The sequence below is a fragment of the Mastomys coucha genome, unplaced genomic scaffold (genome assembly GCF_008632895.1).
Source record: "Mastomys coucha isolate ucsf_1 unplaced genomic scaffold, UCSF_Mcou_1 pScaffold15, whole genome shotgun sequence".
In the NCBI taxonomy this organism is placed as follows: domain Eukaryota; kingdom Metazoa; phylum Chordata; class Mammalia; order Rodentia; family Muridae; genus Mastomys; species Mastomys coucha.
Window position 1 is genome coordinate 122,004,406 of NW_022196897.1, and position 54,846 is coordinate 122,059,251.

The 54,846-nt window shown below is 39.0% G+C and overlaps 1 protein-coding gene across 3 annotated transcripts; it reads left to right on the forward strand.

The window, feature by feature from the left end:
- The first annotated feature begins 8,211 nt into the window (after positions 1-8,211).
- On the forward strand, positions 8,212-37,758 carry Ankef1 (ankyrin repeat and EF-hand domain containing 1). 3 transcript variants are annotated; one of them, XR_004118888.1, is made up of 12 exons: positions 8,212-8,497; positions 9,805-9,980; positions 13,868-14,259; positions 19,618-19,831; positions 20,832-20,981; positions 21,944-22,067; positions 25,285-26,107; positions 27,733-27,959; positions 29,248-29,408; positions 30,277-30,414; positions 31,278-31,496; positions 37,529-37,758. XR_004118888.1 is itself a non-coding variant. In XM_031372038.1 (11 exons), exons 3-11 carry the CDS (start codon positions 13,914-13,916, stop codon positions 31,434-31,436), a joined length of 2,328 nt encoding a protein of 775 aa, XP_031227898.1. In that variant the 5' UTR covers positions 8,212-8,497; positions 9,805-9,980; positions 13,868-13,913; the 3' UTR covers positions 31,437-31,569. The 3 variants fall into 3 exon arrangements, 1 of the variants encoding a protein (XP_031227898.1); XR_004118887.1 differs by having other exon boundaries at positions 19,618-19,817; XM_031372038.1 differs by lacking the exon at positions 37,529-37,758 and having other exon boundaries at positions 19,618-19,817; positions 31,278-31,569.
- Positions 37,759-54,846: the final 17,088 nt, after the last annotated feature.

A 54,846-nucleotide genomic window follows, 5' to 3' on the forward strand; every position in this document is an offset into this window, starting at 1 on the left:
CTCAGAAATCCGCCTGCCTCTGCCTCCCAAGTGCTGGGATTAAAGGTGTGCGCCACCACCGCCCAGCACCTTCTGATAGTCCTGATAAAAGCAGCATGGCAGAAGAAACATGGTCTCAACTGTTAAAACTTTCCTGTTACAAATTTTCTGTTAATTTGCTGCTGCTGCTGCTGCTGCTGCTGCTGCTGCTGCTGCTGCTGCTGCTGCTGCTGATGATGATGATGATGATGATGATGATGATGATTATGATGATGATAAAGATGACAAGGACGACATTGATTCCTTCTATAATATCAGTACAAGCATTTCCAAGCTTTCATCCTGGACTAGAGATCAGCAGCTCTCCAGGAACCTTCTGGATTTCTGTTGGCAGCTTGAGATTAGTGGACTGAGAAACTACCAGCTGTTGAGACCCCCGCACCAAGAAAGAGACAGTCATCGCAGGATTCCTCCCACTGCTGAGACACTCAGCCTCAAGGACTGAATAAGTACTGGGCTTCTCAGCTCTCAGGTGTGATTGTGCAATTGTTATTGTTACATTCTTATTGACAGACATTAAATTTGTATAACATTTTGACTTACTAAACTTTTCTATGTTAATCACATTGGTTCTACTCCCCTAGAGAACCCTAACTAGTAGATCTCATGAAACCCAAACATTATCAGTATTAGCATGTGTGCTAGTTTGAAAGAAAATGGCTCCCATAGGTTCATAGGGAGTATGAATATGTGGGGTATTCACCTTGGTGTTCAGTCTTCCTTTCTGCTGCCTGTGGATCTGGATGTAGAACTCTCAGCTCCTTCTCCAGCACCATTTCTACTTGTATGCCACCATGCTCCCCACCAAAACAATAGTGCCATTGTCATGATGTCTCTTCATAGCAACAGAAACCCAGACTAAGACAGCATGGAACTTATCAACTAGTTCTGACTGATGGTCAGTGGTGGCATGTTAGTGGAATACTTGAATCATAATGCCTCTCTTACTGAAGTCAACAGTTAGTTCTACTGAAGTACTGGGCAGGCAGGGAGAGCCAGATTTTTAAATAATTACAGATGTGCAAATTTCGACATAATGCATGCTTTTCTAGATGTTATTCAACCTGACTCAATAGCACTTCTAGTCTAAGCTTATAAACCATAGATGTTTTGCTTATTCATATAAACTTTGTGGGCTCCTCTTATTCCATTGCTCCTTTGCTAGCCTGGCTTGCAGCTTCTACACATTAATTAATCTCAAAGATTCCCTTTGAAAATACAGAAATTTTTAGATTCCCATTTGCTTCTCTCTAAGAGGATAAAAGAATAAATAGAAAGAAGCTGCTGTTTCTTACTCATAGTGTCTGTTGGCTTAGAGCGTGCATGGAGTCTCTTGTCTTTGGAAATCTCTATGTGAGATGCACTCAGCATCTCTGGGGTCTGGAACACATTACATAGAGATGGTAACTGCTTCTCATCTGGAGTTAGGTTGCTCGTGTAGACCTTTGTTCTCCTGCTGTAGCCTAATTGTATGTAGGAAGAGCTCAAGAGCCAAACCGTAACAATCTCAGCCATCTCCACTCTCCTCTCCCCAATCACACCGCCTATTTATAATTTCTGCAGTTTGGAATAGGAGAGTGACCAATCAAGCATTTTATAACAAATCTTCATGGAGTCTCTCTGTGGTCAGCTGGACTGTGGCAAGGTCTTGAGAAAGTCAAACCTGACATCTCCAGCATCACTTGTAACTGTATACACTGATACCTTGTTGGAAATTGGGTGTTCTGCTCTACTCTGTTGACAGGCCTTGGCCTCCCAAATCCTCAGAAACAAAAATCTATATTTTAACTAAGATCTCCAAATAATTAATAAGCACTTCAAAGTGTTAATCTTGTCTGTTTTTGAGCTGTCAGTGCTCACAGAAACTAATTAAAATAAAAATTTAAAGAAATGATTAAAATTAAATGTACTCTCAGCTAAAAACCCAAGTCTGTTTCCTGAAAGAAAGCAGGATTAATTCACTTAATTGATAAAGTGCCAATCTAAATACATCTTGGTTATTTTCCAAAAACTTAAATAATGAAATAAAAATGTTTCAAATTTTAAGGAAGAAGCAATCCTTCACATATAAAATACAAAGGAAATGTCATCAAATGTTCAATAAGAGTACAATGCTCATTCACTGGGAGAAAATGGGTGGTGTTTGAGGGTAGCAGGAAACATTTATGGTGCTCAGGAAAAAAACCTACTACCCGGAATTCAAATCATAACTATGATACACATCAGGGTAAAATAAATATATTCGCAGATTGCAAGAATTCAGAGAATCTAACCCTCAAGTATCCTGCTGAGGCAAATTTTGGAGACACAACTTTCATCACAAGCAAATGATCCACATTGTTAATGGCCTAAAATGACAAGAAGAAGGTACAGTTAGACATGATGACATGAGCTTTTAATCTCAGTTAAGACTGAAGACTTAGCCCCTTTGGCTAAGTCATGAGGCTTGTTCAAAATCTGTAAGGTTTAGGCCAGCCTGGAAAACTTGACAATACTGGTTTGTTTGTTGTTTTAAAGAAAAGAAGTTTTCAGTTTAAATTGTTGAGTCACATAGCAAAAAGACCTAGCCAAGTCCCATACATGTCTATAATCAATTTTTCATCATACTCCTAGGAAGAGAGAATGTTGTCATCTGTTCTTCCAAAATCATCATCCAAACTTCATAGCTTACAAAAAGCAAAAGCCAGAACCATTTCCTGATTTCTGTGGACTCCTCTTCTCTGAAAGTTGGGCTGGATCTAGGTTTCTTCTGCTGAGATTAATGATGGTGACTTCCAGACTGCAGACATGGGACAGCCAGCAAGACTGCAGCTGAAGGATCTACTTCCTCACTACTCTCAGATCAAATATTTCAAGAGTTAGAAGCTATGGTGACTTTTGGGACCTCATCTCTGGTGTTCCACTATTCTATCCACTACAATATATTAGAAACAAGAAACAAGATGTGTTGAGTGAGAAAGCGAAGGTACTGGAGCTGCGTGTTTCTCAATGGAGAGTTAGAAGATAATATAAGCAATTTATACCATCCCAGTGTTATCACAATTGCCACAGGAGCACAAATTCCTACCTTTTCTCCCATTTACGTGGACAATCAGAATTGATGCTGGAACTCTACCCAAGAGCAGAAGATAGACTACATAGCAGGACAGGCCAAAGTCAGGTCTTGGGGGTGTCAAGAAACAGCAGCAGATAAAGTAAAAATCACTAACATGATTGAGCATTCTTATTTCAGAGGATTTACTATATTATGAACTGAACCAATTTTAAAATTGGTCAAGCATAGAGGAAAATGGAAGAATACAATAAAGTTGATTAAATATACTCATTTTACTTCTCAGATGATGTCCGTTTTTATTTCTTTTATGAATTATTTCTTAAAATCAGTAAATAGTCCCGCTATCTGATCATAATTTATTATGGTAGTTAAAATATGCTTGGCTCAGGGAGTGACCTCTTGGGAGATGTAGCTTCCTTGGAGTAGGTGTGGCCTTGTTAGAGGAAGTGTGTCACTGTGGGGATGGGATTTGAGGCCCTCCTCGTAACCACATGGGACACAGTCTTCTCCTGTTTGCCTTCAGAACAAGATGTAGAACTCTCAGCTCCTCCAGTGCCATGCCTGCCTGGATGCTGCCATGCATGATATGGACTGAACCGCTGAACCAGTAAGCCAGCCCCAATCTAATGTCTGTTATAAGAGTTGCCTTGGTCATGGTATCTCTTTACAACAATGGAAACCTTAACTAAAGACATGTATCAAATGTAAATTATTTCAAAATGATCAACAGTTTAATTAACTGAAAATTCAGCCACATACTTCATCTTGGCATCAAGGAGAACACCACAAGTAATATTACCTTTCCACATGAAGCAATTAAAAGACTACTTAATACTAAGTCCCGGAGACATGGATAAAACCCTGTTCAAGGAAAACATATAGCTTTTAGAGTCTATATTAATAAAATGTGTCAGGGATAAAACAGTTTCTAGCCCCCAAATTTCTTTTTTTAAAAAGCATGTAAAATGAATGATTCTATTAAGAGATATAAGATAGCTGAATTCAATGAAATTAAAAAAATAACAAAATACATTAGAGAAGATATATAATAAAAGTTCCTTCTTTATAAACATCTATAATAGAGCAGAACAGACTTTGTGGTTCTGATTAAAGAGAAAAGCTTCACTTATAATTAAGAAGGTAGAAGACTCAACCACACCATCTAAGAAGCTCCAGAACTATGAAAAAACCTGTATCAGTCACATGCCAGTCAATTTGAAAACTTAGACAAACTGTTATGAATTACTGGCAATGATCTTTTTCATACATAAAAATCTCAAGTAGATGCATGAACTGGACATGGTGATTAAAAGCATATCATTAGAAATGCAGGCCAAATTATTCTCTAGTTAAGATATTCTGTCTGTCTTTTAAGACATAAGTAATCTCACTTGATCTATTTTAAAATGCAAAAAAGAGAAAAGTCTTAGGAATAAATGAGACTATTCAGAAGAATCGAGACTCAAACTGTGAAAATGTGCTCAGCACGAGCTTCAGAGATATTTATTCCCCATGAGATCCTAGAATAGCTTTTCTCTAAGCTGGAGAAAGAGTAGGTACTTATCTGAATATAATTATCCACAAATTGTTCATATTCTAAAGGAATCATTCTCCAACACTCATTCAAGACATGGCTCAGAACTGCTCCGATTTAAGTCAAGGTAAGCTGCCAATGGAAGTGTTAAAAAGTGCTTTATGTTGCTGACCGATTTATTTCTCACTTCAAAATTGTTGGACCTGTTTTTATTTATCATTTGAAAAGATGCAAAGTATCTGTTGTTGTTACGTGATTTTTTTATACAACAAGCAGAGTTTTAAATCCCTATTCCTTCCCCATAATACAATGGCACATCTTCTGATAGGGGAATGTTAAAGCAAGGATGGGTTTTAGAAGAGACAAATAATTTTGTAAAGAATTGTGAAAAAGAAGACAGTAACTGTAAAAAACCTTTGACAGCTTTATCTTGATCCTATGTCAAAATACTTAAAACTCAGAAATTTTAGAAACTTTAGAAAATTTATTTCTAATTAACTATGCATCACCCACTGGCATGACTTATGAGTTACCAATAATCTTCTAATTTGAATTAAGTAGCAGGGTATGCATCAACTACTTAAGGGTTGCCTTCCAGACCAGCAAACAAATATTCAAACCTTCTAGTAACAAAAGCAGTTCACTCATGGAGATTTAATGACAAGTTTTATAAACACATGAGAAATAATTCAATAAAATCACTTTTATTAATCAAATGCATGGGGATATGTTGGGAATCAATAATAGCTGCTTATTTTCAATCAGGTTGGATATTTTTAATTTGAGGATAAAATATTACTTAACCTCAGATAAAGATAAAACAAATTAGGTTAATGGACAACTTCGTCAGGCTCTGGTTGGTACTCACATTCTATGTTGGTAGAAGCTAAGTGGTACATTCTGTCAGCTTCCAGTCAGTAGTTCCGATGTCATCACTATCCTGTTCCCCTTCCATCTTCTAAATGTGATTTCTCCAAAATGTACCAGATTTACAACTTCCTGGATCTCAGAATTAAACCTGGCTACCACTGGTATCAGCTGTGTCACCAAGATAAGGAGAACCAGTTATCATCTTGCTATTGTGTGCAGTCTATGACCTAGGAATTTCCCTGATAACAACACACCCTTGCGAAATTCTTGAACTTATTTTTTTTAATGTTATGCACAAACAGGATCCTAGAAGCTTTGCTTTGATGTCAAATATTGAAAATACCTTGACTATCCATCCATAGCAGTACTGACTTAAACAGAGCACAAGATAGGAATACAGTAAGAGAGCATGCAACTGTTAAAGCACCAAGTGTGTGTGTGTGTGTGTCTGTCTGTCTGTCTGTGTGTGTGTGTGTGTGTGTCTGTCTGTGTGTGTGTGTCTGTCTGTCTGTGTGTGTGTGTGCCTGTGTGCGTGTGTGTGTGTGTCTGTCTGTGTGTGTATGTGTGCGTGTGTGTGTGTGCGCGTGTGTGTGTGTCTCTCTGTGTGTGTATGTGTGTGTGTGTGTGTGTCTGTCGTGTATGTGTGCGTGTGTGTGTGTCTGTCGTGTATGTGTGCGTGTGTGTGTGTCTGTCTGTCTGTGTGTGTATGTGTGTGTGACTGTGTGCGTGTGTGTGTGTGTCTGTCTGTATGTGTGTGTGTGCGTGCCTGTGTGTGTATGTGTGTGTGTGTGTGTGTTTGAGTGTGTAGTGGTGGTGGTATTGTTGTTGTTGTTAGGACAAGAGTCTTATTAAGTTCAGGCTAGCCTCAAACTTACTGTAAGACCTAGACTCCTGCCTAAAGCCCTCAAGAGTGTCGAAATCCTAGACATAAGTTGCCACAATCAACTAATTTCTCCATTTTAATAAAATTTATAAATGTGATTTTTATCATAAATGCCCATTATTTAGGGAACCATTCACAGGAAGAAACACAATTCTGGATGCTAGTGAACATTAAATGCAAAATTCAGACAGAGGACAGGAACAGAGGGCCCAGTATCAGGAAGAAATACGGGGTTCTGTGGCAAAACCCGGCCTTTATCTTACTTCCTTTCTCTCTTTCTCTCCCCCTAGCGCATGTCCTTCGTCTCAGATTTTTTTCCAGATTTCTTTTTCTTCAGTCACATGCACGTTATGATCTTCACACTACCATACAATCTATATATCCTCTAGTATTTTTGTGTGAAGTAGTCCTTAAAATATTTTAAAACAACATCTTTGTGTTGTTGAGTATCAGGAAGCTTTTAATTAGAAAATTTTCCAAGTTATTTATTTCTAATCATGAATGTTTGAGCTGGCATTATGCATGAATGGCTAAGAGTACCTGCTGTTCTTACAGAGGACCTGTGGGTGGGGTTTGGTGCCAAGCACCCATAAGGCAATTCATAGTCTTTTGTAATTCCTGTCCCAGGGGATGCTTCGCCCTCTTCTAACCTCCGTGAGCAGTTCCTGCACTTGGTGACTTCAATGTCTGCTGGAAAACCCTCATACAGGTTTTCCATTTACATAAGCAAAATTTCAAATTTTGCTTTCAGACAGATAGGGGGGATGACTCTTAAATAAAGTTATTTCCATATTTATTTTCACTTATTTAATAAATAATTTTAGGAATGAATACTCAAAAAATCATTTTTGTTCGTATAATTTACTGCATTTTTCACTTTCACTTAAGTTTACTCAGTAAACTATTGTGTATTTGATTATTACTATTTGCCATATGCAGCGTTACCTCTTTCTATTTAGGTTTCTTTTTTTTTTTTTAGATATTTTCTTTATTTACATGTCATATGATTTCTCCTTTCCCAGTTTCCCCTCCAACAAACAAACAAACAAACAAATAAAAACAACAAGAACAAACCCCTTTTCCCTCCCCCCTCCCCATGCTTGCCACCCCACCCTCTCCCACTTATTGGCCCTGGCATTCCCCTACAATGGGGCATAGAACCTTCACAGGGCCAAGGGCCTCTCCTCCCATTGCTGATTGACTTGGCAATCCTCTACTAAATACATGCTGCCAGAACAATTAGTCCCACCATGTAGAGTTCTTGGATGGTGGTTGAATCCCTGGGAACTCTGAGGGTACTAGTTAGTTCATGTGGTCATTAGCCCAGAAGTTCAGAATACAGGAAGATCTACCCCCAAACCACAAGAAACTCAAGAAGAATGAAGACCAAAATGTGGATATTTCATTCCTTCTTAAAAGGGGAATACCCACAGAACTTGTTGCAGAGACTAACTATGGAGCAGAGACTGAAGGAAGGACAAGCCAGCCTAATATAGCTATCTCCTGAGAGGCTCTGACAGTACCTGACTAATACAGATATAGAGGCTCACAACCATCAATTGAACTGAGTACAGGGTCCCCAATGAAGGAGTTAGAGAAAGGACCAAAGGAGCTGAAGGGTTTGCAGCCCCTTAGGCCGAAAAACAATATGATCTATTTAGGTTTTGATTGAGGGTAGAAGGTGGCTGGCAAACCAAATGAAAAGACTAAGTTGTGCCACTCCCTGCACTCTGTTTAGGTGCATCCTGGTTGGAGCTAAGCCTCCACTGCCGCCTGGCGATGGGCGGGGCCTACAGAAGCTCCGCCCAGGCGAGCACTTCCGCGCGGTTGCCCTGGCAGCAGGCTGTGCGTGGGTGAAGCTCACAGTGGGCCCAGCTGGGCTGGCCGCTCTTCACCTCCTATGGTCACCCTGCTGCACGCTGGCAGACGCACACACACCCTTCACTGCTGCCCGCGCGCACGCAGTCTGACCTGCTCTGCCAGAAGGGTGATTCACTTGGGGCTAAGGCTAGGGACAGTCCCAGGCGACAGAGATCAGAAGCAAGGAGGCCCTCACAAGACCAGGGAAGCAAGTGCTCAGAGAGATCTGGCTCCTGATCCCCTCTAGGACTAAAAGGTAAAATTGGTGGCCCTACCCCCTTCCGTGAAATGACATCTGTACTTGCCCTTCTCCTCTCTAGATTTTTTTCAGAAAACAAAAACAAAACCTGAAGGCCCAGTAGAAAAGCCCACAGGTGTTAAATGTTGCCTGTGGGTGGGCTGAAACTAAATGCAGAGGTGATGATTGTTTTTAGCCAGCCTGTCCTGAAGGACTTGTCTAAATATTTTGCAAGAATTCGTTTGTTTCTTTTGATCCACCCTGACAAGGTGGAGAACTCTGTGTATCCTCATTTCAGAGAAGTCGTCACCGGACAGACTCTTAGAGTTAACCTGTCAAAGTATGTAGCCAGTGGGTGAAAATGACGCAAAGGAGGAACATCACAGTAGATTCCCCTCTGCTACACTCCTCTGTCAAGAGTAGCTTCATCCATTTCTCTAATGGACCACCCACACCTTGTGGAGAATTTGAAGACATAAAAATGTGCCTGGAGCCGGGCAGTGGTGGCTCATGCCTTTAATCCCAGCACTTGGGAGGCAGAAGCAGGCAGATTTCTGAGTTCGAGGCCAGCCTGGTCTACAGAGTGAGTTCCAGAACAGCCAGGGCTATACAGAGAAACCCTGTCTCGAAAAACAAAAAAACAAAAAACAAACAAACAAACAAACAAAAAATGTGCCTGGAAAGTCACCTGAATACACAAGAGAAAGGAAGAAGGGAAGGGTGGGATATAATTGAAGAATATTCAGATTCCACATAAAACAGTCAAGACAAGATCCTGTAATTATATCCCACTGTCTTTCAACTCATGCTAAACAGACTGGGGGCTGCTGAACCATCCTTAGAGCTGGATTGATTAAGTCATGATTGCCAGTTTTGTTGTTGTTGTTGGATGCTTTTATTTTAATAAATAGAATCAATGTCAAAGTGCCTGACAGTGAGGTCTCTGTCCTCACAAATTGATTTTGGTTCGTGTGAAGTGTTTATAAATATCTTGTGCTATTCCATACATGTGTGTATATATGTGGAGAATGACACTGCACCTGAAATGACTGTCGGCAGCCATGCTGCAAAGGCAGCTGGGTGACACTTAGGCAGACCCAAGCTTGAAAACTACATTGTGTGGTTTCCTAGTCTACCACATGCTAGAGATAGACTAAAAGGGAAGAGACAGGCTACAGCAAGGAAGTAGGGCATTAATTTCTCATCTTTGTAATGGCTGATATCTCAGTAGCAAAAGGTGAAGAAGAGGCCAGAAGATAGGACAGAGGGAAGGCTTGGCATTATGGATTCAATATCAGTCCTTGCTCTTCTTGACTCCATTTCAGCTTCCCTATAACTGCTTAAGACCTCATAACCCACCACAGACTTGGATCTGACATCTCTCCTGACATCTCAAAAACTGGATGGATATTGTCTTGTCTATCATCTCAGCATGCCAAAGGGCTGTCTACTGTGCCTGACCAATGTGGAGCCCACGATGAGCAGCCCATTTAAGATACAGGTATCTAGTCGTTCAAACCAGAGACCTGGGGATTTTCTTTTATGCTTCCTCTTCAGTTCTTTTAACTTTTAAGTACTGAGAAAAGTACTCATTAAATGCCTCATATAATTCAGGTTTTAGAGTGTGAAGAAATAGCAGTATTATAAATCTTATATGATAACCATATTCTAGTTGGAAAGATACACAAAGCACAAATTAAATACCTATTTATCCTATCCTCCCTCTTTCTCTCTCCCTCTCCCTCTCTCTCTTCTCTCTCTCTCTCTTTCTCCCTCTCTCCTTTATCTCTCTCTCTCTCTCCTCCCTCTCTCTCTCTCTCTCTCTCTCTCTCTCTCTCTCTCTCTCTCTCTCTCTCTCTGAGTCAGGGTTTCTCTGTACAGCACTGGCTATCCTGGGACCTGTGTAGACTAGGCTGTACATTTTATATGTGCTCACTTCATTATATAGACAAAATGTGAAAAGGACTGAAAATACATAATAGATTCAAGTTCTGGAAATGTATATTAGAATCTGTCTATACTTTACTTTGGATTGGATAAAAAGCCAAGGTTAATTAATAGACAAAGGTTTGGGAAGATGTGAAATCAAGCAAGTACAGCCTTATTGGTAGCCCCTGGGTAACATTTTAACATTTTAAAATAGTTTACCCTAAAATGTTAGGGGTCAAAAGCATGTGTGATTCAATCTGATCTACATTTTGGAAGGATTTCTTTCTTGTCAAAATACTGGGATAAATAGGGCTGTTGAAGTAGTGATGGACAAGAAAGAAGCCTGGCAGTAATTTGTCCAAGGGCTGTAGTGCACAATGATGTCAAGATATACAATATGAGCAGAGGCATCATGGGATTTGCTTATGTGTTTTGAGTGTGGGTTTCTATGAAGAAAAACAAAAAAAGAATAAAATGTAACTCAGGTTAGGTTTAACTTGAGTAAGTGGATGGTTGCTGCTCCCCTTATCAGAAATTAGAAGAAATGGAGATCAGGGGAATATCATCTATTCTGCAATGGTCATGTTACTTTTAAAAATTAATTTATTCCTTGGGAAATTTTGTATGTACACAGAATATATTTTGTCTATATCCACTTTCTATCTTCCCACTTCAGTTACTCTTGGATATTCCCTAGCATGCCCCCCTTCAAGTCATCTTTATTATTTAACCTTTTTAGTGTTCCACCTTGTCCAATAAGTGCAGCTAGTATATGCAGGAGAATGAGACCATCTGCTGAAGCATAGACAACCTATCAATGGTCACAAAGTGAAAGAGAAATGCTCCTCTCCCAGCACCTATCAGCTGCCCCTTTGCTATTACATACACTAGATACAGATGGATAATAGGTTTTTTTGTTTTTTGTTTTGTTTTGTTTTGTTTTCACTCTGGGGAGAGCTCATGGGAGCTGTGAAAAGCTGAGAGTGAAGAAATCAGAAGCTTAAACTAAGGATGAAGGTCAGGGCTTAGCACTAGTCACAGAGTTCCCAAGGATAAAAAAGAGTCCTTTGACCTATGGCGACATTCCACCAGTGAGAAGCCAAGTATAAAAAGGAGCACCAGCAAAGAATATAGCCGAGTTGGCAGTGGTGTAAGAAGAAACAGGCAGAGACACTCCACCTGCCTGTGGTACATGAAGAAGGAACAGGGCATCAGTGGTCCACTTCATTGCCCTAGAACATTGTGGGTGAAGGAACCAGCTTGTGGGGGAGGGTGGGAAGAATGTGCATACTTGCTGATTTTGTAGTAAAATAGAATATCTCCATTGCAGATGCTAACTGGAAAATGGAATATAGGGGCTGTTGTGGAAGCAGTAAGACATATGGCCAGTGGCCTGCTGCCAGGTTAAGACATACAGGGGGAGGATAGATAGATTTTTCTCCTGCAACCTTCAATATAAAGTGGGGGTGCAGTGAGACCCAGGGTACATACAGCACATGCCACCTGGACTGGCTGGTTTTGTGTGTCAACTTGACACAGGCTGGAGTTACCACAGAGAAGGGAGCTTTGGTTGGGGAAATGCTTCCATGAGATCCAGCTGTGGGGCATTTTCTCAATTAGTTATCAAGGGATTAGGGTCCCTTGTGGATGGTGCCATCCCTGGGCTGGAAGTCTTGGGTTCTACAAAAGAGCAGGCTGAGCAAGCCAGGGGAAGCAAGCCAGTAAGGAACATCCCTCCATGGCCTCTGCATCAGCTCCTGCTTCCTGACCTGCTTGAGTTCCAGTCCTGACTTCCTCTGGTGATGAACAGCAATGTGGAAGTAAGCTGAATAAACCCTTTCCTCCTCAACTTGCTTCATGGTCATGATGTTTGTGCAGGAATAGAAACACTGACTAAGACACCACCAATTGTCTTCATTTGAGTGTATGCTTTCTTCAACAGCCCCAGCAACATGGTACACTGCTTGGTAGCTTCAGCAGTGACGGCCTTTCCACATAGCTCTGATACAGCCTTCAGGACACTGACTGGCTAGCACATCCTAAGGTTATACAGTTGAGCAATTCAGTGCACCTGAAGACAGATGGTTCATTGTAGTGGGCCTTGTTTTGTTTACAGACTTAAGTTCTGTTCTAGGGGCAGAAAGAAAGCCCCATTCAAACTTTTTAGAGTTGTTTCCTCATCTGCTAATGAGAGGGTTTTTTTTTTTGTCCAGGAAAAAATACAAGCAAACTGAACATATTTATAAGCAGGACCTACTAGTTATCCAAATGATTATCTTTCTATAAAATTTTAAGTAAATTATATATTAGAGTACCCAATTTAGCATTGATACTATTTATGAAAATTGTTGTCTCTCCTTGACATAGCTACCTTAACCTCACTTTAGATGATGTAAGAGTCATCCCTCCTGCAGGGATCCTTGCAAGAGTCACCTGGTAGCAAAATGATCTGGGTGAGGTAAAATGAAACTCAGGTCACCACGGCTGAGCTAATGCTGGATCAAAAAGTATGGAGTCGGACACTAGGGCAGTTTATTTTAGATGTATTTAAATCCAGCACAATTTTGGAAACAAAAATTTCCTGGTAACAACAATTACCCCAATCCCATGTGCACAAGACAACTTAAGGTGTGACTACATCAAAACCCTTTGGCAAAGTACATATGACCTCTACTATGAAAATGGGTTCTATAGTTTAAGGGCTTATGATCTGTTGAGGTCTCTGACTGAGATAGCACAGAGGTCAGCAGGCTGTAAAGTACATGTGACATCTCCCCTAAGGATGAGTCCTGTTGACTAAGAAACAAAGCCAAAGGTAAGCTCTAGGGAGAGAAGAGTCTGGGATAAGAATTCTGGAGATCTAGGTAAGGTCTGGCCCTGTCGATGGCAAGGATCACTAGACCACTAGCCACATTCACTCCCAGCCTTCTGGATGGAAAGTGGGTATTTATTTCCTCATTTGAGAAAACTGGCATGATTAAAATTCCTTGTCTGTGAGCACTCATGCCTTCTCCAGCCTCCCACCATTGGTGCCACACACAGCCCAGTTTTCATGTTCTTAAGGACATGACTAAGTGATGTATATGCTTCAAAATAGGCTAAATACTGGCGTGGGCCACAGATGAGAACCAATATCCTTTGGTTGGCAATTCAGTTGTAAATGCTAAGGCAACTCAGAGAGGTTAAGTGTGACAATAGGAGAATGGACAAATAAACTAGAAAAATTGAAATATCTTAAATGTTACATCAATGGAATGTTTTTAAGTTATATATAATATTTTTCTGGAATCAGTTGCACTATAATATATATATATATACATATATGTATGCATATATTAAAATCTCTTTTTTGACCTTTAAAATGTTAAACTTAATATTTTAAATTATTTATTAATTGTAACTTAAATAAAAATAACAGTAGCAATTAACCTTTTCTTGCTTTCCCTTTTTACTCTATAGTTTTTGTCTTAGTCCAGAAGCCCTGTTAAGGAAGGAAGCGTCAAACATGGCTTTGGCAGACAAGAGACTTGAGAACTTACAGATCTACAGAGTTCTCCAGTGCGTTCGCAACAAAGACAAGAAGCAGATAGAGAAGCTGACCAAACTTGGATACCCTGAGCTAATTAACTTCACCGAACCCATTGATGGACTGAGTGCTCTCCACTTGGCCTCAGTTTCCAATGACACTGACATGGTTAGCTTTCTCCTCCAACTCGGGGCTCATCCTGATGTGCAAGACCGCATGGGCTGTACTCCAACCATGAGAGCTGCCGAGCTGGGCCATGAGTTGTCAATGGAGATTTTAGCCAAGGCCAAAGCTGATATGACAATAGTTGATAATGAAGGAAAAGGTAAAATCCCCGCACTCTGCCTCATTCGGCCAAGAGACATTCTGGCTCATTGTAGCCGGAAAGCCAGAAGGGAAGTTTTTGTTTATTTGTTTGTTTCCCAGCTTTCGAAGTAAATTAAGATCTTAAGTAAAAGATTTCAATTCCCATTGCTACACACACACACACACACACACACACACACACATATATACATATAATATATATATATATACATATATATATATGTATATATATATATATATATGGCCTCCTCATCATCTAAAACAGTTTAGGAATATCATAGGGAAACAAGTTTTGAAAGCCCGCTCATAAAAACACCTAGATTAATCTGCATTTGATGACTTCCTTCTTTCTCTCCTCTTCCCCCTCCTGCTGCTGCTGCTTTTAGTTTTTAATTTTTGAGACTGAGTCTCAGCTCAGTTTAGTCTTGAATTCTCTTGCAAGAAGCTTCCAGATCCCAGATAATGAGATTCCAGGTATGACCTCTGTCTGGCTTGGTAGATTCTTTCAAGTGAGGTCAGCTTTCAACTTTACACATGCAGACACTGTTATAATCATTTATGGTAAACTGTTTACAAAAAAAGCATTCCTTACATTTTAGAACACGGTAGTGTTAGACTTAGGGCTCTAGCTGAATTTTGTCTTGTCTGGTTCCAAGGTTAGTTTAAAAGCCTGAGAAAACTAAGGTAGATTTGCTAAAACTCCAACTTTTATAAGGTAAATTCTAATACATTTGAAAATATTGCTTGAGATATTACACATATTTGGCTTTTGAGAATTTTTGCACATATAATTCTGCTGACAAGCTATCAATCCCAAAATCGTGGTCTGGGGATTTTTGTCTGCATGAGTTCCATGTCAGAGTTGAGGCAGCCTCATGAAATAACAAAAGAATTACAAACAGGCTCAGTAAAAAGTGGTAGATGGAGTCAGTTGTCCCAGAGGATAGACACAACTGCAAAGTCACTGACATACACTGATGAAGTAAATCTCATTTTACGTCGTTAATATTTTCTGTCAGTAGGAAAACCCATTTTGTAACTCACTACCAACTTGCTATTTGATATAGAGCTTGCACTTGAACCACATAATAAATAAACCTAAGAAGCATTTAGAGGTCAAATACAGTTTAAAATTTAAGTATTGACAATGCAGCTTTTGAGCTTCATAGAATAGATGGGCATAGAGGCCCATGCCTGTAATCCCAACACCTGAAATGCAGAGGCAAAAAGATCATATCGGTTTGAGGCCAGCCTGGTCTAAATAGTGAACTTCAGTTCCGCCAGGGCTACAGAGTGAGAACAACCCACCATAAAGTTTCATAGAGTGCCATGAGGTGTCTTCCGTGAACTATGGAATCACTGAATCCATTAGCCAGCCATTGAATAAAGCAAAATGAGACATTCTCCTTTGTTCCTGCTGGGAGAAAGTCAAAATATTTTTAAATGCTTATTTGGCCATGAAGCAGTTTTTCCACATGGCATCAAATATACTTTAAGTTGTGTAGAATAAATTTTGAAAAACACTGTAATGAAGTTTATTTTCTTAAACTGAATGTTTATCTTCTTAAATTGGAACCAAGATAGGTCAAACAATATATCCAAAGGAAACATAAAAATCAAAAAATGTAAAGTTTTTTTTTAAAAAAATCAAAGAAAAATAAGAACAAGTTCAAGTAAATATTTGTATCAAATGCAACAGCCATATGAGTAATATTTATGCCAAATCACATTATTATTAAGCTAATAAAGGCCTGAGAAAAATGAAAATATGGGAAAAACAATGTAAGTCGCATGGGGAGAAACAAAATATGAAGTAAAATAAATGCAATGTGTTTTTCACACATAGCCCTGAAAGTTGACTCATTATTAACACAGGCCCCTGTCTTTTCCCTTGGAGGGAGCTCAATTTGGCTTGCACAGCCTCAGCTGGGGGCCAGCATTTTGCTTTTCCGGGATACTCTCTGACATTGACATCCTGTTTCCTGCCTGCCTGCCTGCTATTTCTACAAGACAAGAGAACATGGAATATCTAAATGGGTCATTAAAAGGATCTGACATATGCTATAGGCTTTGAGCTATAAGTTACAAAAGCCCTCATTACAAAATATGCACTTTATAAGCACCTTAGGGCTTTTGGAATAAATGTAGTCTGGTATTCCATTCAGAGTTTGATTTGGTGTGGTTCTCTGTTATGTTGTTTTGGTCAGCTCTAACTTCATTTTTAAATTTGATTCTTGGGATTATAATGCATTTACAGTATTTCTCCTCTTACGCTCCTCTCCCAAAACCCTCCCCTATATGCTTTTCCTACTCTGCTTCACATTCATGGCTTCTTTCTTCCTCAGGTGTTATTTCATGCATATATGTGTATGTATATGCATATGCATATGTATATATGCATATACATACATATATATATATATATATATATATATATATATATCCATTTGGATTCATATAATGTTACTTGCATGAGTGTTTTTAGGACTGACCATGTGGCATGGGACAGCCAATCAGTGTGCTTTTCCCTGGGGAGGGTCTCCTCTCCTGCCCTCAGCTGTCTCCAGTTGCCAGTAGTTTGTGTAAGGTTAAAGCCTGTGGACTTTGCCCCATCCTTTTTGGCATGTCCATTGGTGTCATCTTTGCTCAGCTTATGTTTGGACAGTCATGGAGAGACTTTATGGGCGTAGCTGTTGATATTACTAAGAGACTTAATTTCACAGCAAACTGCCTGACCCTCTGGCTCTTAGCAATTACCTCCTATATATAACCCTTTGATTTTCTGTTTTTAACTATGTCTTTGACTGACTCTCCATCAGGATATTCATTCTTCCCTCTCTCCTCAGCTCCCTTCTCACCCCCTCTCCCTCCACTCCTTCCTTCTTAATTCTCCTGTAGTTTGGGGATAAACCCAGATCCTTGAGTAGCTAGATAAGCTCTTTATCTTTAGCCCCATCTTTGTATTTTTAAATTTCTGAGTAAACCTATTTTAGTTGTGTCTTCTTATATGAAAGATACTTAGGGTTTTATTTCTTATATAACTTCATTTCTAATAGCCGCAATTTATGTGTCTCAGTGACCATAAATTAGGCCTCAAAACTGTAATTTTATTTTATATTATGAAATTATAACTTCCCAGCAATTTCACAGAACTGTTGTGAAATATATCTAATATGGAGATAGACACAAAAGTATCTCTCTTTGTGTTCCATGTGTTATTTATTTTATATTTTAGGTTTTTTTATTTTTCTAAAACTAAGTCTTTTAGTTTCCTCAAAGGCTAACGTGATAGCTTCCTATATCCTTGAGCCTGCTTTGTTGTCAGCATCTTCAGCTGTTTCCTCTGATTCTATTGTGAAAATCATGTTGATACAAGAACTTCCCACCACTCGGTTCTGTTGCCAGTTAGAATCACTAAGCTCTTGAGTGCATCCTTTTGTCCTCTTAATTAATATTGTTGTTTACTTTGTCTTTAAGTATGATTTCCAGCAGAAGATGGAAAAATACCATATGCTTATGTTATCTACTCTTCCCCTCTCCCTTCCAAATTTTTGTTACATAATTTCTACCTTATAATGAAATTATCTGTACCTAGAATTCCTCCAGCAATTTATCTTTGGTTCTGTGGTTGAAATTGCAGTGATTCGCATGCTGTGTTGACCTATTGTTAGACTCATATTTTATATGAAGTATTTTAGTCTGCTCAGTGGACTTCTCTTTCTAATTCCTGATGTGCTTAGTCTGCCATGTGTGTGTGTGCGTGTGCATGTGTGTGTGTGTGTGTGTGTGTGTGTGTGTTGACTTTGCATATGGTCAGCAGCTTGACTTGGTATAATTTTTTTCTGTTTTTTTTCACTGTGATATTATAAAGTTATAAAGTCACTTTTTAAAAGATCTTCTTGCTTGTAATATTGCCATGGATAGTCGTGGGAATAACTTGACTTTTCACATTAGAAAGGAATTGGGTTTTGGCGCATAAGACACCTTCTTCACCTGCTTTATCTACTATTGATTGTTCTTAAGCAAGTTTTCCTAAAGTGCAGGGTTCCCTTTTGATCTTTAGATTCAGTTTTTTCATTCACAAAATAGTCATTGTAGCTCTATGATTTTTCTGTTGTGTTTTCTCTTTTCTTATTAAACTATGTGTGGACTCATCTTTGTTTGGCTTTGAGTCATCTCTTATGATTTTGTAAGTTTCTGCCTTTGACCACAGTTGGGGCAGGCTCTGCTTTTCCTCTGGCTGGTTCCAATTTGACTTTCAATCTTTAATGTCTTCTCTTAGGTCCTGCTGGCTCAATCCCAGCATTTCTTTTTGTCTGTCTTCAGTCCCTTTTGGTATTTGTCTTAGATTTTCATTTGTGAATGAGTTATATTTATTCTTTGCTAATATAAAAAACAAGCCAAGCCAATCACTTTTTATTAATGTGGTCTTTTACCTGAATTTTTTTTTACTTGCCTTTTATGATCCATCTCCCTGTCTTTCTGGTGGTGTGTTTTTCATAGGTGACAGGTTTCTTTGGGGCTGTAGTTTATTTTTGAATGAGGCCACCTTGGGGCACAAGCTCTTTACAAAGTCAGTTTGGAGTTTAACTCTTATTTATCTACAACTTGCTTAGCATCACTTTGTTAAGGTTGTAACAGTATCTGGTATATAGTACATGTTTAGCACAGAGTATGTTGGTGTGTAGAGTATACTCTATGTCTGGGTATGCATATTTAGCATTTACCTCTTTGGGATGGAACAAAGTGATTTAGCAAAATGGCAGAACAGGGTTGGTTTTTCTTCTTACTGCTGTGAAATAGAGAGCCTACTCCCTATAAATGGGTTCAAATGGAACTCAGGATACCCGAGGCACTTTCAGGCACACACAGACCTAAAGACTTGAAAAGTCACATGGAGAATGAACCATAAGTTACCAAATCCCAGGGCCAACAAGGACTCCATATCAGAGCTCCAGTTCTCCCCTAGCACAAATCTTGTAAGATTTAGCATTAGCTGTTTTCTAACTCTGCCAACGACGTCTTATGCTCTTTTAAGTTCTCCATTCTTTTTCTTGTTAGATTCAAATATATGTAGATTTTTCTTTTTGAGATTTTAATCTAATTTAATTTAATTATGATGTTTCTTCCTTCCCCTTTCTTCCCTCACACCCTCCCATATTCTATTCCCCACTCTTTCATATTCATGACCTCTTTTTCATTAGTTATTAATATATGCATGTATACATTTATATATATCTATATATTCCTAAATATAGCCTCTTGTGTCTATATAATGTTACTTGTATGCATGTTTTCAGGGCTGGCCATTTGTTATTGGACAAGGAATTCTCATGGCAGAACTATTTTTCTGCAGGTGTTTTGTTTTACTGCATCTTGCCCACTAAGCGGCACTATCGATGTTCAATGATTGCCTTGGATCATGGTGCAGATGTCAACAATGTCACCTATGAAGGGAAGCCAGTGTTCCTCAAAGCTTGCGAGGAAGCACATGATGTGAAGGATATGTGCCTGACATTTTTGGAGAAAGGAGCCAATCCTAATGCTATCAACACAGTATGACTATCCCTGTGATTAATATTTCCTTATTCTACTATATTATACAGTCAAGTAGTAGTAGTAGTAGTAGTAGTAGTAGTAGTAGTAGTAGTAGTAGTAGTAGTAGTTGTTGTTGTTGTTGTTGTTGTTGCTGTTGTTGTTTTGCATTTTCTCATAATAAAATTGTGGTTCAACATGGTAGCACATGCCTTTAGTTCCAGTACTTAAGAGGCAGAAGCAGGCAGATCTCTGGGACCAGCCTGGTCTACACATACTAGGCCTTCCACACAAGTAAAACCCTGTCTCAAAAGGAAACAAATATGGAAAAAGGCATGCATGTTGGAGGCAGGGGTGGGGGACATATTAAATCTGTCCTGGTAGCTCGTAAGTTGTTCATCTCTACCCAAAGTGCTGAAGATGATACACTTTCATTCACATCAGTGCCATTCTATACTTTATTTGCTAATTGTGTTTGATAATCAGTCCTTGTTACCCATAGTGTCAATATGTCACCATAGCAAGTAGAAATGGGATCACTGCCATCTAACAAAATATACCTCCGTAGAACGAAAATTCTATTTCCACTCATCTATATACTGATATATATATTGATTTCTTTTCAGCTGGTTAATATAGGGTTCTCAGTTTTTGTAATTACCATTTCTAGACATTCAGAAATAGATTTTTTTTTTCTCATTAGAAAACAAATTCTGGCTACTTTTAGCCTGCTGCTCCTTTCCCTCCCTCTCTCTTTCATTTTATACTCTGCTTTCTCCATGGCTGTCTGCTTTGTTTGCATGACATTCCTATAGGAGAAAGCAGAGCAGCCTAGACTCCGACTTTAAAATTCTATTTCAGTCGGTCACAAACAGTGTGGGCCGAGTGCCTCCTCTTTTTAAAGAGAAAGAACAGAAGTGCAGGCCTTTAAACTCCATAGCACACAGCTAAGATCCAGTGAACTCAGTCCACATTTGTGTTGACTGTGGTTCATGCATAAACGTGTAAACAGCATTTGATCCATCTTGCTTGCAGTCCACAGGGCGCACGGCTTTGATGGAATCGTCAAGGGAAGGGGTGCTGGAAATAGTCCGAGGCATACTGGAGAGAGGAGGCGAAGTGAACGCCTTTGACAACGACAGACACCACGCCGCTCACTTTGCTGCCAAAGGAGGCTTTTTTGATGTAATAATTGCTCTTTGCTTTAAGTTTGACTGGTAAAGCCTTCTTTTTCTTTCTTTGTTTCTTTTTCTCATGCAAGTTAAACTAAGGCAAGTATTTTTCTAAGTTACCTACGATGTTTTTGATCTTCCCAAATATAAAACTTTTTATCTCTGACCATATATCCTGGCTCTTTACCGGTTTTATATATTTACTGAATTTTCTATATATTTGCTAACTTATTAACTGACTATGACCAATAATATTTTTCTGTGTAGTTGACTGAGACACTTAAAAATCTTGCTATCAAGGACTATGCTATGTAATGCCTCTGATAGCTCCTGAAATCTTCAGTCTCCTGTAATCTGCTCATGAGGAGGACAGGGCCACTACATTCTTGTCTCCCTGTTGTGAACCTAATTATACCCCTTAACCTTAAAGTCTAAGCATTCTGACACTTTAACAACATAGCTCACAGATACTATGGCGCTGCAGGAACTGTGCAAGAATCAACACTCTCTTAGGTTGTAAAATTGTGCATCTCACCTAAAGATTCTTTACTCAATTTTCTGTGCTTTGACACACAGCCTTTGTTTGTGTCATGGTGTCTTTCCAGTATGATAAAGATATATCTAACAGAATCTGGGATGAGTAAAGAAATTGCTTCTCTGATTGTATTTGCCATGATCTGATCTGTCTGAAGTTACCTGTCACCAAGTGACAATGCCTGGCTGTTTCTGTCATCTGTATCAAGGCTGATTGTTGGAACCTTTGGTGATGATGACAACCTTCTGTACCTCAGGAGTACATGACCTTTGAGTACTTTAAATGTGGGCCAAGAAGACTAAAGACTTGGACTTAAAAAACTTCATTTCAGTTTGAAATTTCAACAACCACAGGTGGAAGTAGACAGAACAGAGAGCACAGGTCTAGCTATCAATCTTACAGTAAATGAGCATTCCTATTTTTCTCTTTTTATTTTGCAGATTCTGAAGCTCCTCTTTGCCTACAATGGAGACATGGGGTTGATTGGCATGGATGGGAACACACCACTGCACTTTGCTGCTATGGGTGGTTTTGCAGATTGCTGTAAATATATAGCCCAGCGAGGTAAGATTGTCTGGTAGTTTTCTGTGTAACATGTTTGTGCTTTACCCATGCCATAAATCATTAGAAAACTCAGGCTTGTCACTTATCATCTACTTAGTTTTTAGTTACCAATCCACTCCCAATATAGGATGAAACTTGAATTGTTTTCATACAATTGCCCATTGAATTACAAATCTAGTAATATGAGGAATTAAAACCTAAATCAAAAGGGATTTGATTTTCATGTGCTAACTATTAAAATGCTTATAATTGATTAATAGTCTTATTTTAAGAGTCCCAACATCAATCTCAAGGAAGACAAATATTTAAAATAATTTTATCTTATCTTAAATTTTAATTATTTTTAAAATGCATGTCAAATTTTAAAAAAGAAACATTTCTGAATGATTTATAGTTATAAGGGAAATACTATATGGGAAATAAAATAAAATGAAAAGACTTATGAAAAACTTGAAATGTAAACAAACACATATTGTGTAGGTCTTCTCAAAGCTAAGGAATATAAGTTATTTATGCATAAGTGCAGGCTATAGTGAAATACTAACTAGCTAAATTGAACAACATAGAAGCACCCTTTGTCAGTTACCCACTAATTGAGTGTACATCCAAAGTCTAATTCCTGTAGAGATGAATTAGTGCTTTGTTGAATTTTATGTTTTTTCTAGTTCATGAAAAATAGAAAAAAAATCCATACAACTGTATTGTAAAAAATGTGGTTTTATTCCCTGCCCTCCACAGATAAACTTTAAAGTCATCAGTATATATGATTGACAGGCCCATATCACTAATAGTATAATTGACCTGGTTTTACTTTTATGAGCTCAGAGTTCCCCCAATAATAAACTGTTTTAATAAATAACCGAACTGTCATATGCAACTTTCCCCAGCAAACTGTGTAGTCTTATTTCTAAATCTGTCACTCTCAACATTTTATTCTGACATTTCACTTTTAACAATGTAGATTTCTAAACATTAGTAATCTTTTAAGACTGAGTCAATAATCATCTTTAATATGTTGAATGATTTCTTGCTTGGACAAATGTCACCCTACATGAATTCCACTGATAATGTATCCTAGGATAAAATTCAGGGATGCAGCCCTGAGAGGCAAAGGCCGACACTTGTATTATACACAAAGGCCTGACCTGGTAATACAGGAACAGTCCATCTTCCTGGATGGTTCCTGTCTTAGTCAGGGTTTCTATTCCTGCACAAACATCATGACCAAGAAGCAAGTTGGGGAGGAAAGGGTTTAGCCAAGAGGTGTAGACCATGATGGGTGCATTGAGCTTGGCCAGGGTCAACTGATGGTAGAAAGCCCTAGGCAGTTTGAGTTAGTAGTCTGTAGTGGTGTTTTTGTTTTTTTTTTTTTTTTGCTTACTATTAGTACTTGGTGTGGGTTCATGTTTCTAAGAGACAAGTATTCAAAGAATACTAGCTGACTGATGTTATTCAGCTTACTTCTATATTGCTGTTTATCACTAAGGAAGTCAGGACTGGAACTCAAGCAGGTCAGGAAGCAGGAGCTGATGCAGAAGCCATGGAGGGATGTTCCTTACTGTCTTGCTTCTCCTGGCTTGCTCAACCTTCTCTCTTATAGAATCCAAGACTTCCAGCCCAGGGATGGCACCACCCACAAGGGGCAATTGAGAAAATGCCCCACAGGTGGATCTCATGGAGGCACTTCCCCAACTGAAACTCCCTTCTCTGAGATAACTCCAGCCTGTGTCAAGTTGACACGCAAAACCAACCAGTACAGTTCCTAAGATGTTTTCCTAAAACAAATATTGGAACATTCTCTGAGATCTGTAGAGTGTTTAGAAGTATCAGACAAGATCGGAGGGAGTACCAGTCTTTTAACCACCAGAAGGTTTTCTTACCAAACCTTCTGAAGCAGGTTTAAACATCTCTTAGCTTTCTGTTGGGGGATGGACATGAAGGAACTGCCTTGAGAGATTCCGTGGGTTTAGAATCCCAAACAAAGCACAATTGCCATGGGAAGGCAGTAGCATACCTGTGGCATTACCAGGTCATTGATTCCTCCTGGGACTGTCCCTCATCTCCTTCCAAGTAAGTGACTGTTCTTAAAACCGTCCAGTGTAAAACTTGCAAAGGTTCCATTGTCACAAACCCTTCTGAGGTTCTCTGTTACCATGAAGATTATTAACCTTAGTATAAATAAAAAATTGTACAGAATTTTCATCTCCCATTGAGGGGAAGAGGGCTGCTTGTATTTCTAGGTGTCTTTTCTCTTCTCCCAAACACATAGAAGAAGAAGCATGCCTTGCACCCCCAGGTCTGACAAAACATCATTGGCAAAACATATATCTTCTTTTTTCTTCTTCTAAGAAATAAAGATTCAAATTCCCACGGTCCTACCTGTCTGCTTCTAGTATGTCATGCTGGCAAAACAGCCACCCAGCCCTCATCTCAAGTGAAAACCAGAAAGAATGCTCTAATAGACTTATCTATATAATGTATTTTTAATATCTCATGATACATTATAGCTTTCTTGGTAACAATAAACATTCCTTGATATAATTAGAAATGTGCAGACTTTTAAATTTTTTATCTTTAAGTAAGGAGTTAAAATAATGAATTTAATACTTATCTTGTAGTTTATCTTGTATACAAACATAAGCCTGGAATGTTTAGCTTCCACTAAACAAATTAGTTTTTTACCTGCTAAGGTTCTTCCCATGATCTTAACACAAAACAGCAAATTAGAATAAGTTATCTTCAACTAATGGAGAAAACATGAAATATTGTTTCAGCGTGTAAAAGCGTTGAATTATAAAAGAAGTAAGTTTGCTGCTATAGTCTGAACTGATTGAGGCCTATGCAAGCTGTTTGGATCCAGAAACTTATTACTCAATTCTAGGGTACCCTCCATCTTTTTCCCTCTTAGCACCATCTCCCCAGCCAATATTCCACTGTTATTTGTTTCAAACATCTTCATTTTATCTAAGTTGTCTATCTACATGGATACCTATGAGCAGATATATACTGTAAACTTGTGACTTCAAATTCACTCAAGTGAAGCACTCGGGAAAATAAGTTGCTGAATGTTTTGGTAATTACAAATGGCAAGGGTGTTCTTTACACATCAGTTTTAAACTTCTGACTACACGAAATGAAGAAATTAGTTGGAAGTGTTGTTTTGTGGGGCTAAAGCAGATAACTAGCTTATTCTTAACAATGATGCTTCTTTATTTAGGATGCGACCTGAAATGGAAAAATTTGGAACATAAAACACCCCGAGCCGTGGCAAAAGATGGAGGCTTCAAAGCAGCTAGCAAGGAAATACGTCGAGCAGAGCGGACTGCAGCTAAACTCGCTAAGCCAGGAGTAAAAAATCCTAACCCACTCTGGGCCCTCAGGCTGCATGACTGGTCCATAGAACACGAGGCTTCCCTTCGGGAAGCCTTTAACTTTGTAGACAGGGGCGATGGCGTAGTCAGCAAAGATGACTTTGTGGTGGCCCTGGAGGAGAGGCAAGAGTATGCCACCTCAGAGCAGTTGCTTTCCATTGCTCAAATGCACGAAAAAAGCCGAGGAGGCGGGGTCAACATTAATGAGTTCTTTAAGGGAACTAAATACTTAAGCAAATCTTACGTCTTGGGGTCTTTCGGGCCTAAGAAAAAGAAGAAGGGGTTGGGCAAAAAGCCAAGGAAAGGCAAGTTTGTTTTGCCTCTCCCCATCTGCACCATCCCGGAGAATGCCTTTCCACGGCGGACAGATGGGGGCCCGCCCTACTACATGGTTGAGACCTACCAGAATGTCACCGACAGCCACAGGTTCAACCGGGACCACCCTCCTGAGCACCCGATCCAGGACGATTCTGAGTGGTACATCGATGTTCCGAAGAGGGTTTTCGCAAATATTAATTTTATCGCCAAAGCAGGAGACCTGGCCTCTCTGAAAAAAGCCTTCGAAGCAGGAATACCTGTGGATATGAAGGACAGCACTTACAAGACTCCCCTCATGACAGCGTGTGCCACCGGCAACATTGATGTGGTCAAGTTTCTTATCGATAAGGGGTATGCTGTCAGGTTTCATAGTTTGGGTTTCAGGTTTCAGGTTTGGTGTTTGTTGATCTCTTTGCAGTGGGGAACCCAAAGGATCTGAAAAGTGGATGCAGGCAAAGGAGGGATCATGGGTGCACAGAGACAGTAGCCCACCAAGATGATCACAAAGTGACGGCAAAGGGTTTTAATCTGGGGTGGTGGCATCTTCTAGTTGCTATCTCTTGCTTCTTAAGCTAGGGATTGGGCAACTTGGCATTGCCTTGGGGTCATACCTAGATGTTAAGATGGTGTGGAGTCACATTTTAATTTGCCTCCTCTTTTATGGAGGACGAGGCAAATACAAGCAGAAGGACTGCCACAGTGACAGAAAATAACCCTACCTTTCCATTTCCTAAAGTCCATCTCCAGAGAGGCGAGCATCTTCTTCTATAAAGATCTTTAAAGCATTGTCTTTGCATTTATTTCTTAAAACTAAAACAACTGCTGGGTTTAATTGCTATTTCTGCCACAGTTATGTGACAGGAAGCAAGTTTAGAACACTTCTATGCCTTGGTTTCCCCAAGTGTGCAATAGGCTCTAATAGGACCCAGCTCCAAATTCATTGATGATTAAACAACTTAAAATATGCAATGTACAATTGTTGCAAATACTTGAGGAAGGCATTTGGTATTGTTACAATATTTTATGGCATTTACATTATATATATGCATATATATTTGTATTATATATATTTGTATTGCATAGATACATATATTTGTAATGTATATATAAACTGAAAAATAACTTGAGTAGTGAAGTTCTAATAAGAACTAAAATTTTATATTTTAAAATAATGAACATTCAAATTTCAGAACATGCAGAGAAAATAGACACAAAGTAAAATAATGTACGTTTTATCTTTTTGCCCAGCTTTTATCTTTATTGAAATAGATTTAGAATTTTATTTGCTTTTTAACCTTTCAAAAATAACGGAACTCCCAGCACCTACCTTGCTCTTCAAGCTCAACATAATACATAAACAATACACATTATATTATATTATGTCAATACACATTATATTGACATAATATGTGTGTGCATTTCCAAGCGGGAAGCTTCTTTAGGGGAACACACAGTTCACTGAAGATTTTTGTAAGGCAGAGATCAGGCAATGAGAGAAGTAAAAAACCTAATGCATTACACTGAGGGCCAGGGAATGCAGACAGCAGAGTATGAGCTAAATAAAGGAACGGGGCTGAAGGGACAGAGCTCTAGTTATGAGCTAATTGTGGCAATGCAGTCTCTACCAACTGCAGCTCCTACTGCATACATATATATGCACATATATGCACAACAATATAGAAACTATATATTGTTAGTATAGATTGTGCATATACTATATATTGTTTATATATTGTACATATTTATTGCTTAGCTTGGAAAATTTTATACATACACACACACACACAATGCAAACCAAAAAGTATTGGGGAGTATATGAAATTCTAAGTACATTTACACAGTTTATTCTCCTCAGAGCTCTTCTGGTTGATAATTTAATGAGGTTAAAATTGCATGGAATTCTTTTCTTTGACTCTTTAGGTTCCAATGTTTAGAACAACCAGAATTTAATTTATTGTATTTGTGTTATTATATAGGGCAAATGTTAATGCAACAGATAATTTCTTGTGGACCCCACTTCATTTTGCATGCCATGCTGGCCAGCAAGACATTGTTGAGCTTCTTGTTAAATCTGGAGCTGCAATAGATGCAACATCAATCAACAACTCCACTCCGTTAAGCAGAGCCATCGAAAGCTGTAGGCTGGACACTGTAAAATACCTACTTGATATGGGTGCCAAATTTCAGATTGAAAACAGAAAAGGTACGCATTCATATTACTCATGGTTGGGGCAAGAAAGGGGGACTGATTTTAAATTCCAAATCCTGTTGATTTTGCTCTTGTAGAGACATGGTTTCCCTGGTACTGACAGAAACACAAGCCTTCATTACAGGGTGAGGAAGTAGCTCTTCAACCGCTTAAAAAACCGGTTTAAAGGATCAGCTCTTTATGTTTGTTATCTTTAGGGCTGATATTTTTGTAAAGTAAAGTTAAACAAAATTTCTGGGGTAATAAAATGGAAGGAGTTAGCATTCTGTCTAAACTCCACCCTATAGTTACCTGGCAACAGCTAGGAATGCTCCTCCCCACAGTTACCTGGCAACAGCCAGGTATGCTCCTCCCCACAGTACCTGGCAACAGCCAGGTAGGCCTGACCCATTATAAAAGGGACTGCTTGCCCCCTCTTCTCTCTCTTGCCTCTCTCTCTTGCTCTCTTGCTCCTTTTAGCCCTCTTTCTGCCCATCTCTCCCCATTCCCTTTCCCCCTCTCTTCATGTAGTAATGGCAGGCCTTTACTTCTCTCCTCTCTCCCTCTCTCTGCCTTTCTCTGCCTCTACTACCTTCTTAACTCCCCTCCCCATGCTCTGAATAAATTCTATTCTGCTTTAGGCTCTGGGCAACAGCATTCTTTGAGTTGTCCCTGAATGACAGGTAGCATTATCGTTAGTTGTGTGGTATTGGTGATTTAGAATTGCCTGCTGATGTTGGAGGTAAAATAATAATACCTGTCTAAGAGCATTAGCTTCCCAGGCCATCTGGTGGGGTTTACCTCCTTGCAACATAGAAGAAGGGATAAGAAAACAAAAATCATCAGCTAGGCGGTGGTGGCTCACACCTTTAATCCCAGCACTTGGGAGGCAGAGGCAGGCAGATTTCTGAGTTCGAGGCCAGCCTGGTCTACAGAGTGAGTTCCAGGACAGCCAGGGCTACACAGAGAAACCCTGTCTTGAAAAACCAAAAAGAAACAAAGAAAAAAAAAATCATCTCACACACACACACACACACGTAGGGTGGCGGCAAGGGGGGTGACGACAACCAGTTTAATATTTATCACTCACACTTTAAGATACATGGTCAAAAGATTTAAGAAAGAAGTTGTGTTAGTAAATGGCTCTTGACATCTGGGTCTTGGTGCTAAGATTCAATCTGGAGAATATCTATCATGTTCTGTGAATTCGCACTTCCATATACTAACATGCTGATTTTTTTTCTACATAGTCTATCATTAAGTTGGTTTATTGTGACTTTCAATTAATGCTTGTTTGGAACAGGACATGCTGCCATGGATATTGCAAAGGCATATGCTGATTATAGAATAATTGATATGATAAAAGAAAAGCTAGATAATCTGCCTAAACCAACAGAAACTCAAAAAATGAAAGGCAAACTTCCTAAACTGAAGACAGAAGCCACGGATGTTAAGAAAGAAGAGGTAAAAGAAAAAAAGGAGCTACCAAGTAATAGCAAGACATCCTTCAACTCTTGGGGCACCAGTGGCATTATGTTATGCCTTTGCACAAGGGAAAGTAACATGCTATGGCAATAATTATAAAGGCATATCTAGCAAGAAAATTACTATTACTGAAGACTCTATACAGTATTCATTGTAATCAGAATTCACATGAAATTCAAATGATTCAATCAAATGATTAGGATATTGAAACAAAAACTGATGTTGAATTTGTATCTACATGGTCCTAAATTTTATAGGTTTGGTAAGATGACCCAAACATAGCCGGGAAAAGACAGTGAAGAAGAAATTGGTATTAGTAAGGAGGTCCTAAGTGCATTTCCAAGCTGGAGCTTCTTTAGGGGAGCACAGGGTTCACTGGAGATCCTTGTAAGGTAGAGATCAGGCAATGAGAATAAAGAAATAAAAGACCTAATGCCATCACATTGGGGGCTAGGGAATATAGAGAGTAGAGAATGAGCTGGCTAAAGGAACTAGGCAGAAGGGACGGAGCTCTGATTGTAGACTAATTGTGGCAGTGGGGTCCCCACCAACTCCTACTAAACACACCATTATCATTTTAGTAGGGGTCCATCCTGTGAATGACCATAGATCAGGGATGGGTACCTTGAAAACTCATGCTGCCTATCCCTGATAGGACTAATTAAGTGAAGTCCAATAATGTAAGCTAATTATCTCACCATGCCTAGAGCTATAGTATTTATAATATTCTGCCTTATCTCAAATTGTATCAATTTCCTTCTTTCCTAACTTCAAAGTAAAATATAGACAAAATGGTAGTAGTTAATGCTTGATTTTAGCAATTTATACTTTAAAAATGTTTTTCCAGGAAACACTGTCATCCATTTACACTGTGCCAGCAGTAACAGAGGAGAAGAAAGTACACAGGGATAGTGTGGTTTACCTCAATTCCCTGATTACCAGTGGCTTCACTAAGAAAGTTGATATCACATTTATTCCCAAAAGGGTAAGTATTTTGAGGAAAGCCTCTATAATACAATGGAGAGCATAATGTCATTTTTTCACATGCTGACTCCACAGGTCATCTGAACAAATGCCAGCATCCATCTCCAGTCAGCTCCGTGGTAGTCCCTTGGCCAGGTTCTGCCACATTCACTTTAGTGAGACCAAATGTTAACTCCCAAAGTCTGGCTCCATTGGTTATTATATCTACACTAGTATTTACATTTCCTTAAGGGACTGGAGTCATCTTTAGTCAATGGCATTCCTTAGAGCCATTCAGTTATCATATTCTATAGACACTTGGTATTGTAACTTCTCAGACTCTATTCCTTACCAAAACATCTTGGAAGCTACATACTATCAAGGCTGAGCAAACTCGCTAGTCTCCTAGAATAATTGCCCTTAAATAGGTGGAAACATCTGTGGGGAAAAGAGTTATCTTTCCAGTACCCATCCAGTCATGCTGAATAAGTAGCACTCTCTGTTACAAAAATAACTTGACTTCTACATTAGACTTCCCAATTCCTTTGATCTTGTGTGTTGATATCATGGAACCAAGGAGCAGTTGGCCCTGAGATGACTAGAAAAGGAACTGAAGAGCATTTCTGACCTCTGTTCCTAGAAAAGTCTCACCAGAAATGGTGATGTTCACATAGTCACTATGGACATAAGATACAGTAATACAGTAGAGTGCACTTCTGATGTATACTTGGTAGTTCAGTTGAACCTCCGGGAAGTCTTAGGGTGGAGCTGTTACTCATGGATAAAGTGCTCATCTAGCATGTGCTTAGTTAAAAAGAAATGTGTGAGAGTGAAAATTGCTGGCCACTGTGATAACATCTGCCCAACTTTGGCTGCTTATTTAAGATTTGGAGTCCTGAAGCCACAACAGCAGAGCTGATCAGGAAGAGGGAACTTCGGAGGGAGAGGTTCACATATGAGGTGGACTTTGAGGACTTCATGATGCCTTTCCAAAAGAACATCACAGAGAAAGCTCAGGCGATGGAGGCAATGCTCAAGAACTAGGTCACTGCAGTCGCCACCCGGGAGAAGTGCTCTGTGGTCCAGAGTCAGAGTTTGGAGAAAGTATGTATTTCCATCAAAGCCAAAGCAATTAAGCCATTAAGAAATTGTTATTAAGTCCAGTTCTTGCTGTAACCACTGTAAATATCCTGAGTTGTATCATTTAGCTCCTTTTCATGTTGCAATGAATGGCAGGTTATCCATGTAAATTCCCAATCTTCATTAAGTGTGAAGTAGGTCACATGGCAGTTATGAATATTGTCAAAAATTTATCAGATGTGCTCCATTATGTTCATTAAAAATAATTGTAGTGCATATGCAAGGCCCTTGGATCAATCCCCAGAACACATTTTAGAAAGAAAACTAACAATAATGATTTTGAATGTAGACATATTAAAAAACACTTTAAAAAATTAGTATAGATAGAACATGCCTATAATCTCAGTACTATGGAGGCAGAGGATTGCAAACCGAAGGCTATTCTGGCCTGTATAACAAGATCATATCTCAAAAAGGAAAAAAAAATGTTCTGAGAGCATAGTCCAGTGATAGATTATTCACCTAGCATATATATGGCCATGGGTTGCTTTATAGTGCAAAGTAGAAATAATAATAACAATAATAGTAATAATCTTAGAAAGAATTGATGGAAACACAAATTAATATGAGGAAAGGGAGATGTCATATAACCCCTATATGTGAGAATTTGTTTCTCAAACCACAGTGTAAAAGTGCCTCAAACACCTTGGGCCAAGTAAACTTTGGACACTATACATGCCACCATTTTCCTCTACTTGGATATTGTAGAGCTCTTATGTCTTGAATAGCAGTTCTGTCCCCTGGAAGCAACTCTCAAGTAGTGACTAAACAAAGTTAGACTTTCTCACCTTCTGGTTGGATGACTGAACCATAGAGCCCTCAAGTCATAAGTCATAGGATAGAGTTAAGTTCTATAAGGTCTCTCTGTCTCCCTGTCTTTCTCTCTCTGTCTCTCTCTCTTTCTCTCCATAAATATAGACACACACATGCAAATCTCCTCCCAAATATTATACCTCTCTGTGTTTCTAGGTGGAGGTAGCCTTTTAAGGGTCTAAACTGACACTCAAAGCCATGGGGATGACCTGAGTTATGATCCTAAAACTTCTATCAAAAGCTTTGAAGATAAATTCCCACATCTTCTGCTTACTACAAAATAAAAATTTCTCTACTTGGAAGAAATTGCAACTAAGGGTCCATCCAAATGGTCTTCATAAAATAGCTGATGATTTGAGCAAAATTTCCAGATACTTGAAAACTATACAAGAATGACTAGAGATATGATAGCCCCTTAATATATTGGGAGAAATGAAATCAAAGAATAAAGATGAATTTAAGAAATCCTGCATCAAGAACTGATAAAAGAATTATGGGAAAAGGAGCTTAGCATGAAACCTTCTAACTTCCCAGGGGGATTTAAACTTAATGCCTAATTCCTTTTCAGAAAAAAAGGCATCTTTAAAATGCTGCTATTTAAGAATACAAGGAAGTTGTTTGCTAATATCCCTTGTTTTTTGTCATATTATTTTCCCAAGAAGAGATTCAAACACTGTGTTTGAGGCAACAATACCAAGAATGTGGTATGCACATTCTTCAGTACCACGTTAACCAGAAGTCAGAATGTGTGAAGTTTGTGTTACACATTGTACTGTGTCTTGTGTCTTGGGGAGTATCTTTGAAAGCATCTAAAGTTTATGATTTTTACTCCCTATAATTAATATCCATGGCTGATTCCTTATGGGATAAGTGCTAGTAATGATATGATATTTGATGTTGTGTTTCCATTTCTTATATGTATGACTTTTCCTCTGATGGTCAAGGCTTTCTCTTCTCCCTTAATCTTGGTAATTTAAGCACTATGCACTCATGTATTCATTTCTTACTTGAAAGGCTGTAACTGTGGGGACAGCTCCAAACTCTGATTACTTATCTACCATAAGTATCTTGAGCTTTTACAGCAGGGAAAACACAAGCAAATTTACTCCAGATCCCTTTTCCAGCGAAGGTTTACAGTACCAAGTACGATGAAGAGACCACTTGCCCCTGTGTCCAGAAACATTAGCACAGGCTTCCTCTCTTCTGTCTGTCTTCTTGAAATCCCAGTTTCTAAACAAGTTGGCTTGTGTCTCCCAAGTGCCCTGTCTTCTTCATCATTTTTGTTTTTTGTTTTTAATTGCTTTTAAATATTTCAATTTACATTATCTTAGATGTACACATTTGTGATGTATGACATGATGTAGATGTATTAATACATCTCAAACTTTATTGGACTGGAGAAATGGCTTAGTGGTTAAGAAAGCTTGTTACTCTTAACAGAGATCTTGAGTTCCATTTCCAGTGTCCTTCTCAGGCTCACAGTCTGACAGCTGTGTGACAGGCTTAGTGTCTCACAGCTGTGGGTAACTCCTGTTCCGGAAATCCACTGCCCTCTTCTGGCCAGCAGAGGCACTGCACACACAGGCTGTACTTAGCATTCATGTATGTGAAACACTCATATACAGGAATCATTTAACTTAAAAAAAATCTTAAATTCTAATGCCACTTACCACCATGGGGCAACAAGAATATGGGAATATAAATAAATTTTATTTTTCTGCTATTAATCTGCCTTTCTTTAGTGTTATTCACAAACTCAGTGCTGAACCTAAAGGAGAATGTTCTCTCCTCTATATCATCCTTTAACATCATTTGCTTAGCTTGATTCTCAAATTGTCCCTTTCTCTGCCAGAAGAAACCATTGAAATTCAACTGCTAATAACAAAGATGTCTCCTGATGTATCTACAGGATTCTATATTTCTTGAATGTGTGGGGAAATGCTTATTCATTCAGAAACAAGAGAACTGAATGCACTTTATCAGATCTTTATTTCAATCTCAGTCATGTGTAGAAGCTTAACCCTTTGTAAACATAAACTGAGAAGATATCGCTCCTAATTAGCACTCTTTCCCCACACATAAAATGTTTGTTTTCTTTCTAATGGCTTAATTCATTTGAAATGGATCTCTGTGTTAAAGATAATCAAGTGGAGTTTAACACTAAGACGAAACAGAGCAAAAGTCCGAGTTCCTCCAATACTCTAAGAAAGCAAGCATTGGTGGTGCTGCCCTGGTGGTTCTGGACAGCAGCAGCAGCAGCAGCAGGAGCTGGGAGCTGGGTCTCATATTCAAAAACTAGAATAGAGAAGTCTAGGTGTGCACAACAGTTATTCTATAGAGGGAGCTTTACTGGCATAAAAGTCTGTCAGTGTTACATGAAAAGATAACTGCACATACTATGCAGCATCTCAGACTTGTAATTATGCATGTGTCAATGGAAATTTTCTAGGTTTTTCTGGGTTTGTGGGGCTTGGGATATAAATTGTATTTTAGTTTCTATTTTATTTTGGCATAACTTCACTGAAAGTGAAGTACTTTGAAATAAACACATTTTTTTTTTTAATTTTAAAAGACAAAAAGTTGATACACAGAGGTCTAGAATACCAAAGTGCCTAGAGTTTTTCCTAGACAGGTACTCTGAGTTAAGAACTGAAGAGCTGGTAACCTGAGAAGGGAGCATCCCTGAGATAGAGTGAGACACAGTGAAAGGGGTCAAGCAGGGGAACTCCAGGGCATGGGAAAGGGTGGTTAGAACATCAGCAAATGATCTGGGTATCTGGGTTTCTGAATCACCATTAACCCCTTCCAGCTAATGGGTGAAGAAATATTGTTCAGTACCAGGGGTAATTCCATGAAGGTCATGGTAGCTATCTTCTAGAAAGCATGGAGAAACTGCAGATGGGTGCATGGCACAGTGGAAGGTGCTTATTTGATTTTACACCATGCAGATATGGGTAAAAGCATGAACTTTATTCCCAGACTCAGATTTGAATCTTTAGTACCATTTCCTAACTATGTCTATTTACCAAGTACCAGTGGCCACGCAGTCTGTGTTTCATCATTTGTAAAGAAAGAATAATAGTTGTGTGATCTTAGATGTAAGCTTCACAGGAACCAGCCAGATGTGTTAGCTACCCTCAGGGCAACCAGCCTTATGCCCACGAGCATTGCTGGTTGCCAGTTGTGGTTCATTGTGAACTATCAAGCAGAAAGGAAAACCAAAGTAGGCAAAAGGGGGAGGAGCAGACCTAGACCTAGAAAGGAAAACAGTGAAAGCTTGCTGACACACCCTCAACTCTAGTGAGTTAAAACGTTAAATTCTTAGTTTAAGTGACTAAAACATGCACTTATTTATATAGCTTATTTTCTAGTAATCAGACATGGGCAAATCATACTTGTTTTAATATATCAGTACTAATTCTAGTAGTGACAATTTCAGTAGATAATGGCCCCAAGGTTTTACTTTGTAAAATTTTGTCTTCTGAAGTTGATTTATTCTTAGCATCTAAATACATTTGTAGATTAAACTGGTTCATAGAAACAGAGGCTAAGTCAAGATCTCTAGTTCAAGTAATTTGTAGACAGAAAGTTTTCAGATGAAACTGGCCAGAGAAAGGGACAAGATGAAGCAGGAGAAAGAATTAAGGATGTGAGATCAAGATGAAATTTGCTCTGGTCTGTGGCATGTGACACTTTGGAGGATGGATTATGCCAACAGAGGATGTCTTACCCAGTAAAGAGACTGGACTGTTACCTCTAGCATCAGACACTAGCTAGCTCCTGGTCTGGAGAGAAACCTCACAACCATCATCAACTGGCTGGGTGATGAGGGACTCCTATCAGGCAAGATGTCACTCTTCATCATCACTTTTATCCGGGAATAAAGGCCTAATCAATCAGCTAAGACACACCAACATGCATGTCTGTGAGATCATTTCCTGAGACCTCTAGGTCATCAGAGACCCAAATGGTTTAGTTCATTGGCAGATTTAAATTTGAATAGATTATTGGGAGGTGATTGGAAGATAGTTACTGAGAGTGTGTCCCTAAATGTTTTATCTGTTCCTGACATATTCCCATTTCTGATTCTCTCTGATTCTATTTGCAATGTGATAAAGATAGTCTTGTGCCACATGTTCTGCCATAACTGCAGTTTCACCCTTACGGTGAGCCCTGGACCATGGAGCCAAGGGAGATTTGTAATCTTAGTACACAAGAATAATACTCTAGAGAGAGAGGCAGCTTTTGAGCCTCCACTCTCATCAGCTGAGCACAAGATGGGCTAGCTAACACAAGGGGCTACTAGCTCACAAAGGGAACCTGGATAAGATACTAGCAACAGCTTCTACAAATGTGTGCTTTGTATTGAAAATTTTTAGGACAGAGGTCTAGAAGTTAATTCTTTAAGGTCATTTTGCATATCGTGCTTTCCCTTTCAAATGAATTTGATTTCACAAACTTGTCTTATACACCACTAAGAATAAAACTGAAGAATGAACGAGAAGAGCAATGCAAACTCATCTGGCAGCTACTTAGAAGAACACAATTCAAAATCCCATCACTAGTTTCTGTGTCTTCAAACTTTAGTATTTATTAGACATTGGAAAGTAAAAACATCAGAGACAGAAAAATGATTTCTTCCCCATGTTCTGGGATAAGATTACATCTACTAGGTACAAATGAATTGGCCCCAGTAAAGTTAGTTTAGCAACTTATATTAAATTTTCAATTTAAGAAATTCAATGTGGAGCTACAAATGACACCCAAGAGAACCACTGAACTCACATCTTGTATTGAAGGAGGAAGCTAACATACATTCTGCACAGAGACACTAATTTTAAGAAGCCAACTGGACTTTATTGTTGTTTTTTTTTTCCATTTCCATGGACTATATGTTTTTTGTAGCTTTCTGTTTAACTTTTGGATCCTAGGGGAAATTTACAAGTGAAGGTAAATGGGACATGTGTGCAGATCAAAGAAGCTCATGATAACATCCTCAGATCCTTCAGTAGTGATTACTGCATCTAGCTATGTCTGGGTAACAAGGAAGAACTAAATATTCTGTTTGCATTCTGGAAGTCAGTGGAGATTTCTTTTATCCCAAGTAAACCATTAGTGTGTGTGATGCCTGCGTATTTATTCAGGATTACTAATGCTGATATGTTTCCCTTTTGTCTTCATAGGTAAGACTTTGAAGAGGAACTGATACACAAATCTGATCCCCCTAGATTATAGTGATTTACCTGATGATTTGAAAAACTCCCCTGGTTCTCTAAAACTGAAGGAGTATTATGGTCTTTTGTTCCTGAGGCTTCAGTATCAAGCTTCTGCCTAAGGAAGTAAAAAAATACAACTTTCCTCATAGGACTTAATGTAATCAACATATAAAATAAAATGAGCAATATACAAAGTATTCTGGATAAGTCTGAATGGATCCCCAGCCAAAGCAATACTGCACAGCTAAAGAAAGAGTCATCCAGAAGGACGATTTATCAGCAATAAGACATCAATGGATAGCCAGGCAGACTATACATCCCTAGATAATGTCCCAGGTAGGAACCTCTATATATCTTCCATATACATCATTCTACACTTCTAAACCTTCTATACTGTCAAAGGCTAGTAGTGTTGTCATAATGTTGAGTCAGCCAGCAACCCTAACTCTGCACACCTTTAACTTTATTCATTCACTCAGCATATGCTTATCTAGTGCTGGTAATGGACTCCCTAAGCATTTTCCTTGCTCTTTACAAGGAGTAACTGATCCAGGTTGTACTTCCCAGGTTTCTGCACCATCTGGTTTCCAGATGGATTCAGAGAAGGGAGATTCTGTGTGAGACAGAAGGTAGAGAGAGGTATGGAGAAGTCAGGGTAATTCTCTCTCCCTCATTGCCTTTTCAGTACCATCCCAGGCAATAGCTGTGTCTATCTCAGTCTCACTGCTCAGCTTCTACCTAAAAGTCATGCCACATTTCCACCAGGTAATCCATCCCTTGTGTTCCATTAGTATTCCCATTCTCCCTGTCCTAGCTCCTAGGGATAATACCAATGGCCTTTGTTCTTAGAATCTGGGCTACTTGATGATGCCAATCTCTCCCATAGCCTCTTCTGCATAACCACACGTCCTTGGACATACTCTCCTTTCCAAAGAACCCAGAGGTCTCCCTTTCCTTGATGGGATCGTTATTTACTAAGCATCAAACACTGGTGAGTCAAGAGGCAATGGATTGCAAAACCAGACTTGGCAAGTACCCCAATAATTGAAGATTATAATGCTTAAAATATTCTGCAATGTATTTCTATAAGGTTTAATATAGATGAAACATTTGATACAGTGAATGTGGTGGTTTGAATAGGTATGACCCCATAGACTCATTTGTTTACCTGGCCCATAGGGATGGCACTATTAGGAGGTGTGGCCTTGTTGGTGGAAGTGTTCCACTGTGGGGGTGGACTTTGAGGTCTCCTATGATCAACCTATGCCCAGTGAGGCACATAGTCTCCATCTGGGGCCTGCAGATCAAGATGTAGAACTCTTGGCTCCTCCAGCATGGTCTGCCTGTACATTAGCATGCTTCCTGCCACGGTGACATTAGACTAAACCTCTTAAACTGTAAGCCAGCCCCAATTAAACGTTTCTCTTTATAAGAGTTGAGGTGGTCATGCTGTCTCTTTGCACCCAAACTAAAACACTAGGACAGAGAACAACCAACCATAAAACAGTATAAGATTTCTACTCACAGCCCTCTTTGATCTCTCTTTAGTCATTAGGTATGATATACATGTAGTCAAATTATATACAAATAGGAGAGCTATGAGCTCAGGCATGTATTTATTGGAGCATATTTTACAATCACTGGCCATGAAGTTAAGGGCATACGTTATATTTTTTTCATTACCATAATGAAATACTGGTGTCAGGCTGACTTTATAAAGAGGATTATTTGGTTTATAGTTTCTCATGCTCACAGTCTAAACAGCATAGTACAAGCTGGGTGAAGAACATCCTTGGTTCTCTTGCCTCATGGAAGATGCCAAAAGCAGAAGCATGTGGAAGTGAAGGTCACATTGCCAGGCAGAAATACAGAGAGAAACTTGGTGGGGGCCAAGCTTGGGCTAGTATAATAATATTTTCATGAGAACTAACTAGGGTATCTGTAGTGGGTGATTTTTGTGTCAACTTGACACAAGATAGAGTTATCACAGAGAAAGGAGCCTCCGTTGAAATGCCTCCATGAAATCCTCCATGAAAGCTGTAGGACATTTTCTTAATTAGTTCTCATCCCATTAACGGCAGTAGTCCTGGGTTCTATAAGGCAGGCTGAGGAAGTCAGGGAAAGCAAACCAGTAAGCAGCACCCTCCATGGCCTCTGCATCTGCTTCTACCTCCAGGTTCCAGCCCTGCTTGTGTTCCTAACCTGACTTCCTCCAATGATGAACTATGATCTGGAAGTGTAAGCTGAATAAACCCTTTCCTCCCCAACTTGCCTTTTTGGTTATGATAATTTGTCACAGCAATAGTAACTCTTAAGGCAGTATCCATAAGAAACCTCTAAACCCCTTGTAAGAACACTCCAAATGGCCTCACTAGGTTCCACATCTATAGGCTTCCATCCTGGAACATGTTCAGTTTAGTAGCCTGGAAAAGCAAGCAGGAGCTGTCAACCCACACACCTCTAGACAATTTAGAAAAGCTAAGGCTGGAGCATTCCAGGATTTTTTCAGATTTAAATAGAATATTGTCAAATCCTAGGATTTCAGACATGCTAGGAGCAAACCATAGGTTTCTCCAGTAGAGACTAGACTTTTCCATGACTCATACTACCTGTGAACTGACAGTACATAAGGCAAAAGCAGGGAATCTAAATAGTGAAATGTCTTATGAGCTGAGTTCTGAAGGATGAGGACTCACCAGGGCCCTCCTAGAAGAGGAAATGGGATAGAAGTGGTGAAGTGGATAGAAGTGGCAAAGCCATTCCAGAAAGAGGAATAGAGGGAAATATAAGTAAAAACTGTACCAGGAAAGAGACAAAGCCAGATTCTAGGAACCAATTCAGGGAGTGACTCATTTCCACTTCATTGTTGAGTCCTCCCTCTGCCTAGACTCTTCCTTATGATAGTAGCACCACAATTTTTTTTGGCACTTCCAACTCTAATTCATTCATAGGTCATCTTCATAAAACGATTGGTAATCTCACTTCAATATGAAGTTGGTAAAAGTCAATGATTCAAGGAGAAGATTGAGCAAGTATGGATCCTAAACATCTTTGGGAATGGTGTTTCATACCTAGGCTCTGGTACAGTGCTCATATAGCACAGCTTCTGTATTGTCTCTGTTCTTCCTTTATGTGAGCTCTAGCCTCACCAACAAGGTACCAAAAATGACCACCAAGACTTCCCTTCCAGAATTCTGAATGAAAATGTGCTCACCTACAGTAAAGCCAGTGTTTTGGGACTCTGGATATCAATCACTGTGGCCTGAGAATGCAGCATGATTGCTAGTCAGATGGATTTTGCAGTATAATATCTATAGGATATAGTAGTCCTTCTGCAATCACCAAGATTATTCCCTGAAGAGGTATACCCTTAAGAGAGAGAAAAAAAGAAATGTATTTTACCTCCCCCCAAAAGGAAAGCCATGGATGTTGGAAAATAAAAGGAACATTTACCCACTACAAAACCCTGTCAGAACATTAAGTACCACAATTCCTTAAAACTCTCTCCCAAGCCATTATCTCTGCACATACTACCCAGTCATGTTCCTTAGACCTCTACTTGGACTGGCTCCCATCTATATATTTTACTTAGGCTTGTTTCTTTAAATCTCAGTCCTACAAACACATGACATTTGACAATTTTTAACATTTCAACTTTAACATATAATTAGTGGTTTTCATTTTGACACTTTGTACCATACCCATACTAACCACCCCCCTGCCTTCCCCCATCTTTACCCTCTAATAGTCACCCTTCTGCTTTCATAAGGATTTGAATTTACAATTGTTTCAAACATCAACTCTCACTGTACACTTGCTGCATGCCCTGCTGTCGAGTTACCCTTCACTATTTCCTGCTCCATTAAAGGAATCACCAACATTCTAACATGAAACACAAACTCTCAGTCATTAGTATGCCATTTCTCTTTCCTCAGTACTCATCTGTCACAATTCACCTCGGTTAAATGGCTTAAATTGAATTGTCTTCCCACTATCTACAGCCATAGCATCCAGCCCTCATCATCATCTCTCCATATAAAACTGATAAGGGCTCTCCTGTGCATTCTTTTTTTTTTTTTGGTTTTTCGAGACAGGGTTTCTCTGTAGCCCTGGCTGTCCTGGAACTCATTCTGTAGACCAGGCTGGCCTCGAACTCAGAAATCCACCTGCCTCTGCCTCCCAAGTGCTGGGATTAAAGGCATGCGCCACCACCTCCTGGCTCTCCTTTGCATTCTTTCCTGTTGCCTATTCACTGCTTCCAAATGTTTCTGTTTCAATGAATTAGCATATATAAGTAAACACACATACACACACACATGTTCATTAAAACAGAAGGGACTTCTGGCCTCCATGACTGCTATATTTATGAACCCTTATATCTGACAATAGACTTTGTTTTTCCGCAGGACTCTAGGATTATTTTTTTCTCAGCTCCTACATAACAATTTCACATCATCTTCAAAACAGTTTCACTACTTCTCGTTGGTACTGGGTGTCCCTTACTCCATCTGATCTCATAGCTGAGTCTCAATTCCAGTATTATATATGAGAAAAAAGCATGATTATCTTGGATGCACAGACAGATAGCAAACAAGAAAGGAAAGAGTCATTCTAATCTCCTTTGCAAAAGATTTTGCCAGTCATTGTTGATAGTGTAATGACGAAATTGGGAAAGGAAGGATAGTATGTTCTCACAGCACATCAACAGATAAATGTGTCTTGCAGGGGTAAAATCCATTCCTAAATGAGCCACACGTCTTATGATCAAACATGAGAGCACAGGCCTTGCCTCGAATGTTGTTCTGTGCACAGATCCAAAGAATCACAATAATATGAATTGGTTGGCAACACATTTTTTCCATAAAGCTTTTGAACTTCCTTCACTCAAAATGAACAATTAGGAGTACACACAAAATGGCAATAGGTGATCATATTATTCAAGCTGTTTTGTAACAAATTTCAGGCAAATAGAGATAAACACTGGAAGGGTTAAAAGAGAGAGGGAGGGAGATAAAGAGTGAGACAGGGAACATATTGATTGGTTCAGTTGCAGTAAGTAGGTTGGTGGTTTTCTATTTCATCTTTCAACTTAAAAACATCATCTGGGTTGGACCAAAATGTACTTAAATTCTTTATACTTTATTCTAAAATCAATAGTTCAGAAACACAATTCTTTTTTAGGCTTTTGGTTTAAAGAAAATTACTGGAATAGGGAGAGAGGAAAGGTGATTTTATTCTAGTCCAAACATTTCTGGCTGGTTTCTCCCTATTCAATCTCCTTCCTCTCTGCCTTGGAGTAATTGTAATTTTTTAAATGGAGAGAAATGAAAAATTAACATTTAGACATTTATATAGAATTTCACCTAAGGATAAAAAGTCATTTGTTCACTTATTTGTCTTGCAATAAACTTTAAGGACTTACTACCAGCATTCTAGTGTCTTGGTCTAATATCATGATGGACCCTGCCTCCACAATAAGAAGAAAGTAACTAAATAACAGACTAGTTAATATACATAGGGATGAATGTGATGAGAGAAAAAAATCATCATGTGAGTTTTTAAATATACAGTCAAGGAAGACTTCCCTGGAAAACATCCACAATGAGAGAGTGGTAAAGGTAGCCAGGCTGTGCAGAGGGAGGAAAAGGCATTTATAAATGAAGGGCAGACCCTTACAAAGGCTCTGAGGTGGTGACATTTGGTGGAGAGCAGGAGATAGTCCAGCGAACTTACCACAAAGACGATGGCAAGATAAGTGCAATGAAGATAATGCTGAAAAAGACTTAGTTCTAACTGTGAGGGCTTTCAGAGAAGAACATGGATTTCCTAAATTTCACATAACAAAAGCATAAAGAACTAAAGCCAGCAGTGACACATCCAAGCCACCTTAACATTTCTCATTGACTTGAGGAAAAGGCTGAGATGAAGGAAAGCTCTGGAGCTACAGAGGGTGCTGTATTCTCTGTAGGACATGATTATGACATTTAAGATTAGCTGCTTGTGTTTGCTGGTCTCCAAATTATCCCTAACATTCCTCTTTTAATTCTTACACTTCAGTATAGCACCTTTACTCATTCATTGATCAGGACTGATCTGGGTAGCTAATATGATTCAAATATCATGTTCCAAAGGTAATCCATGGAAGATACTTGCAATGATGGTTTGCTGAGGCCAACTGACATGTTGTGAGAACATGGATGCCGCCTAGTTGGATGATTCTATTTTTGTAAGAAATGAGGCTTGCCACAGAAGCCAGCACAAACACCCCAGCTATGTACATGAACCACACTGGAAGATCTAACCACTTGGGATGGTCTCAGATGACAGTAGCCTTCATAGCATCTTCTGCATCAGGCATGCCATTGCAAAGTCAAACACTTCTCTGAGGAGGTAGTGAAGATGATTATAGGAAAGATCGACAAAAAGACTCAGAGACAAAGGTCAGAAATTGGGAGGACTGCAGGTCTATACCATACCAGCCCTGAATGTATTTCTCATAGCCTCTATATACTTTATAGTATCATGGAAAACAAAGTTACAAGTTAGCAAAGACAATGGTTTATGTACATATGATATCTGTTCCCAGCCAGTGGCTTCCCAGTTCCTTACACCAAGATTAATAGAATGTACAGCCCCTTGACTTGAGCTTCAAGTGTGGCTCCTCTTATCTGTCCATGTGTCAGCAGGCCAAGAAATCTGCCAGCGTACCCTAGCCTGCCTTGACTCTGCCAAACAGGCAGGCTTTCTCAGAAGCAGGCAAAAATGGTTCCTGCCAATCTTGAGTGTGTTTTCATGAGCAATCCTTGGCCAGAATTACCCAGTTACACTGCACACAAGCTCCCAACCTATGGACACTATGAGAGATAAACAAAACCCATTGTTAATGGCATTAGGGTGTAAGGCAGTGTGATACAGCAAGAGATGATTAATTTTATTGTGGTGGATCAGAGAAGAGAATGAATTTGGAGAATACCATAGACTCCCACTGTATAGGACATTGTGAAGGTCTCGTTTTGTGGGTGTGATCAGGGGGACACTGTGGACACCCCTAGGTTTCTGGTTTATGCATCATACAGTGAGTAGGATGAAGGCATACCAAAGGAGTATGCCAGAGAGACACCTAAGCTATGTGTTCCATTAAAGAACCAAAGATCTAAACATACTCAAAAGAAAAAAATGTAGTGAATGACATAAATTTGACATACATTTGGATTGCTGGTGGTATTTCAAACCATAGGAATACATTACAGCAATAAGACCAAGATGAAGATTTTGGCACATGAGCTGAGATATGAAGTTTTCCATACTGTATAAATCAAACAAGATGTTGGTACAAGAAAGCAATGAGGAAAACTATTAGAGGAGCTGAAAGAGAAGATGTGTTTAGTGATATGGCATCAAATGACCCTCAGGGGGCAGTGACTTCCTATCTGCTGCAGATGTATACATGTTTCACTCAGATGAATTATAGATAATGTTGTTGTATTGCAAAAATCCAAGGGATTGCTGTTCAGCAGGTGGTTTATATTAAAGGGGGGTTCTCAGTTTATATAATGCACTGGTTAAAACCCAGCAAACTAGACAGAATGTAAGTGCAGTGACCATATAACGAGGGAGACAATTCTCCAACTAGACATCTTATGCCACCAAGTAAAACCTCCTGCACCAGGTATGACATATATTTTGTTGAGACATTAACCACAGAGGTCCCACAGCATTCTCCAAACATCATAGGCTATTGCTAAGACTATTGGTTGTTCTGTACAACCTCATGGCAAGGCCCAATTGCTAAAGTCATTTATTACGTCATCAAATACAGAGAAGTTAAATAAGATTCACTCCTACTAACTAGCATTCATGGTACTGGAAAGTTCTCTGCACACTACTGTAGAAAAACATAATATCACCCCAGAGCAGTGACCTGCCTGCTTGTATCCTGGTACAATAGTGGCACCAATGTTATGGATTTAACCACAATGTTTTAATTGGATTTAAGGTACATTCATGAAATGGAACCCCATACCTGACATTGTCAAAGCGGCCAAGAACCAGGGACAAGATAAGTAATGGACCTATAGGAAAGCATCATTATTCTAAATGAACATAGCAATAAAATGACTCCTAATGACATATTGCTGTACCTGTAGATCGGTGCCATTATTTATCAGCCATTATAGAAGTAGATGGTAACAACAGAGACCCACAATTCACTCTCTGAGAGAGTGAGAGACTAGAGTACTCAGTGATACATGGGATGCTTTCATCAAAGCTCTCCCTTCTTGAATCTATGTATCAGAGAAAGCTAAAACATAGCCAGAGGTGATGGATGATTCCAAGAAAACTGTGTCTTCTAAACACAACAGGACTAATGCACATACAAACTCACAAATCTATTGCAGGGTATCTGATATGTGACCCCTATGAAAGAGTCATTGGACCTCTCAAAGTTGTTGGACCCATGAGTTAAGAAACGCTATTCTGAGTTATCATCTCTGCTGCTAGCTACTTTTCTAGCCCAGTTTTATAGATCTAAAACAAGGTTCAGATCTGGGAACTATAGGTATAGATTTGTTAGGTTAATAAACACACAAAAGTAAACTTAGAATGGATGTAGCACACCCTTTAATAACCTTTTCAATAAGTATATGCACATAAAATTAGCTCATCTTCTCTCAGGTGCAGTTACTGAACTCTTAACTATCAATAAATACTGAAGATGAATCCAAAACACTTGGATTTTCCAGAAGAAAATCAATATAAATAATAATCAAAAATAGTTTCTTCCTTTTTCTCATTGTCAGTATTCTCAAACATTGTACCTATAACTATAGAACTATATAGATGATGTATAAAAATATTGCTGCTTCACAGAAAATCTTTTGCTGAATATATAGAATCTTCATGTCTGCTGTATTATTACCAAAGGATAATATATTTGGCAGCAAAAATAGACCATTATATTTCATTAAAAGCTGGCTTTAGGTTCTGCTCCAAGAACAACAGAATACTTAGCTTCCAAATGGTCTGAAATATGCTGTCCAAGTTTATAAATCTCCAGTCACATTTTATTTTATTTCAAAGGACAAGCATCAAAATTTATATGATTTTTATATGTCTTCCAAATAATAAAGTTAAATGTCTTGACAGTGAAATTTGATTGAATTAACTAATCTCTTGGTAAAATCGTTTGATTATTTAATAAAAATGTGAATTATGTTATTTACTTTTTAGGAGTTATATAAAATTTGATTATAAATGAAACAGATTGTATAAGAGGAAAACCCTGAAATTCAGATGGAAAATGAAAAATAAAATGTCCATAATTCCAACTCTGGAAAAAAATCAGTTACTCCAGTCCTTTTTCATTACACAAATATTTGGCTAAAAGACCCACTATAATAAATACAACATAATCTCTACTGGTTTCTAAACTTTATTTCTGACTACAGACGCCACATATATGTTGGTCCTTACAGGATAACTTAAAAATATGAACATTATTAAGACAAAAAGATATCCCATTGAAAAAATATCAGAAATAGTCGTTATTTGTTCTTAGTACTTTCACTCTTTTAGAGTTCACCACAACGCATGATGTGTAGAACAATCCTGAGAAGCACAATTAACATATTCTAGAGTGCCAAGTATTTAGTCACACAACAGTTAGAGGGGTTACATCATCACATGTTGGTAAAATGGGGCAACCTCCCTGTGTTACAGACAGAAAAGACAGCGTGTTCATTCCAAGAGTTCTAGGCATGCAAGATACAGAACAGAAACCATCTACAATACACAGTTGTAAATTCAGGCTTTGAGGTAAGCAGGGCGTGCAATGCAGCTGTGCGCAAAACCCAGCCTGGGGAGTGAGATGGACTGAGGTTCTCAGGCTGGCTCTCAGGGGTGGGGACAGTCAAAACTGGGAGGAAGAGAGCCTCCATCTAGAAAACAGTCCAGACTCAAGTGTTATTCTGCGTGACTGAAGAATATAAGGATGAACTTTGAAACAGAGACATTGAAGCAGGCTTTCATTACATAGTAAGAAACCCAAATATTATGAAGAGTCAAGTGAGATCATTTAGCAGCAATGACGTAATCAGGTATGCACTTATGAAAGAGGGCTTGGGCTGGGTGTAGAGGGACACACCTGTAATCTCAGCACTCAGGAAACTGAGGAAAGGGAATCTTTAATTCAAGCCCATCTTCTGCTATATAATAAGACCATCCAATGAAGAGGAAGAGGGAGAAGAAGAAAGGAAAGAAAAAGAAACCAGCAGGACAAAAGGGAAGAAGAAGGAAAGGAAGAGTAGGGGAGTGAAATCTCTCTGGAGGGAAGAAGAAATGAATGAAAGGTGAGCATTTGACAAGGCTGATGCTAGTGAAGGGACCAGAGCACTCATCCAATGAGAAGCAGAGAGGGTCCAGATGAAGCTGAAGCTGTGGCAACCTCATCATACTAAGGCTTTCAAGGAGATGTAGAATATCCTTTATGTACCACAAGCCACCTGGAGAGTTATCTTAGATGATGGTCACATGTTATTAGGAAGACAATATCTCAATATATCCCTCAATACCTCTTTTCAGTCTTTCGATGTGAAATTTTAAAAATACAAAATTATTTTTGGATTATCCTCCAGAGGGACCATTGAAAGACCAGAGACACTCTATTTGTAGTGGGGAAACAAGGGCTTACGCTACATACCAGTGAGAGCAGATGGCTCAGAGTCATCACTTCTAAGACCCTTGTTGGCCAATTGTCTGTGCCAAATAACTAGATAATCATTATTCTGGACATGGCTATTTCTCTAAGGTACAAACAGAAAAAGAATAATCTACTCTGGACAAGAGAATTTGCATGTCCTAGTCATGTGTAGCCTATCACTGAGGTGGTTACCCAAATAGACACTCACTTGCTAGGCAAAAAGATGAGTTGGATTAGAACTTTACAGATACCAAGGGATGCTGAGGCTCAATCTAATGCTTTTCTTTCCCATTGGGTTCCTAACAGGTTTATTTGCATAGTCTCCTTTTATTTAGATGAGCAACATGGAGAGCTATACAAATATTTTACAGCATTTACTGTTGTCCACAACCCATCATTTATCTTCTGAATACCACATGCTTTACAAGCAGAACTCTCTCAAACTCTCTTGAATTTCCCTGTAAGTTTGCTGACACTGGACACATTCAACAAATAAATATGTGAATAACTGGCTGGAAGACCATTAAGTGAACAAGTTTAGGTAAGAATCATATCTAGATGAAGATACTGATTTAAAACTTTCAGGGTTCCTTTTAAATCTTTTCTTCTTTCTGCTGCAACTATGAATATATGCTTGTGTATAAAGAAATTAAACTAAGTAGATACAACTTTTCAAATACAAGATAAGAAAAGCTAATGCATATAATATTTTTAAAAGATTTTATTTATTATTATACATAAATACACTGTAGCTGTCTTTAGATACACCAGAAGAGGGCATCAGATCTCATGACAGGTGGTTGTGAGCCACCATGTGGTTGCTGGGTTTTGAACTCGCGACCTTTGGAAGAGCAGTTGGTGTTCTTACCCACTGAGCCATCTCACCAGCCCGCTTATAATATTTTAACACCCATTTTTAGGTTGTTCTAGCTTTACTAAGTTCAATATTAAAACAATGATTTAAACACATTATTTAATTGGCCTCTGTTGAGAGTCATATTTGATTGGTTAATATACAAGAAATAAATTACTTGTAAGAGGTTAATGAAATGCAATATTGCAAACCAAGTACTGATATCTATTCACATTGTATTTAAAGGAAATAGCCTTTCATTTTATGTAAGAGGTTCCACCAAAGAAATAGAAATTGTACAAATATCTGAGACATAAAAACACGTAGGTGCAAACAAGACAACAATAACAAAGTACCTACAGGAGAAAATTATTCTTTCAAAAGTCAACATAGCAAGTGAACCCTTGATGAAGGCAGATACCACTGTTGGAGAGTGTAAATGAGGAAGACATCCAAAGGAATTGCAAAGTGGAGATGATGTTTTCTTCTTTATAAGATCAGGATTCTTTGACATGACCTCAGTTGGCTTCATAATTACCTAATGTTTTTAGTATTCTGTTTCTTGAAATTGTTCAAGAGAAAAGCTGCATGCCTTCAATAATGTGGCAGAGAGGCTCAGTCAGTTAAGTGAAGTCTAACATCTTCAGTAGTCTCATGGAAAAATCCAGGTGCAGCAGCATCTACCCCAGAGTTGGGGAAATGGAGACAGAGGATCACCATGATTCTCCAAAGTAGTCAGGATGAGTGAGTTAGTCCAGGTTCAGTAAGAGACTTTGTCTTAAAAATAAGGTTCAGAGTGGTTGAGGAAGATACTTGATGTTATCTCTGGCCTCCACATGTATGTATACACATGTACACAAACATCATACACACTTGTGCACACATGTGAATATGTAGAACTCATAGGTAGGTAGGTAGGTAGGTAGGTAGGTAGGTAGGTAGGTAGGTAGATAGATAGATAGATAGATAGATAGATAGATAGATAGATAGATAGATAATCAGATAGCCAGTCAAATAGACAGACAGACAGACAGACAGATAGACAGACAGACAGATAGAATGTGGAATAAAGAAATCAACAACTTGATGATGAGACTGGCCCCATAGTAAGGAAACCAAATCTGTGACTTAAGGCCTTTGTGTAAGATGCAGCAGCTCCAGCTTGTCCACCCTCTTTATTGATGCCATGGAAATGGAGAAGATGAAGATTTGGAGAGAGGATAAACCAGGTGGGTGGCCTTTGTAGCCAGATGGGCCTAAGTCCAGTCCCAGAAATCCAAAGTTTCCCCTTACCATCTACAGATGCAACTGAGGTTTCCTGTCACAAAGGATATTTCCCACCTCAGAGACTACATTTTCCAAGTAACTTGGGTAGGAATTAGCAAATACTAGCATGGAAGATGGGAACTGCCAAGCAGCACAGCTGGCAACTCGACTGAGGAATGTGACTAATGGGTGGACACAAACTGACTGGACGGGAAAAGCATGAAAAGTGAAATGATACCAAATGGAAAATGCAGACCGCAGGATGGGGCTAAGCAATTTTATTCTGAATGAGAATGTGATTGCCAAGAATCAGTTCTCAAGCAATCCAAGATTTAAATCATGTTTTAAACTCAGAACTTAAACAGGCATAAACATGCAGCGGACTTGAAAACCTCTCTCCCTCATTTGTCATATGGCCATCTTCTCCCCTTCCTCTAGGTTTTGCATCTTATGTAAGATTTTCTCCAACTACTTAGAAATCTCGACTTAGTGTGGAGAATTGAAATGCAACACATGCATTTTAAAGTCAGGAGATTAGATGACTCTGGTTTCTGAATCCTGAACGTGGAAATATGCAGGCAAAGCAGATGCTGTCAGAGCATCCATATGTATGTTGGCCAAGTCCTGTTAACAGTCTCTTCTGATTCTCTCCCCTTAAACCCCACTAGAAATCCCCCAACAAATAAGCCTGCAACTAACATCATATGGAAAATGTTGGCTAAATGCTCCAAGTCTCCACTTCTTGAAGGGATCATCTTGAGGCATGAGAACATGCCAAGTAACCTCAAAGTTCCCCAAAACTCTGAGCCTTGGCTATTACCTACAGCAGTTATTCTATTCATTTGCACACCCTGTTAACGGCTTTTCTCCTTTCCCATACCTCCTAAATGATCTCCTAATGAATATCTTGCAACCTTGTCTTTGTCTAGAGAAACCCAACACTCAGTAGCATTTTTTTTCATTGAGGAAAATTAAGCAAACATAAAAGGATCTAAGTTGAGTCCAAGTTATGACAGATGAATATAGTGCAGCAAGAACAGCTGCAGTTAAATGTACGTAGGGACTCACTGATAAGGCTGCTCCCAGAGCCTTCTGAGAATGGAGAGGACTTCCTGTGTGCTGATGGCAGGACTTGGTGTAACTGTGGCATGTTTCACAAAGCTGGACGATGTTTAGTGGAAGCCACCTTTCATCCAGCTCCTGAACTGCTGCTCTTAGTAAATTCCAATGTTAGATATAATATAGTATATATATACATATATATATACACACACACATATATATATGTATATATATACATACATATATATGTATATGCATATATACATATATACATATGTGTGTATGTGTATGTATACATATATATATACATGTGTATATACAATATAATATATATATACAAACTTCATGAACAAATTTTATGAGAAATGAATTCATAATACTATTTTACTAGGACACTGGAATTTTTAAGTGTTTTATTACTTTATTTATTTATTTATTTATTTATTTATTTTGTGTGTGTGTGCTGTGTTTGCTTAAGTGTATTCAGGCTTAGTGGAAAACTACTTTCTGAGTCATTTTGTGGGTCCTTGTTACATATTTTACATTGAAATGATATTATATAACATATCCTTCCCTCATATAAAAATATCTCAGTATTTTATCACTTAGGGCTTGAAGTCCCACAAGCTCTGTAGATAGTGAACCACATTTTCTTTTCTGAATTAAACAGAGGTCTGGGGCATTATGCAAAAACTAACTACCATGAGTAAATGCCCACCCGTTTCTTGGCAGCATAACACTTGGATTTTAAACAGTGAATTCTTAGTTCTTAAAAGAGCAACACTCCTTTGGAGAGAAAAGAGAAACATACAATAGTCTCACCAACCTTAGGTGTGATATTTACTTTCTCTTGATAGTATCAAAGCTGCTGAGTCTAAACTGGGTTCCTGCCAGGTTCTTATCACAGTCCTTTAACATTTTTTTTAAACAGGAAGTTCTGCTAGAGGAAACAGTTACAGGAGGGGACCAACCATTCTTGTGCTGTTTAATGTTGTGTCTGTGGCAAACGGGCACAGAGATGTCATTGCATTTTTTTTTTTAATCAATTTCCTTTGGGTGGTGCTCTTTACCCAGAAGTCAGTTTTCAAAATACCTTTGTCTGCAAGCTTGTCTCCCACAACCAGATGGTGAAGGAGTTTAGAGGGAGGATCCTGCCTAACTTGCTTAGTTATTTCCAGTAAGACAGAATGAGCCTACCCAGTTCCCTTGCCATGCTTAAGAAAGCAAACTTGAGCAGGACCCCACACAGCACCATCGCAGGCCCCACAGCTAGAATTCACCTGTGCCAGGCTTCCTTCCCTCCCCTGCCCCCTGCATTTCTCACACTCCTTTACTGTCTCACTGGGACCCTTCCTCAGTAACTGTCTGGACATGATTCTGATAATGGAGAATGCACATGCTGACATAAATATGTAGGATTAGCCATGAGAGCATGGAAACCAGACAAGGTATATACGATTAGCAACTGTATGTTGTCTTAGTGAAGAAGGGTCCTTGAGTGGAAAGTTTACAGAGAACCAGACTGCCAGAAATGTAGCCTGAGTGAGGAAACCTAAAGCCACACTTAGTTTACTCCAGCTATATGACTTTTCTTCTTTGAGTTTCTCACTTGAACTAATCTTTCTTACTGCAGTCCAGCATTATTATGCTGTACTGTACAGTACAGTAATGTCTGCCCATGGCTGTGGCTTACAAAGGAAAGAAACCCTTGTGCTGGTGTCACAGTAAGAGAACTTATTCAACCACTTAATATACAAGGGCAATATGACAGAATGTAAAAATCTAAAGCCCAGGAGACTATCTGATGTCTGGTATTTGCCTTATCCCACTCATGTCTAACCCAGGAAGAAAGAACACCTGCCCAGAGTAACCCAGTTCTTGAGCTATAATTTGGCCATGGGTGGATTATTTTTCTGAAAGGAATTATAGACTCCAGCCATTGACTTATATCTTTAGGAAAACAGTGAGCCAAAACGTTGCATTCTGCCTTTAAGTGTCTCAGTGTTAGTGCTGCCTCGTCATAACGTGTGGATCCCCCACTCTACTTGAGAGTATTCCGTCAACTCAATTCTCATGAGCATCATTAGTGTCTACCTACATGCTCCACATTGTCTCTTAGCCCTCCTCAGACTATACAGACTGTGGCTCTGACTCTGTAAACGTATCCCTCCTTCATTTTCCACCTTCTACATGAAGTCTTTCCCAACAATTCAAGACCTCCTTTAATGAATGTCTCATCATTTTACCCCATTCTATTTTGCCCCTTCAATTACCGTTGCAAGGTAAAACAGGGTTCACTTTCCTAAGACTTTGAGCTCCCAGGAGTCAAGTAGAAGCAATGTCTTTAATTGCCACTGTTCCCCTGATCGTACATAGCATAGTTCTGAGCATATGAGATGTGCCTATCTATCTAATGCACATTCACTTCCAAGAGCTTCCTTTGAATGTTTCTCTCGCAGACTAATGGGAAATCCTTACAGCACAGAGCCCAGACCTTACCACTATAGACAGGCTTGCTCTGCTTCCAGCTTCTTGATTCCCCTTGGCCAGCCAGCTTTCTCCCAGCAGAAAACCTCTTTCTCTCCCCACCCTGAGCCACGGGTTAATTCTGAGTGTTCTGCATAGACTCCTATAATTTTTCAGCAGGTCTGAGATCCTGTAATGCCCACAGTAATTGTATTTGGTAGTGCACATGAGATGCTGCCTGTTCTCCATCTTGTTTCCACTCTACTGATATTTCCTGGGATTCACTCCCTAATTAGTTAATTAAATTTGAATCCTTATCTCAAGTTCTGCTTTGAAATGAACCTGAACTGAGATAATATCCAAAGAAGGACTTAAGGAAGAGATGAAAGGTGATTTTTTAAAGTATTTTTCTGTTTGTTTTTTAAAGATTTAATTATTTATTATGTATAGTGTTCTGCCTGCATATATACATGAAGTTCAGAAAAGGGCATCAGATCTCATTATATATGGTTATGAACCACCATATTGTTCTACAGTTGCTGGGAATTGAACCCAGTACCTCCAAAAGACCAGCCATTGCTCTTAACCTTTGAGCCAGCTCTCTAGCCTCAAGATCATTTTTTAAACACTCCCTTTACAGAGAAATCTGTCAAGGAACCCAGCAAGATTTCTAAAGGATCTCATCTTCTAATTCCAGCTGATTTTCCAAAGTGAAAGCAAGTGAAGACCCTTGTATTCTAGGGAGCATCTTTGAAGTTCACTCACTCAAGGATCTAGAAAGGCATGTACTGGTAGGACAGTTAATGCTGACAGCTCACCTTGTCCAAGTTGAGATGAGCCATCTATTCCTGGGCAACCCAAAATCCACATTCCCAAGGATCTTGGAGTTCATTAGTACAAAACAGAAGAGGAACTCTCTCTCTCTCTCTCTCTCTCTCT

Excerpts from the sequence above, each read along its gene's own strand:
- Ankef1 (XM_031372038.1), top strand. The coding sequence starts at position 13,914 with ATGGCTTTGGCAGACAAGAGACTTGAGAACTTACAGATCTACAGAGTT. Across the intron at positions 22,068-25,284 it reads TAAATATATAGCCCAGCGAG|GATGCGACCTGAAATGGAAA; the intron begins GTAAGATTGTCT and ends TTCTTTATTTAG. Across the intron at positions 27,960-29,247 it reads TCAGATTGAAAACAGAAAAG|GACATGCTGCCATGGATATT; the intron begins GTACGCATTCAT and ends TGTTTGGAACAG.